The sequence below is a fragment of the Ochotona princeps genome, chromosome 16, assembly GCF_030435755.1.
Source record: "Ochotona princeps isolate mOchPri1 chromosome 16, mOchPri1.hap1, whole genome shotgun sequence".
In the NCBI taxonomy this organism is placed as follows: Eukaryota; Metazoa; Chordata; class Mammalia; order Lagomorpha; family Ochotonidae; genus Ochotona; species Ochotona princeps.
Genome location: NC_080847.1, coordinates 19,412,715 through 19,484,803, shown reverse-complemented (window position 1 = coordinate 19,484,803; position 72,089 = coordinate 19,412,715).

The following is a 72,089-nucleotide window of genomic DNA, read 5'->3' as shown; positions in this document are numbered from 1 at the left end:
AAGAGGGGGCCAGCTCTGGGAAGTTATCTGCCACAGGGTTGTGACATCAACCTCTCCATTTAGGATTCTATTCATGCAAACTCTGAAGCAGCACCTGATGGCTCAGATAATTTGGTAATTGACTTCCACAATGAAGACACAGACTAAGTTCTAGGCTCCAGGCTTCAGCCTGCCTCAGCCTCAGATGTTGCAGGAATTTAGGGTGTGAACTAACGTATGGAATCTCTCTCTTTCTCTTTCCCTAGACACATGAATGTGCACGTGTGCGCGCGCGCACACACACACACACACACACACACTTTCCAGATGATTGAAATAGTTACTTTGTTCAAGTATCAAATAAATAGAATTGAAACAGTAGAATCACTGAAGGGAAGATTTTGCTCCAGCAAATGAGAAACTTGGAAACAGAAACAAGAGCAACATGTCTGGACTTTGTGCTTCAGGTTATTGATAGTGGTGGTGATGATAATCATGATGATAATAATTGCTCATTGAAGAACTATTTAGTTGGAAGATTGTGATAAAATGAAATATCAAATTTGCTATGATGTTTATTGGGTGGGAACGGTTACATATCATCATTAAAACCTCATGAGCTTCTTTCCTTTCCAGTGGCAGCATCATGCAAGTTTTCTTGGGACGGTCCCTGAAGCAGCTCTGCAGACTGGCTAGTCTGTAAAGCACAACTCAAAACACACCCTTGAAAAGAAGCCACGTTCAGATCTACTTCTCACACGAGAGCAGCAGGATGATAAAGAAATAGGCAAATCCAGGAGGAATGTAAATGCAGTTGTTTCATGAGAGCATAGCCAAGAAAATTAACTGTAGACTCCTTTTTTAAGATTTATTTTTATTGAAAGGCAGATATACAGATAGAAGGAGAGACATAGAGAGGGATCTTCCATCCACTGGCTCACTCCCCAAGTGACCTCAATGGCCACAGCTGAGCTGATCCGAAACCAGGAGCCAGGAGCTTCTTCTGGGTCTCCCACGCAGGTGTAGTGTCCCAAGGTTTTGGCAATCCGCTACTATCTTTCCACGTCACAAGCAGGGGGCAGGATGGGAAGTGGAGCAGCCAGGACAGGATTTGACACGGCACCCACATGAGCATGCTGGTGCTTGCAAGGCTAGGATTGAACACTGTGCCATTGCATTGGGCCTGAACTTTAGACTATTAACTGTATCGTTAAAATCAGTCATGTCAGGGGTAGAAAGGGAAGGTGCATGCCAGAAATGTACCATTTGTGGTTTCTTCTGGGCTAACTTTTTGCAGTGGTAGGCAACAGGTGAATGGATGAGTTCAAGCTGCTTTCGGTATTCTTGGCTTAGGGCAAGCAGTAGTGTTATAAAACTACTTACGTGTTTTATAACATGGGCATTTGCTTTTACTGTTGTTCTCACATGAAAATCAAAATCTTTCGAATACTGAATAGAACCAAATCTAGTTGTTCATGCATGGGGATACATTAAGCCATTTTTGCCTCCTGAGCAGTCACACTGTTCACCACAGGCTGAGAAGGCTGCCAAGAGGCAATTGTGTATTGAATGTTCCTTGCGTTCACATGTACTTAGTCATAATTAAACTCAGTTGAATGGTTTGTAAAAGAAGTTCATTGTCACCATGATTGGCAGTTTTGGGTGCCTCTGACAACATCTAGTGAAATATGCCTGGGTGGAGTACAGTGCAGACACTGCTGATTTATCTTCTGTGATCTGTAACTAACATAATGAGATTATGGTGAATCTTAAGCTTTCAAGAGTCTTTTCTATTGTTATCTGAATAAAATGACAAGTGTTCAAGATTTTCACTTGACACAAACAATCTTGTTGAAGTTACTGTTTTTCAACTATTTCAAAATAAAAATGAAATCACGTAACGAGAGGGAATATTATGAGAGAACCAATACAGGATGCTTTTTCTTCAAAAAGGAATAAAGGATGCTGAAAATTTCCGAAGAAGAGAAACAAGAGAGTCAGAAAGCGACAACGCAAGCGTGAATTTAGGGTCGCAGCCTCCAGCCTGCTGCTCGCTGCGAGGGAGAACCCTGTGTGTTTGGTTGTTTCTGCATGAAGCCAAGAATACCAGGGATCTGCTCAGAATTTATTATGAGAAAACTCGTGCATGGTTGGTAACATTTGCGTGTGTCAAATAAACTTCTTTTTCCATTTCTTGAAATCTATGAAGTATGGTTGCTTGCTGAAAATAGCTGAAAAACAGCAACGTTTCCTTTCTCTGCCATTTCTCCACTTATTTGGCTATGACAGATTCCTTCCTGTTAAAGTAGCAAGAATGATGACTGTCAGTTTTCAGTGTCAGGGTCTGTGGGAAAGGGCTGCAGGTGCCACATCTGGCTGGCATATTGGTAGAAACAAGTTCCTGGAACAACCCAAGAAGCAGGCCAAGGAGTGGATGAAGAGAATAAGCCTTTCACGCAAAAACAGGAGGAGGAAGGCAAGAGGCAGCTCGACAAGCTGGAAGCAAAAGTTACTGGGGAGGGTCCCTTGGCCATAGACGGAATTAAGAAGTCTGGCCCAAAGTAAGTTGCTCCTTGTGCCTGAAGTGATGTTGCCCTCAATCCCATGCCTGTCGGAACCTCTGGAGTCCCAGCCAGGGAGTTTTTGCTGCCCATTGTTAGAACCAAGTGTAAAGCTTTGGGACCCTGCACCCGTGTGGGAGACCTGGAAGAAGTTCCTGATCCCGGCTTCGGATCGGCACAGCACCGGCTGTTGCGATCACTTGGGGAGTGAATCATCAGACAGAAGATCTTCCTCTCTGTCTCTCCTCTCTGTATATCTGACTTTGTAATAAAATAAATAAATCTTTTTTAAAAATTCTGTATTTTAAAACACCATTAAGATTCTGTAATTCTTCAAAAAGACGTCTGGAAGATAAAAATACTGATTGTTTCCGATTCTACTGGCCTCTTGCGTTATAAATCAGAAAGGAGGAAAGAGCATACACATTCAAAATGAAAGTTGAAACAAGACTGACAGAAACTCTCGGATTAAAAAGGAAATCTGCAATTACACTAAGCATGCATATTCAGATGCTAGCTGCAGCATATGTATATAGCAGGCATCTAACATATATTGATATGGAGTGTTTTGACAGTTGTGACAGCTAAGTATACGTGGATATCTATTACTATCAGTGTTTTTAAAACCAGTGTGATGGATGCTTATTTGCTGCATTTCATTATTTTCTTAGTCAGAGCATACCCGAGAGCAACTGCATGCTGCTTTTTCCTATTAACCTTTGACAGTGCTAAGTGAAATGAATCATTAAATATATGCTTTATGATTATTTATGATATGCTAACTAGATGATGGTGTGCTAATTATTAAGAAAACTCCCATGAACACATTGCCAGGTGTGTATTTAATACCCCATCTTCCCCCACGTGCAGTTTCTCTCCTCTTGCAACAACTTGGAGCAGACTATTCCACCATGTCTATAGGCTAAACGAGGAAATTCAGGAGTGAAGCTCTAAAAAGATGTGTATATTTTCGTTAAAACAGTAGTGATTAAAAAAACTCACTATTTGATGCTAACAGGCATCTTTTCATAAGATATTTTATAATAATAACAACGTGACCCCCAAATTGAAAAAGACAGAGGAAAAATTTCAACAAAAACATAGGGAGGTGGTATATCAAAGATATATCGTGTAGTTAGCAAGTAATTTCTTAAAAGACTATTTTCCCACCACTTCTGTTGCAGATCCAAATTTTAAACCTAAATACATATTTTGAGTTTGAAATATTATTATTGCTGATGTAAACAGAAAATACAAATTGTCTTAAACAGCTTTACATAAAAATGTGTATTGATTTGTCATTCATTACAGCAAAGGCAGAAACATGTATCATTGACATTTTGCTTTAAACCTACCTAGTCTTTTTCCAGGATCTTTATATCACATGCTTATCTATATTTTATTAATTTGGATAAATATTTCAGTGAACTCGTAACCAGGTCACCTACATCATGCTTAAATACCTTTGCAAAAAAAAAAAAAAAACAAAGTTCTAACCATGTCACTCACTATTATTTTTGCTTAAAAATACTTAATACACTTTCATCTACTAATCAAGGCTAAATTCCTTTTTTTAAAAGATTTATTTATTTTTATTACAAAGTCAGATATACAGAGAGGAGGAGAGATAGGAAGAGCTTCCATCCGATGTTTCACTCCCCAAGTGAGCACAACGGCTGTGCTGTGCTGATCTGGAGCCAGGAGCCGGGAACTTCCTCCAGGTCTCCCACGCAGGTGCAGGGCCCCAAGGCTTTGGGCCGTCCTCGACTGCTTTCCCAGGCCACAAGCAGGGAGCTGGATGGGAAGTGGAGCTGCCGGGATTAGAACCGCCGCCCATATGGTTCCCAGCGCGTTCAAGGCGAGGTCTTTAGCTGCTAGGCCACTGCGCCGGGCCCTCAAGGCAAAATTCTTAAACATCTTTCAGGATTATATGAGGACACTTCAAAATATAGAAAATTAAATTAAAAGACAGACATTTTCTTGCAAATATTTAAAGTCCATTCACATGAATTGTCTCCAAAAGGATCATAATTATTTATACACATTGCTCAGAAACTGCATGCATTTCAATGATATTTGCACCAACATCAATTTATTGCTTCATAAAAGTTTTCTCTGTACTTTCTGAGTTTGTTCCGATTTGATATGGCTTCTGCGTATCGTCACAGCCTTACCTTTCGTCTTTTATCCGTCTTCTCTGTGAGTCAGCAGCTGGCTTTCTTCAGTCCTTCAGACCTGGCAGTCACTGTAATTCTCCATGTTATGCTTCTACCTGTTCTCTTTCACCTGTATTTTCAATTTTCTTTGCCTGTCCAGTGCCGATTCTACTTCCGATTTCAGCTAAGTTATTACTTTTCCAGATAAACTATCCTAGATTTTCTGAATTTCTCAACTTCCTATTACATGTATGCTCATAATGCTTACAATTTTGTAGATTTTATAGTTAACGCAGCCTTTACTTATTTCTTAAAACAAAATTAAGAGAAAGGTACTTAGATGTCCATATATCACTGCCTACACACATACATAACTTCTTCCACATGAATGTGTCACATCCCCAACAAAAGTTACAGGCTTCTAGGTCCTACGTGATGGCTCAAGGGCTAAAACCTCACTTTGCAAGTGCCGGGATCCCATAGAGGTGCCAGTTCATGTCCCAGATGTTTTACTTGCAACCCAGCTCTCAGATTATGGCCTGGGAAAGCAATAGAGAATGACTCAAAGCCTTAGGATCCTGTACCTGCATGGGAGACCCAGAAGAATCTGACTCCTGGCTGTGGATCAGCTTAGCTCTGGCCATTGTGGCCGCTTGAGAAGTGAACCAGTAGATGGAATATCATTCTTTCTCTCCTTTTCTCTATAATTCTGATCTACGTTTCCAATAAAGATAGGTAAATCTTTTTTTAAAGACAGTTGAATGCTTTTAAGCTGTTGAGACAAGATTGATATATCAATTTGATCCAGTGTTCACAGTTTGCAGTATCACTATCGTGGTATTTTAAAGTCTATTGATATGTACAAATGGATAGTGACATATATACGGCACTTTAGTATTGTACGGAGTAATTGTCCGTCCTTAAAAACCCTTTGTATTCTGCCTATTTGTTCCTCTCTCTAACCCAACCCCCTGGTAATCACAGGTCTTTTACTCTATGCATCAATTTGACTTTTTTCAAAATATTATAGTTGGAATAACAAAGCATGTAGTATATTTGTACTGACATTTTTACAAAGTGATCTATGTTTATGTCACTTCCATGTCTTTTCATGACTTGAGAACTCGTTTATCTTTAGCAAGAAATAGTATTCCTAAAGTGCGGTGTGCCATAGTTTTTGATTCATTCACAGGAACACTTTTATGTGGATATGTTTTCAAACACTTTTCATAAACACTAAAAAGCATGTTTGCTGAGTCACCTACAAGAGCATATTTTCTTTCATAAAGGAAATCATTCTGATTTCCAAAGTCGATGTACCATCTTGTTGGTTCCTGTTAGCAAGTAGTGGGTGTTCTTTTAGTTTTTTTTTGTTTTTTTTTTTTAGCAGTATTCTGCATCTTGGTCATTGTAGTAGCTGTGTAATGGCATCCTACTGCTGTTTAGATTTTCATTTTCTTAATATATATGATGTTAAATATCTTCCATATGCTATGTACATGTGATTGTCTTCTTCACTGAGGTGTGTGTTAACATAATTATTGTTTTTATGTTTTGTTAACTTTGAGATTCAAAAGCTCTTTGTGTATTTTGGATAATAATCCTTTCACATATATTTTTTAACATTCTATACCAGTCTACGTTCAATGATTATTTTTATCTTCTTATATTTTCATAGCAGTATTTTTTAGCTGTAGTAGCATTCAGCTTAGCAATTGTTTCCTAACTCATGTATTTGTGTTATATATAAAGTTATTGCCAAAGCCATTGTCGTCTAGATGTTATCTTATGTTTTCCTCTAGAATTTCTATGATTTTTCTGTGTATGTTCAGACATGTGATTCAGCCAGAGTCCATTTTGGTGAAAGATGTCTGTCTAAATTTATTTCTGCACGTGAATATCCAGATGTTTTTGTACCATTTTTGAAAAGACTATCTTGGCCCATTGCATTGTCCTTGCAAATTTGCCAAAGATCATTTGAATGCACTTGTATGGTTTTGTTCCTGGCTCTATAATTTTGTACTGATTTAGTTTTTTAGCTTGCTGTTCCTTCACCAATACTGTACTTGCTTTTGTAGCTTTGTGTCTTTCATGTCAGGTGGAGTCAGTCCTCTAGCCCTGTTATTCTTCAGTATTGTGTCAGGATCCTAAATTTTTGCCCCTCACTCCATGTAAGTTTTGGAATCATTTTATCACATCCATAAAATAACTTCCTGAAATTTTGACTGGGATTGTGAAGAAGTCACATCTTGATAATACTGTGTTATTACATTCATGAACAAGGAATATCTAATCTTCCTATCTGTTTCATAGTTTTTTGTATAAATTTTATACATATTTTGATGCATAAATACTTGATTATTTCTCTTTCATGTTACTTGTACCGTGATTAGATTTAAATTCCATTTATGTGTGGCCAATGTTTAGGAGTTTGATTCAGTTTATATATTAACTTTCCATCTAATCACCTTGGTATATTTGAAAAAGTGACAGTGAGAGAGACAGAGAGATGGAGCTGGGTTGGGAAGATGCCTTCCACTTGCTAGTTCAATCCCTCAATCTCCTCAACAGCCTGGGCTAGGGCAGGCTGAAGCCAGGAGCCAGAAATTTACTGAATGTCTCTTGTCCCGGGGAGAGGAAACCAAGTACCTGGGCCATTATCAGCTGCCTCCCAGCGTGTTCATTAACAGGAACATGTATTTGGAAGTATGCAGTGGCAGCAACTCAACTAGCACTCTGATATGAGATACCTGCTTTGGCGTCACCTGCTGTGACATAATATTTGCACCCACTGGCTGATTTTCAATTTTAACTCTAACAATTTTGAGAACTTAAAATGCACCACTATTATTCAGCTTTGGTTTAGTGTATTGACTAATATTACTGATGCCAGGGCAGTGCTTTCTTTGCTCATACGTCCTCATAAGTTATCAAAATAATTGTAAAGTGATAATCAAATTTCTTTATTAATTTGCATAAAATGTGAATGAATTCATCAACAAGTGCATCTTTTGTGGTTTACTAATAGTATATTTGTAGCAATCTTACCTTGTTTTTTTCCAATTTATAAAATAAATAATGGTTTTTGATACCTCTCTAGCTAATATTGGTACAGGCTCATTTCAAAATGGAAATTTGAATAAAAGTTATTTAGAACTTCTTCCAAATCATAAAGTGTAAGTGATAAATAAATAAAAACCTTAAAAAGAACAGTAAGTACATATCTTAAGTTGCAAACATGTTAGTTCAGGGTAACTAGAGCTTAGATTTCTGTAGGTTGGGAGGTACAAAACAAAGTGGGATTTGAAATGAAAAATTGAGACGAGTGTAAGATTTCTTCAAAAAATATAGTATTTTAGAGTTAAAAATGTATCAGTCTCTCTGGATTTTAAGTGTGAGAAATTGTCCCTGTTGCTATCATGAATCCTTGTGGCTTAGGCTCTGAAAATATTTGTTGAAACCTGCAGAACAAGACTGAACACAGGATCTTTCGTGATTATATTCACACGATCCTCCGACCATTTCATTGATTGGAATGGTCACTAAGTGAATCAGCCCATTGCTTTATAATATTGATGTGTTAGTTCAATAAGCTATTGAACTATTTAGAGAAATAATTTTCTAGCAGGGCGCTTTATGGTAAGAAAGAGGATAGCAGATAGCAGAATCTGCAATCAAAAGCTCTTCAAAAATATTCACCATTGACTTTAAACCAGCAGTACAATCTAACAAGAAGCAAAACTGTTTTCCTGGCTTTTCATATTTAATTTTTCCTTTTCATCTCCTCCCTCTTCTCCTTGGTGGCTTTAGATACACTAATATTTCTTTATTTTCCACCGAGAGTCTCTTGAGAGCTGACAAATAACAAAGCAAGTGATTCTTCATTTTACCTAAAAGTGAGTAAGTAGTGTCCAGGAGAAATTAAGAACTTTAAAAGAATAACTGTCATTGAGTTTCCAATAATGTAGTATTTTTAAAGGCGAAGGAGAGATCTCTAATAGAAAAAGACAAATTCATCAAATCAAACCGTAACAGCATAATGAGTGACTCTTGTGGAGATGTTGGTGATCATGAAAAGCTGACAATTGTAATTAGGAATAGACTCGGAGAATATAATCATTTTCTGGAAACAAATACATTTAGACTGGAATTGGAAGAGGCAAGATTTGTAAAATGTCTTTTTTTTTTAAAGATTTATTCATTTTATTACAGCCAGATATACACAGAGGAGGAGAGACAGAGAGGAAGATCTTCCGTCCGATGTTTCACTCCCCAAGTGAGCCTCAACGGGCCGGTATGCGCGCCGATCCGAAGCCGGGAACCTGGAATCTCCTCCAGGTCTCCCACGCGGGTGCAGGGTCCCAATGCATTGGGCCGTCCTCAACTGCTTTCCCAGGCCACAAGCAGGGAGCTGGATGGGAAGTGGAGCTGCCGGGACTAGAACCGGTGCCCATATGGGATCCCGGGGCTTTCAAGGCGAGGACTTTAGCTGCTAGGCCATGCCGCCAGGCCCAGTAAAATGTCTTTGATATTAGGTTGTCAGACAGATAGCAATTTCCAGGGTGATTTTTGGAAGCAAGATCCCTGGAGTTAGGTGCCAGTCACCTTCCATATTTGCTGTTGGTGCCACCCAGAACAATTACCGAATATCTCTTTGAATTTCCTTGCCTGTTACATTTCAAGGATGAAAATAATGCTTAACTCATTGAGTTATTGTAAAGGCAACATTAAACAATGTTCATGAAATGCATTTACATGCTTCAATCCCTGCAAGGAGGTGTGGGCCAGGCTGCAGCCAGGCGCCAAAAGGCAAACACTCCATCTTGATGTCTCATATCATTGGCAGGGTCCCAAGTGCTTAGGTTTTATTCTGCTGTCTTCATTTTTTTTTTAATCAAATAGGAATATTTTTACTTCCACAAACTTGTTGAATTGCCCTAGACATTAAAGACCTGAGATGTTTTTTAAAATTTAAATCTGGTGAGAATGAATCACAAACACATGTGTTGGAACGGAAAGAGATCAGTTGGAGAGGCTGGAGAAGTCCCATATGCTAAAGGAAAGAGTTGCAAAGGCGTGCAGACGTCAGAGCAATGGCCCATGCTGCCCCAAATTCTGATATAGCATGTTGACAATTTGGATATTTGAAAAATTCCCATTTGATGCCATAGCTTTGTTCCAGGAAGGCACACTATGATGAGAACAACATTGCCAATGCAACATTTTATGCTTTATCCTGAAGATACCAATACTGTCCGATGTTAATTTAAATCAAGAACTTTGAAAGTATCATAGATTACTTTGAATCCTTCTTTGGTCCTATGTTCAAGATTAGAAAACCTGCTTGACTCTAACAGTGATGGATTTAGTTGCTCCATGAAATACACTTATATTCCATGAGCATCAGAAGATTTACTATCCCAAGAATGCCCTGGCTTATTTTGAAATGCGATGACATAATGCCAAAGCTTAATGTGTTATTTTACATTTGCTGTGGCCCGGCAAGAGTGTTGGTAGATAAAGACGGCCTTTAGACAGACCATACGTTCAGGCTGATGTTGCCTAAACATGCTGTAGGCTGCAGGTTTATCTGATCTTGTAGGAACAACTGCTATTTGACATTGTGCTTCTTTCTCCGAACGCCCCAGGAAGTTCTTCCAGAAAGGCACACTTGCTGACAATTAGCAGGTGAAAAAGCATCTATTATATTTATGATAACAAATGGCTTAGTTGACATCTCTATGTGCAGCATCTAGAGACAATGGCTAGCACATAAAAGGTGCTGAAGAAATGCGTGTTCAGTGAATTATTGTGTGACTGTCGGGCTTTATCTCACATGTTTGTAAATTACAGATTATTTAAAGAAGCCACCGACATTTTTCCTGCATCACTGAAAGCTGCCGTGAGGAATGGCTTCATGGAAAATCCAACGACATCTTCCTCTTTTTTTACTCTTTGCACTTTCACAAGACGGTTTTACAAAATAAGTACAAAGATTTCAGCTGGATGACGGAATTTGTCAGCAATCACACATATTCCGTTAAATATACTGATGATTTAGGTCAGTGCCGTAGATGGGTCTCACTGGCCTTGAACACAGCTCCTACACGAAGGGTATGTCCCAAACATGAAAGGAACTTGTGGTATTCATGCTTGCCTTTTGCTAGGCTCATTTTTTTAATTTTCCTTAAATTTAATTTTTTGAAAATGTATCCATTGGGTAAGGAATTCATTTCCATAACCATAATAGTTATAAGGTGGCTGAAAAATATTAGATAGATGACTCTGAGTTTTTTAACTAAAAAACAGAGAATCTCAATGGAAATAACTGCTTCAGAGTTACATCTTGTCACATTGAATGAATAAATAACCATCTAAAAGTATGGGCAGCTATGAAAATAAGCAGGTAAAATAATAGTATTTTTCTATAAAATTCATGGATGGGTCTGTTATTGGAACACCATATACTCTTTTTCTAAGTATTCTATGAAAAAAATTCATATTTGGGAAAAATGTGTCTTCAAGCTCATCAAGGCTCAATACTCTGCTCATCTTTGGGTTGACGAGGTTGACCGTCTTTCAGCTCTATCAAAATCACTTAAACAGAACCCTCACACGAGGCTGCACGCTGGGGACCCTGGGATGACATCTGGTGGCCACATCCCTCGGTACTGACGCAGAAGGCAGGCTGGGTATGGCTTCTTCCCTTGTATCTTCACTTCCTGCCAGATACAGGAGGAAGAAACAGAAAACATGGAAATGATGCTCTCATCTACTTTCCCCTAATGCTCAACCATTCCCACCCTAATCAGCTATGGAAACACCCTTGAATATAAAATTTTTAAAAAGTGTAGAAACCCTACAATTGTAAGAATTAAGATTAAAGGCCTGGCGCGGTAGCCTAGCAGCTGAAGTCCTCACCTTGGATGTGCCAGGATGCCACATCGGCGTCGGTTCTATTCCCTGCAGGCCCCGCTTCCTGTCCAGCTCCCTGCCTGTGGCCTGGGAAAGCAGCCCAGGACGGCCCAAAGCCTGGGACCTGCATGGGCGACCTAGAAGAGGCTCCGGGCTCCTGATTTCCGATTGGCACAGCTCTGTTCTTTGTGGCTACATGGGGTGTGAACTAGCAGATGGAAGATCTTTCCCTTTGTCTCTCCTCCTATTTGTATATCTCACTCTCCAATAAAAATAAAACAAATCTTAAAAAAAAAAGAATTAAAGAATGAATAAACCAGAATGGTAAACGAAAAGATTAGAAAAATAATCTAAAATCTTACAAATTATTATGTTTGCCATTTATGTCACATGTCATAATTCAAGTAACTAATTACATGTTTGCTATGACGTGCAAATCTAAAGTTAATTGTTAATAAGAAGACACATATTCTTCAAATAATCTTGAAGAATTTATCTGGAATATAATCTGAAGAGGCCTTTTTTTTTTTTTTTTTTTTTTTTTAAGAATAAGAAGCTTGGGGCCTGGTGCGATAGCATAGTGGCTAAAGTCCTCACCTTGAATGTACCTGGGTCCCATATGGATGCCGGTTTGTATCCTGGCAGCTCCACTTCCCATCCAGCTCCCTGCTTGTGGCCTGGGAAAGCTGTGGAGGATGGCCCAAAGCCTTGGGACCCTGCACCCGCGTGGGATACCCGGAAGAGGTTCCAGGTTCCCGGCTTCGGATCGGCGCGCATCGGCCCGTTGCGGCTCACTTGGGGAGTGAATCATCGGACGGAAGATCTTCCTCTCTGTCTCTCCTCTGTGTATATCTGGCTGTAATAAAATGAATAAATCTTTAAAAAAAAATGTGATATTTGGAAAGTAAGATAATAGCAAAATTTTCATTTAGTGCATGTGATTTTAAAAGAAATCATTGATCTCTTTTAATCAATAATAATACAATGAGAAGCATTGAGAATATATGATATCCAGGCATTTCTAAATCCGAAAACCTTGTGAATTAGGATGCTAGAACTTATTAGAGTCAGAAATTATCTTTCTTTCAAAAATTAGCTATATTGTATTTCTAAAAGGCGCAGCGCTTCAGATTACACAAGGGGATTAAGATAAGGAACTTGGAGTAATTATTTTCATGAAAACATTGAACAAATAAGACTACTGAAGTTTAGAAAAAAAGCGTTAACAGAGAACATAATGTGAAAAATATAAATATATGCTCAGCAATATATTGACTTACGGCATACTGATTTCATTTTATTTTAGATGATGTTAACCTAGTTGATCCGAGTGGGGTGAATCGAGAGTTAGGGAAAAGTGGATGTGATCATTGTTTCCAGATATTCTGTTTCTCCTTACTGTTTCGGGGGTGCGGGAATGAATAAGGGGAGAAGCCATACCTAGCCTCCCAACTGCCCCAGTACCCAGCGATGGGGAATGGCCACCTAACATCCACAAAGGGCCCCAATGTGGCGCACACTCCCAGGGTCCTGCCCAGGTGGTTTTGATAGTTCTCAAATATTGATCTCATGGCATACTTATTTCTGTTTAAAGATTTATTTATTTTTATTTAAAAGGCAGATTTTTGCGAAGATAGGGAAGGACAGAAAGTTCTTCCATCTGCTGGTTCACTCCTCGAAAGGCCACAATGGCTGGAGCTGAGAGTTTTCAGAGCCAGTAATTACGTTTCTTCCCTTGTCTCCCAGGTACAGGCAGGCACCCAAGGGCTTCAGCCATGCTCTGCTGCTTTCCCATAGCTTATGCAGGAGCTGGACCAGAAATGGAGCAGTCTCAACAAGAACTGACATCCTTCTGGGATGCTGACGTCACAGGAGGAGTGTTAACCAATTCTGCCACCATGCCAGCCTCAAATCATGGCATACTTAAAAAAGTAGACATACTGTTAAATAATGCAAATGAATATCACACAAGAATATGGACAAATACACAATATAATGGGGTACATAAGCATGAGATAGTCTTTGCAGGCCATTTTATAAAGGTAAAAGCACTCAAACACTAATAATACAGATGAGTATGCTTGAGAATGATAACCATTCAAGTTAAGAGGATGTTTTCCTTGCAGATACGGACTCTGATACAAAATGTAATTTTAAAACATCAGAAATAAATAAAGGATAATAAAGGTACCAGAATCTAGGGATAAAAAATAGTAAAATGTTTGTTAAAATATGACATTTTGTGTATGTAAAGATTGTGTGTGTGTGTGTGTGTGTGTGTGTGTTTGTGTTTGCACACGTGTGGCTGATGGGTGAGGGAAGGGAAATTCCGCCTTCTGAATCTTTAACATATGCCTGGTCTGAGACTGGGGCAGAATTAGCAATCAAGGCCACTAGGCAGACAAATGAGCAAATCAATATGCGAAACTCCTTTCTTCTGAGGTTCCAACTCTCAGAGGCAATGACTAGAGCAAAAGAGAGCTTGTTCAGCCCTTTGCCAACCCTCCTTCGGCCCTGATTATTCTAGGCAGCTCATTCCCACCAGTCCCCCTTCTCACCAAAACTCCCACAATCACACAAACCCAGTCTGCATCTGTCAGGCCCTGCTTGTTAAAGTCAGAACTCATACACAAGTTGTTTCTCAGCTTTGAAAGCCCAGAGAGGAATTCTTTCATTCAACAGATGGGCAAATTGTGAGACAAGTGGCCCTTTTCTTTTTTTTTTTTTTTTCCCCTGCTTTGGTAAAAGGCGATTTTTGTAATCTATTGTTACCTCCATAGCGTCTGTCTAATATTGGCACTTTTGTCTCCCCACAGTGTTTGTGAAAAGAACAACAGCAACCTTATTCAGTTGATGACACAAGTGAAGAGACAAAGATGTTAGAAAACGCTGAGATTTTAAAGTCAAATCTGGTGTCGACACCAAATCAGTCCCTTGCAGCTGGTTTTTGTGTCAGGAATTTTTAGGAATTTTGTAGCTAAAGTCTCTTCAAAATTGGTCCTGCTCAGTGTGATTGTTCCACTCTCTACATGCTGCCTGCCGCACCGCCCCCATCCTGCCCTCATATTCCTCTCTGTTGTTCCCCTCTATCTTCCCACTGTGCCTTTGTGCGAAGTCCATTTACTTGTTTAAATGACCACCATCCCCAACCCCATTCTGGTTCATGAAGTTAGCCCTTGGCCTCCTTTCAGATTATACTGAATCATCATTTTCTAACAGGATAAAGTATGCTGTAATGTGTTATCAGAGTAACGCATCTACTTAATCTATTACAACTCTCCTTTTCTTTTTGTGATACTTTTATGAAGGTTCGTTTCTTACAAATAATCATGTAAGTGTGTGCTGACATTGCTGGTCCAGACAATGTCAGACAGTCCAGCATCCCATTGTCTGGATATGTCCAACAGTTTCACTGGGAGTTCATCTTTGATGTGAAGGTACAGATGTATACTGCGCTGTTTCTTCACAGCTAGATATGATAGTTTCTATAACGCCATCGCTATACATTCCCTAAAATGAGAAGCCATGAAACAAAGTTAACACAGGTATGAAGTTAAAACAAACAATTACAGCACCAGGGAGTCCAAAAACGTGCCATTGAATAACCAAGGCATGGGTGAAAAAATGAAAAAGAAAACATAAAAGGCTCTGATGGACTAATGACTGCTTATGAAGGACTGTGCTATTGTAATGACATGGGGAGAATCAGTCAGAGAGAGGGAATTTGGGGAGGAGGCAGGGAAATCCCAGACCCTATTTATTAAAAATTTTTTAAAAAGTAAAAAAGAAAAAGTCTCTCCATACCTTCTGGATTTGTTCATGATGGTTAACTGGATTACAAAGATTAATTTTGGGGGGAGAGTAGATGTGAGGCGGGTGAAAGTTGTGTCACCTGTTATAACCTTGCCTAAACTCATACATGGTATCACTTATTTTCATGATAACTGATTAGCTAAAGCATTAACAAAATGTCCTCAATGATATACATGAAGAGATATAGACTCAATCTCTTGATAAGCATCAAAGTGTTCTGGAGGAGTATGTGAGGTTAAAAACAGCCATACCAGGCCCTGCATGATCATGCAATTAGTTAATCCTCGCCTTGCAAGCCCCTGCATCCCATATGGGAGTTAGTTCAGGTCTCAGCTGCTCCACTTTCCATCCAGTTCCCTGTTTATGGCCTAGCAAAGCAGGAGGTTGTCCAACACGTTGGGACACTGTATCACGTGGGAGATCCAGAGAAAATTCCTATCAACTGGTTTTGGATCGGCTCAGCTCTGGTATTGTGGCTACCTAGGGAATGAACCAGAGGGTTCAAGATCCTCCTCTCTATAAATCTGACTTTTCAATTAGAAAAAAAAACAAATCTTTTAAAAAAAATAGCATTACTGCCAATGTTGGAAAACTTAGAATCACTTATCAGGATCACTGAGACCTATTTGGTGCTATAATTCTGAATTTATGGCAATTATTTGCCAAAAATATTCCAAATGTTTATTTCTATTTATCAATGAATCATTTGAAGTGGGTGTTTTAATTCTTTGGTATTTTTGTGGATCCACGGCCATGTCTCACTAATCATGGATTCTAGTCCTGACTCAGTCTTCTTCTGTGTTGTTCATTTACATTGAGTCTTTTGACCTGTTCTTACCCAAAGGCATCATTAGAGAAAAAAAAAAAAAAAACAAACATCAAGAAATTAAAAATTTTGAAGAAGCGTTTCATTTGGAAAAATACCATAGGCAAATAGGAAAAATTTTCTTTGACCACATTCTAGTAAGAGATAATTAACCTACTGACAAGGAGAAGATCTTCATTAAAGTAAGTTTTAGGTGCTAACATTGTACGCAAGTTTAAGCCACCACCAACGCTTGCATTCCATATGGGTGTATGTTCTAATCTTAGCTGTTCCCTTTCCAATCCTGCTCCCTACTAATGCGCTTGGGAAAGGGGTAGCAAATAACCCAAGTCTTTACATCCCTGCTTCTATGTGGGAATTGCAGAGGAAGATTCTGTCTTCCAGCCTTGACCTGGCCAACCCCTGCCATTGTGGCCATTTGAGAAGCGAACCAGTGTGTGGAAGATCTGACTCTATTTCTCTGCTTCTTTTTCTAACTCTGGATTTCAAATAAATAAAATAAATCTTTAAAAATATTTGAAGACTGAAGTTTATAGTTTATAAACATCGATGCACTAGCTTAATCTATTAAAATTACATTAGCTAAGCTCAATTTTTTCAAATATACCGAACTAGTTGTGTTCCTTAACATCATTGTGTTTTAAATACATTATGTACATATTTTAATACATGCATATGTATGAATATATACATACATATATAAATATTCATTTAGAATGGTTTGCATAAAAATATCTAATTAGAGGTGGAAATCTCTGCTTAGGACTGACAATGCATTACATATTGATATGCTATTTTTAAAACATTTAAGCCTGAAATGCTTTTATAATATGCAAACCTCAAATCCTTTTATAAGAAACAGATACAGTTTCCAGACAATTCTCATGCCACAGAAACTCTTCCTGTCTTCTAAGGATCATTTAAATGTGAAGCATTTCAAGAGTTCAGTCCTCTGACAGTGCCACAACATGCGCAATTTTATTGAAATAGAAAGTGAAGAACAAAAATATTCAATAATTATTTTATTGATGCAGAGGGCATGAATTATTCATAATTTCCAAGTATCTGTGCGTAACTCCAACTACCTGCTTTTAAAGGATATGAGACCCACTGAAAGCACATTAACTACTTTGATTGAACATCTGCTAACCAGAAGTACATAGCAGGAATAATTCTTTAGATGTTTGTGTGTATGTGTTCATGATTTTCTGCAGGATAATTATAAACTATGCTTTGTTACACCCTGATATGTTTGATGGTTGTAAAACAATGATCATTCAAAGTGATACAGCAAATTAGTCCTAAATCCAATGCATTGTGCATTTTCTAACAATTCTATCCATGTCTAACCATGACATACGTTTTAAAAACATTATAAATGTCTCCTGGGAAGATTTTCTTGGATAATGACTTGCTAAAAATGCTTCTGCGTACTTTTAACTTAACTAGTAAACCAAAGTGTGAGCTCATGTCTGTCTAGCTAGCATAGACCTAGAAATGTTGGGCCCCATCCCCTCCCGCATCTGCTCCTCAAATGTGGCTGCTCTTATGGTGGTAGAACTACAATCCACCTGGTTAATTGGCCAAACTGTTTTAACTCCAAATTACAACTGTCCCGCTTCGCTTATGGGAGCAGGCCACATATATTCAGGCAAAAGTTCTGGATAAGACTTATTCTTTTTTACCAGTATTATTTTTCAAATTCCTCTGTGTTCTTAATATCCCCTTGTTAGGAGTTTATTTTGTTGACATTTTGCTTGAATGTTCTCTGCAGTTGTAGCTAATCTTTTTAGTTATGTAATGGAGTAACTATTTTTACAACATTTTCTGTATCATATTCAAGGTGGGAAGTTTGGTATGATAGATGCTCTCCAGATCATATTTCTGTCTGAACACTTCAAGTAGCATTAGCTTATGGAAAGGCTCCAAATATACAATGTCTATAATTTCTACCTCTTGGGTCTCAAGCTTTTCTCTTGTGTTTTGTGATTTAATATTTGAAAACCGTGCATTATTTAATACAGGCTGTTACAGTTTTGCCTCCATATTGTGAATACCTCGATTTTTGCTCTCCACTCCATTCACGGTCAAACCCTTTGAGTCACAAGAAGTTTAGCTGGAGCTCCGTTGAGTGCTGTCAAACATTCATAAAGGTTGAATTTCTTGTCCATTCTTTGGGTTCCTACATGTTCTCACATGCTTGACTTTCACTCCCAGCACGGTAATTATCTGGTTGTTTTTCTTTCATCTGATCAACATAAAATTGCTATTTTGTAGGAAACGTATCATCAAATAAACTTCTGCAGAATGTATGCAGTGAGTAATGATGGCTTACATGCAACTTATCCTCTACTAGGTTTTTTATTTGGTGAAATAGTAACTTTTTGTACACTTCATGATATTTAACAAATTAAAGAAAAAGAATGCTTTTCTTTTACTGAGTGCAGATAAGCCTGCATTTTAATAGAAGGACGGTTTACTAACATCTAGTTTATAGATTTACTAATAAATTGTCTATTTTTATAAACTCCAGTGAATCCTTAAAAGAAGACAATATATCAGGACCATAGCAATTCATGTTGTCTGCTGTTCTGGAAGGAGTTTTGTTACTTGACTGTGAAAAGAAAAATATACAATTTATATTTAGGGATAAGCTACAAAATCTTAGTTTTGCAATGATTTGCTTGTTTTATAGGACAGAGATTAGAACAAAGAAAGAATAAGATTGCTAAGATAGACGAAAAGGAAATGGAAAAGTAGGAGTACCTTTTTGTGCCTATCTGGAGTTTACAATATCTAAAGTTTACAATATGTGTTGACATGAAACTTGAAAGGAATCAAGAAACAGCTTGCTCAGTAAAGAGCAGAAAGGGGATGAGAATAACATTGCACTCTTTTTGCTTAGGAAGTGGAACTGACAACTTTTCCCTAAAGCTCATCTATGCTACATAATAATGAAAACATACTTGTCATCAGCCGAACACTTTATCTGTATCAATTAAGAAGACACTACGCATTTTTATTTAATTTTCACAACCATGACCAATTTAAAATTAGACTTTTTTTTCTATGTTAGCTCAAGTTGTAAGTTCAAGTTCCAAAGTCATGTGGGGGGAAAAAAAGCCAAATGTGGACACCAAAAACTTTATTTCCTACACTACAGTCTAGATGATGATCATATAAGATTAAACATCCACACCCCCCTCACACACACACGGATACATACACAACACACACGGTAAAACAGTAAAGAATTTAAGCACTGAAATATTGACACAATCCAAGCAATACATTCAAAAGTATCTGTTCAGGGACAAGCATTGGGGCAAAATAGATCAAGCCACAGATGTCAGCACGTCTTATCAGAGCGTTGGTTTGAATCTCAGCTGTTGCTTCTCCAGAGCAGTTTCCTGTGCGTTGGAGGCAGCATAGGGTGGCTCAATTCTTTGTCCCTGACTACACACCTGAGAAACCCAGATGGTGTTCCCGGCTGCTGGCTTTCATCTGGCTTACACATGGTATTGTAGCATTAGGGGAGAAAATCGGCTAGGGAAAGAATCTTCTCACTTCTCTTCTCTATTCTCTATCATTCCTGCTTTCAAATAAATACTCTGTATCCATCTGTCTGTACGTACATATATACACACATACATGGATACACTCGTGTGCCCAGATCCCTTTAAAACAACCAGTGAATTATTGAAAAGACAATAAATTGTGTTTGTCATGCCCTATACTAATACTTTATACCTCTCCACTTCAAGTAAATGAATTGGTTAATTGTAATGAATAATTGAGTTCCTTATTGTCACAAAAAAATTCAAAAATTTCATCACGGTTCTGTTTTTTTCACTGTCTGTATTTTAATGTAGAGTTTTAAAATCAGCATTCCATTTATAATTAAGGAAATCATTAGTTAAATACAAATTAAAGACTTTTTATTAGAATTTGAGATTTTGAGGACACAATAAGGAAAATTATTTCTGTAATCTCATATTTGCCTCTGGTAATCATAAATGTGTATAAGCACTATTTTTAAAGAATTATCATGGAAATGTATTTTTTCCTATCTTATCACACACATTGTAATTTCCTGGAATCATAAAGCATCTCAAGGATGAGTCAGGTCCTAAGTTAACACTCTAAGGCCTCAGGTTTTAAAACAGCTAATAATGAGTTTCAAGCAGGTCTGGGGAAGTCAAGGATATATATTTTTAAAAATGCAATTAAACACCCGGTTAATGAGCAGCTTTTTATTATAAAAATATGGGAAAAGATGACATCTTATAGTCACTATTTCTGTTTCATTTTGTCTTCTTTAAACTGAAAACAAAAAGTTCCTTTTTACCCCATATCGCCAAAATATGGAATTCCAATCCTTTGGGAAACAGGATTTAATAAAATACAGTCAGTTTCTAGGATTTTCCATTGTTAACCTTTATAGTAAAATAATTTCTTATGAAGACTTCTAAATATAAACCTTTTATTTATATGCTTTAATTCTGAAGTATGTTACGTAAAGAGAAATCTGCAAAATGATAATATGTAAAATTATATGTAACACAAAAGTAACTTCAAAATTTCTCTTATTAGCTTACCATATTAAAAAAAGCATTCATCAATGATTAACATGTTAACAATGTGAAATTACTGAGATGGCTATTTTGCTTTTCACTAAATCTTTGGAATTTGATGGGAATTTCACACTAATAGCTCATTTCACTTTGGACCAGTCACATTTCTTGTACTCAATGGCTGTTTGTGGCTGATGGGTATAATATTGCATACCACAGAATAATTTAAATCTATCCATCACTTTAGAACAAGATTTTACCTTTTAAAGAAGCATATAGACAAGGCATGATAAAATATTAACACATGAAGTTACCACTTTAGAGACAAAAGTGCTACCCTCCGTCTCGTATTCTGGCATACTCAACAGCTTGCATTTTTATCTTAGCCTACCTAGAATGAATACTTAATCTTTCACATTCAATAAGTATCTTTTCACACGATATCATGGTTTTTGTTTGCTTGTTTGTTTTAAAACTCTGTCAAATTCTCATTGTTATTTTTATGGTTCTATAGTAAGCATGATTGCATTTGAAGAAACAGAAAATCTCAATTTTAATTGGTTATATCAATGAAGATTCCTCCCCACAAAAGTCGATCATATATTGGACCTTGCGCGGTAGCCTAGTAGGTGAAGTTCTCATCTTGTATGTGCCAGGATCACATTTGGTTACCAGTTCCTATCCGAACTGCTCCACTTCCCTTCCAGCTCCCTACCTGTGGCTTGAGAAAGCAGTAGAGGATGTTCCAAATCCTTGTATTCTGCACCTGCATGGGAGACCCAAGAGACTCTCCTGGCTCCTGACTGCTGGCTTCAATTGGCTCAGCTCCAGTCGTTGTGGCCGCTTGGGGAGTGAACCAGCAGATAGAAGTTCTTTCTTTTCGTGTTTCTTCTCACTGTATTTCCTTTTCTCTGTAAATCTGACTGTCCAACAACAATAATTAGAAAAAAAAACACCTTAAAAATAGTTGCTCATATGATTTGAAGTCCTCGTATTTGGCAAGGTTAAGGAGATTTATTCACAACGAAGGCAATGGTTTGTTTTCTTTATCCTAAATCTAAAGCACTAATGGAAGCCCAATGCTGCTGGTTTAGTCCTGCATAAAGCGGTAGAACAAACAGCAGCTCAGACTCCGATACTCCTTGTAAGGATCTGGCCCTAGAGAAAAGGTTGGTTGGGGGTTCTCTCTTGGCAAACAGCAGAACTTATTCCAGAACACTTCAGTATGTGTTGCTGCTCATTTCAGGCGATTTGTCATCATTGTTTTCTGCAATGTATCTTTGCCACACAGAAAGATTATGCCCTTAGTTGGATCAGGATCATTTTGAGACTGAATCAGTCGCTGACATTAATTGGAAAAGCAATGGATATAATTCAGAAGAATTAACTCTGACTTCCCCTACCCTTTATTTTTGCTGTTGTTATTATTTTCCACGATAGGGTATGGTAGGCATAGGGATTTTCTCTTCCACCTCCTTGTCCTCTCTCCCCTTTACCCAGGCACAGTATTTCCCTCATATCATTACAGTGGTGTGGTCCTTCAGCAACGGTCACAAGTCTGATATTCTGGTTTTCTTTTTTTAAGTGTATTATGGAATTGTAGTTACAGGCGATGGCTAAAATACATCTAGTATCATATTGTCAAGGTATATTGAATAGTTTCATTGGGAATCCGCCTTTTACTCTGCGGTAGAGATGCGTACTGCACATTTCCACAATCCCTGGTATGCGAGTCTCCATTATACAATTAATTCATATATAATATATACAATTAATACACAATGTAATTTATAATTATACAATTAACACTTAATATACACCATAATTTTTATATCTTATACAATTAATACATATATATGTTTGCCTATATATATTTGCTAAGTACCCTTACCAAACTTTGGTAAAATAGGAATAAAAATGAATGTTGTTTCCAATCAGCTCCCAGAAACGGATGCCAACTCCTGAGAATTTATTACATCATTACAAAATGTTTAGTATGCCAGGTAATATATCTATATAACACTTTATTTCTCCCATACGATCAGATTTTTAGAAAATACTGTTTCAATTACAGTCTTTTACAATTTAATTCTTGAGATCTACTCACCTGCATTCAGAAAACTCCATCTTCATGCCTTCTTTTGTTCATCCTGTTTCCAGCCTTGTGTTCAGTCCTGTTACATTTCATCAGAGTTCCTCAAGTATTTTGAGATCCAGATAAAATGACAGCTCTCCTATGAAGGTAGATTTTTTTTCTTCCATTAAGTAATGATGGCTTTTTTGTTATTCCTTCAGGAACACATTATTCTTATCTTTTATAGAGTTGCCAAAAGCAATCTCAAGGAAAATATGAAGTTGTACAGTTGAACACCTTTTTATAAATTTTACTTTTTTTAGGATCATCTCTTTTCTCTAGTTGCTGTTTGTGCACCTTGAGGCTGTTGTATTTGCCTGAACATGGCAAGCTGCAAATGGCTCCAAATCAATACAAAAGTGCAACTCTTTCTCATTAAAATGATAAATTTAATGTCAGTATACCCAGAGATGGACTAGACTTTAGTTACATTTGAAATTGTTGCTATTTCTTATGAGTTACTTTTGGGAATCATTGAGTAATGAAATTATAGCCCAATCAGGTACTATGTAATTCAGATCTAATTTCAATTAGTTTCTTATGTGATTTTTAAATTACTCAGTGTCAATGAATTAGCTTGCTGGACTTTGGAACTGGTAGTAAAGTTTTAATGACGGATCACTGGAAAGCCTGATTTTGAAACTGAGAGTCATTATTTTCTCCAAGAAGGCTACTAAGGACTGAGGTAACCAGGGAAGAGCCGTGTTGTACCTGTCTTTATTCCAACAGTCTTTCAAAATGAAGAGGGAAACGGTACCAAATGCCATTTATCATTTTCACATTCTATTCCTTAAACTTCTAAATCACGTAAGACATTTACTTAATTAAGATTGTGAGAAAAGGTTATTTTTAAATGTTAGTTGTATTCTATGATCAAAGAAATTACAAAATAAAATGAATAACATCACTTAAATTATCCTTAGTCCATGAAGTAATCATTACATATATGTTAGCTAGCAGAAAAATTGACTTTGCATTGTGTAACTTAAGAGGAGTATTTTTAATAAAGCAAACTCAGAAATATTTATACTAGAATGTTCATAGTCGTATTCCTGTTAATGGCTACCACCTTTTTAAAAATGTTTTTGTTCACATTTTTCTGCAATAAATTTTATGTTGATTATGTGAAGTATTTATGAATGAAAGTAACCTCTGTCTTAGAAAAAAAGCGCAGGGCCCGGTGGCGTGGCCTAGTGGCTAAAGTCCTCGCCTTGAATGCCCCGGGATCCCATATGGGTGGCAGTTCTAATCCCCGCAGCTCCACTTCCCATCCAGCTCCCTGCTTGTGGCCTGGGAGGGCAGTTGAGGACGGCCCAAAGCTTTGGGACCCTGCACCCGTGTGGGAGACCTGGAGGAAGAGGTTCCTGGTTCCCGGCTTCGGATCGGCGCGCATCGGCCCGTTGCGGCTCACTTGGGGAGTGTAACATCGGATGGAAGCTCTTCCTCTCTGTCCCTCCTCCTGTCTGTATATCCGGCTTTCCAATAATAATAAAATCTTCAAAAAAGAAAAAGAAAAAAGAAAAAAAGGGCATTCTTTTTTATTACCAATTGCTTCCTTTAAACATCAAAGAAGGATTTTATCTTTATTTTTAACTGAATGCCTATTATTAAGAAGTACAGAAACAATTGTTAAATTACAAATACGGCCGAGCTCACACCATCCGAGGTATAGAGTATGTTCTAATGGAGGGACATAAACTGAGATAAGAGGGAAAAGAAAAAAAGTGAAAATATTATTGCTGTGGAAAAAGGGAGAGTCACGGGGCCTGAGGGGATACCGAGTTTCTTAGCATCCATGAAGGAGCCTTCCCTTCCTGGAGCTTCTACTTCATATTTCAAGAATTCCTTTTAGTTGCTCTCTCTTTCACTCTCTGTCACGTCTCTGAACACATCAAAGAAATATCCTTGTGGGCTAATGTGTTCAGGTACTTTTTAAGAGAAAGTGTTACTAGGAAAACCAATTGAGCAAGAAGAAACAGAAAGGAAATTATTTTTGGCTGAGATTATATATCACCTCGTATAGTTTCTTATATATTCTTCTTACATTACTCATCTTAGGGGAATTGTCCATTATCTAAGCTACCAGCCTGGTAAGACATTGAACAAAAGCTAACAACAACAACAAAAGTGTTCTTATACTGTAACATTTGCTTACTAAAAAAGTTCGCCTGTCTTACCCTTCGTTCTGATGTTCATTTTGTCCATACACTGCCTTCCCAAAATTATAGACATTGGAAGGGCAATAATCTGCAACATGGCTCTTCTTCTATATCAGTCAGATCCTCCAGGCAGTTTCAAATGAACTCATTTCGGTAGCTGTTTTGATAGCACACAAATGCTTCTTTTGAAATTTCGTACGGCATAGCTCTTGATCTGGAGATTCCATCTATTTAGGGCTTGTGGTTTGCTGACTTACACAAGGCCATGATTTCTGATGGATCTGGTAGAAGGGTGGAAAGCAGATGTGCAAATGTGTCAATCACAATAAACACAGTATATACCACGACAGAGCAATGAATAAGGCACACTGGGATTCCAGGAAATGCAAGCCACAGTTCTTTCCTTAATTCCTCTTGTGCACTTAAGATGGAGATGGGGATTAGACACATGAGAACACATTCCTGCGGCTTCATCTTTTGCGCCCAGATTATAGCACAGTTCGCTTACTTCTTTGTATCTTCATTCAAAGGCTCATGGCTCATTTATATGCTTGATTGAAAGTCAGCAAGAGCTCCTGTATGCATGCAGAGGAGGGGGCGTCTGCTCTTGCCAAAAACAAAGGAAATCAACCAAATAAAAATGAAAAATAAAAAAGGAAGGAAGGAAGAAATGAAGAAAAGACCCCTAGACTTACACGGCGCACAAAAGCTTAGCTCGGCAAGAATGTTAAACCCCATTTCATTGCTCTGCCACTGAATTTGAAATGAGATTGGAGAAAGACTGTAAGTGTTGAGAGGAGTGAAGCAATTTCAAGTGACAGAGTTCAAAGAAGGTGGTTATGCATTTCTAAATGGGTACTGAATCTCTTTTAGAGATATTTTGCACTTAGAAATAAAGAGTTCAGTTGAGAATGTCACCTAACTTTCTCGAGAAAATGGCCTATGCAAATGCACCGTATCTCTTACTGAGAGCCACAGTGATAGCAATTCCAGGCTTCGTTCGTTTGACATGCCACAAATATTTATTGAATGCCTACAGTGTGTTTGAAACTAGGGAAACAAAGCATGCTATTTCGAAGGGATTTGTGTGCAATTTATACTCCCAAATGGTATGTATTACAAAATAGCCTCAACGACAGGCAAAAAAGTGTGATGTTGACTATATATACATATATCTATATTGCATACATACACATATATATTCTACAGCAAAAGACAAGGTATATAAACATGTATGTATGTATGTAGATGTATTTGCAGGTAAGACTAGCTATAAACCTCATAAGGAATTATTTCCTGCAGAAAATAATGACACAGATTTAATCAGAGGTATTTGGAACAAAGCATCTTCCTTTCTCTCTTTCTTTCTCTCTTTCTCTCTTAGGTGTATAGTTTTCTGTTCTGGATGTTGTGTCTGTTTGATAGTGAAGCACTGACTTTGGGACATATCTATTGTTCTGTCATTGATTTTTCAGTAAAAAATATATTTTTCCAATGTGTGTAAATGGAAATTATATATTTCAAAAGATTTTAACATATATAATGCAGCCATTCTGCAATCATTACCACCCCCCCGATAAAAAAAGATGAAGATAAAAATACCAACCAAACAAAAGCAGCACCACTAAAACCCACTGTGTCTCCATTAGGATCACTTTTCTTCTGTACACCTGTGTTGTTTGAAGTACTCTCTTGCAGCTGGCATGCAGTACAGTAACTTAAGCTACTGCCTTAGGTTAGGGTCAGCATCCTCAATGAGCACCAGCTCAAGTCTTGGTGTTAGACTTCTAGTCCAACTCCCTGATCATGCTCCTAGGAAGGCAGTTGGACGCTACGACACCTACAGGGAGTCCTAAGTGGAATTCTGGATTCTGGGACTGGGACAGGTCCAACTGGAGCTCTTGTGGCAACTTGGGAATGAATCAACAGATAAAAGCTCCTTCTTTCTCGTTCTCCCACTCTCTTTTGCTCTTTCTCTCTGTAAATCTGGATTTCAAAAATAATTAAATCATTTAAAGAATGAAGCACTATGTTGCTTTATATATAAAAAATACATATATTCATATTTAAAATTAAGTGCTATATCACTATGTATATACTTTAGATAATAGTTTGTATTTAATAGATGAATTGTCATTTGTATTGTTTATAAATATGCTTTGTACATCTGTATGCAGAGATCTATCATTAATCAATGTTGACTTGTTAAGAATTTAGAGAATATAAATTCTACTGTTGTCTGATTTCACTTATTTTTATAGAGAAAAGATTACCAATTCTACAATTGTTCCTTTGTATATTATCTTCAAGATTTTAGTTTTGCTAAAGATATTATGATATTTGAGTGTATTCAAGTGTTTAGAATTTCTAGGAGTACTTGAATACAGATAAATATTTTCACAATTCAACTTTTTGGAAAACCCTTAGCCATTATTGCACACATTTTTCCTGTATTTTTCCATTATCCAGCCTCACTTTATACTTGAATTTGGACATTCTCTGATATTTTTAATGTTCCTAGTTTTCTTTACAGACTTATATATTTTCAAATTGTTTATCTCCACTACTTTAAATTTTTGTGTCTAGATCATTTCTGTCATTTTACTTAATATAATTTTAAAGCAGTATCCTCTTCAACTGCTTAGATGTATTCATCGAAGTTATTTTGTTTTTAATCTTGATTAAATGTGATTCAGTTCGTGAGGTCTATTTTTCTGTAAGACTCAGTCCTATTGAATCAGGCTTGTTCATCTGGATTGAGACATGGGCACGGCTCATCTAAAATGCAGAGGTGAAGGTGTTTTGCTTTCCCTCCAAGAAAGTTTTGCTTTTGCCAAGCATTTAGGCTTCATTGCAGAGAAAGAAATGGAGAAAGAGAATGTGTTGGAGATGCCTTGCAGTTGCTGATTTTTTTCTCCAATGACCATAATGGCTATGGTAAGGTACACTACAGTCAGGATCCAGGAGCTCTGGATGGGTCTCCTATGTTGGTGCAGACGCCCACGCTCATGGCCCAGCTCCCATTGTTTTCCCATTTGCCTTAACAGGGAGCTGGATTGGAAGTGAAACAGTCAGGAGTAAAACCAATGCTTTGATGGAACGTTAGATGGCAACTGGCCATGTAATCTATTGCTCCACAATGCTGACTGCTTACAGTTAATTTACATATACATTGCTGTATTCTGAATAATAGTTTTGTGATACTTGTCTTTTCGGGATTGGCTTACTTCACTAATCATAACTGACTCTGGTTGCATTTGTTTTGTTAACAAAAAGGCAGAACTTCACTCCTTTTTTATTGCTGAGTATTATTTCATCATGTATATATACCACAATATATGTATATCCAGTCACCAGTAAATGGACGTCAGGGTTAGCTATTGTGCGTTGAGCTGCTATAAACACGGGGTACAAATATCTCTTCTTTATTGTGATTTTATTTTCTTACGGAAACATGCAGGAGTGGAATGACTGAAGAAATATGGTAGATCTATTTTCAGAGTTCTGAAATGACAACGTATACGAGCAAAACTGGCATTTTTCGATTTGATGTCTGTTTAAAGCCCATGTCTGTATTCTTGAAGAACAGTGTTCTTCCACTTACACTTAACCGAAGTCTTTATTTAGTGGAGAGTTAAACTTAACAACTATAAAGCAAAAAAAAAAGGCATGTCATTCAGAATTTTAAAAAAAAAGTAAGAAGGGGAAGCAAATGCAGGGTGAGAAGAAGGGAGGGGGAGAGTAGAGTGGGAGGCATCATTGTGCCCTTGGAACTATACATAAAAACGTGCATGGACTTTTCCTGCTTCATATACATAAAGAAAAATTTAAAGCATAGAAGACAATACATTGTCGAAGCAGACTCTTGGTCCAGTAACTAGATTGCCATGTCTTAGGCCACTGCACCTGGCTTCAACACGCAGTTCTAGCTCTCCATTCCAGTTACCTGCTAGTGTGCACGCTACAGGCAATACTTGGTAGCTCAAGATGTGGGTCCTTGCCATTCTTGTGCAAGATCTAATTGATTTTTCTGCTCCCAGTTTTGGTGATGCCTAACACCAACTGTTGGTGACTTTATGGGATCAGCTAGAGAACTGAAATTCTCTAGTTCTTTACAGTGCAGGATTGGCCTGAAGAAAACGCCTATAGCATTGCCTAAAGGGACATGTTTCCATTACAAGCAGATATTAAATATTGTGGAAGACGATGGAAACGGAAAAAGCCCATCATCTTTTCTACCATGTGGAATCTGGATGCAATGTGTTTATTCCACATGGTTAAAACCCCATATTATAACAAAATATTTTTACTTCACTTTTTAAAATGATGTATAGAAAGGGTTCACACTTAAAGTAATGGGACTAGCGAAGATACAAATGGCTGTGGAGGCATTAATCCTTGCTTTCCCAATGTTCATAATCTGTCAAAATGGAGATTTATGATGACCTTTTAGTGAAATTTAAAACAAATTGCTAAAATAATATAAATGATTATATTCACTGCATTGATGATGGCAATGCTGCAAATTAATTCATTGAACACATATTTATTGATACTTTCCAGGAACTGCTGTAATCAGTGGGGACACAGCTCCATTAATCATAATGTTTTGTTTTCTGTATTTTACAATGTGCTGGCATTTGAGGACCTGTGGAAGAGGAATTTGTCCTTCAGGGTTACCTAATCATCTTTGATATACAAATCAGCCAATCCTGAGTCCCTATCTCTCCTTGCCTTCTTTTTTCAGACCCAGGCCTGACTTGATCCTCCTACTCACAATGCCTCTAGCCAGCTACTATGAAGCTACAGCACCCCAGAAGGCTTACACATTTCCCAAAGGCGCCACTGTTCCCCTTGGTTGATTCATCCCTTCCCTCTGTTCCTTGTCTCTTGGCCAGAACTTACATTTACCGGATAAACCACATGCCCCATGTGTTGGACCCTGCCCCTATGCGTTGAGAAGTCTCAGGAACATACTCTGTGCTGTCCTAGAGGACTGAGACAGTAAGGAAGGGACCTACAGTGTGAGAAGGTCACAGAGGCTATGGAGGAAAGATGTGAGAACAGCTGGTGCTGGGACTCACTGCGAGTGACAAAGATGCTTACAGAGCAGAGATGACTTCTGCAAAGACATCAGGGTGTGACAGGCACTCAGCCATGACCATGTGGTGCAGTGGAGAGGATTCCTCTTGTGTGCCATTTCCTCTCCTTGCATCTGGGTGGCAGGAAGTCAACTGCACTCGGAATTCCATATTCACACCTCTGTAAGGCCTGTTCCCCACTTAATCAAAACTCAAATTCCTAAAACCTGGGATTGACAGATGAGTAAATACCGGTTCAGATTTACTATAACTAATTCTGTGTTAAACTGAACAGGTACTCATTTGACTGAAATAAAGAGTTTTAATATGTATGTATTTACTTTGGATATCATGAAGCTAAAAATAGAGCTATGAAGTGCTGCAATAGCTTAGATACGTAATTCTAATGTATCATTTTTGTTCCCAGGAAGCAAAATGAACTAAGATAACAGAAAATGACACAATGTTTTTTCTTTTTGTATGTGTGTGTTCGTTTTTGTTTGTTTTAGATTTATTTACCAACTGCAAAGTCAGATTTACAGAGAGAAGCAGAGACAGAGAAAAGGATCTTGCGTCTGCTGGTTCACTCCCCAAGTGGCTGCAATGGCCGGAGCGGAGCTGATCCAAAGCCAGGAGCCAGAAGCCTCTTAGGCTTTGGAGCATCTTCAACTGCTCTCCCAGGCAACAAGCAGGGAGCTGGAGGGAAGTGGAGCACCTGGGACACAAACAGGCACGCATACGGAATCCCAGCATGTGCAACGGAAGGACTTTAGCCACTACACTACTGTGCCAGACCCTCTTTTCATTTTAACAAAGCAATCTGATGAATTTCTCCTGATCATTTTGCAGAAGGAAATTGGAGATTGGCATTTTTGCCCATGGCAGCAAGGCGGCAACCTTAACCTAAGAAAATATCTCTGTATAGAAGTATAAATAATGCAATTTTTTTTACCAGCTTGATTTCTCACAGATGAAGAACTGCAGACCTGAGTTCCAGAAAGAGAACTTCAAACTGGTTGCATCTGTGCCAGCCAGGAAGTCTTTTAGTTTGTAACAGGAATGGTGCAAGGTTCCAGGGAAATCAGACCACCATTATTCACTGGGAAGTGCTGTGGGTCATGATTAAAAATCAACCTTTGCCTGGAAAACTTCGACAAGAACAGAAAATACAGCCTGAAATCACAGAAGTTGTCATGAGGCAAATGTCGATTCACTCCCAAAAGGTAATAGGTACAGGGTCTTGCTTTGGGATACCATGTATGGTCTGAAAATGTTTTGAAAAACCATCATGATATTATTTTCCAGATCTTGCTCAGTTTCTAGAGAATGGCTGCTACTGTGTGAGGCCAGTGCTATTTGCTATTTCTAGGAAGACTCAAAACGCTCAGAGATAATAACAAATGCTAAGTATAAACACAACTGTTTAGCCTAACATTTAAGATACCTCTATAGCATCTGTAACAGCTTTGGTTCAAACATGGGTCTCACTCTCAATTTCAGATCCTTGCAAATTTAAGCCAGAGGGGCCAGCAGAGGATGACCCGAGCAGTTGGGCCTGTGCACTCAATGCAAGATCTCGATTTAGTTCCTGGCTTAGTTCTGACTGTAGCAAGCATTTGGGGAGTGAACTGAGAAATGGAAAAGTCAGTTTCTCCATCTCTCAAATAAATAAGCCAATGATAAATAACTTCTAAAGAAGTAAAGAACATATTAAATATAAACCATCAAATATTCTAATTTTATCAAGTGCAGTTTAAATATGTTTATGTAAAGACTTGCTCATATGTACAGATTTGAAGCAGTGCTGACACCAACATAATCTTAGCTTTAATAATACAAATTTCATGAGATTCTTGAAATCCCCTGATAAATGTCTATAGCAGATGCATCCATCATAAATACAATGTGGTGTTATGAGTAGGTTAGTTAAGATGGTCTGATAACAGGTGAAAGTATAATGTAATAATTTGGGTTATAACTCAGCAATTAAATTTATTGCCTACAGAAGACATATCTCACCAACGAAGATGAGCAGAAACTATATCTCATGGATTTTGATGTTTTGTTTTGTTTTGTTTTTTTGGTTTCATCTCTTCAAGATACTTTTCATTAAAATCTTCACTGACGCATAAATCATACAGTAGCATCATTTTCTTCAATAAGGTTCCTGCTTTTCATTTCTTCAGCGACACATTAGTCATTTAGTAGCATGTTATTCAACTTCATGACATTTGTAGTTTCTTTTTTTCTTCCTGTTGTTAATTTTATTTTGTGGCTTTTCATTTAAGGGGATGTGTGGAACTGTGTAATGGAGACTATCTTATCCAGATGTGAGGATACAATACAGTATGCATCTCTAATTCCAGATCAAAAATGGACTCCAGTGATACTGTTAACTATCTTGACAATAGGATGCTGGACTCTCTGCCATTGTCCATGCTTGCAATGATGGACATATGACTGTGTATGAAGAACTATGCTATAGTCATAATATAGGGGAACTCACTGGGGAATGGGAAGGGACTTGCAGAGGAGATAAAATGAATCCCAGGGCCTATGGAACTGCAGCATAAAATGATAACAATAATTAAAAAAAAAGAAAAAAGCAAGAGGGAAAATAAAAAAATGAAAGTTTTCCATTTTATGAAAATTTTTCATTTTATGGTATACATAGAAGAGAGATGACTTTCAACATCTTTACTCTGAGTGACAGAAGTTCGGCATGAAAGATCTTACTCATATGAAATACAAATCTGAGAGAGAAGGTGCTTGAATGATTGCCGGCGATACACGGCAAAGAAAAGATGGATTGAGAAGGGACATGAATGACCTTTGCTGGTGATGGAAATGCCCATGGAATTCTGACTGGTGTATGCAGCTATCACGTCACCTGAGCACAGCTGAAGTGGATGCCATTTACTGTATGCAAATTATTTCTATATACTGTAATGAAAAAAATATAAAAGAATTGAGGTAACTGAAGCAGACTAAAATTATGTGACATGTCAAAGTCACACTGCTCAAAGTCGCAGGACACAAGGAGAATATTCTTTTTTGGTTCCTCTTGGCTCTAAATCTTTCCATCTCATCAGATGTAGAGAAAAAAATAACTCCTGAAGAAATGTGCTTTATGCTTTCAGAGTCATAACCACTTCATGTTAACATTTATTATGCTATTAATTTTAATATTCAAAAGTTCGGAGTTACTTATGGTGCTATAACATTTAGATATGAGATATAAAAATAGACTTTTTATGGTGAAAAGTTATTGGTGACAGGAAGTCTTGAAATTTTATGTGCGAATTTTTAGAAGAAGTTACTTTGAGAGGGTCACATTTAATAAATCTTCTACTTCATGTTTTGCTGCTAGAGCTATGTGAAAGATGGTGTTATTTTAGGAAACCTAAAAGGGCAACCGAAAATTAAAATACTTGTTCAGTTAGTTAAAACCCAGTATAAGCATACGTTGTTCCTTTCCAATACAAGATCTTATATCACAAGACCCTTCCTTTCTTTCTTTTTCATTATGCAGCCGCACAACTTGCAACCACACAGCTTTTGACAATATGTGTGAAAATTTTATAAAATAGGAAACATTTAATAATCGTTTGGAGGATAAATACATGAAGAGGTCTAGAGAAGTTGTTGAAGTTTCCCCAGCCACCATTCTATAAATAGGAGGCAGTCTGGGGACCTATTTTTATTTTTATTTTATTTTATTTTGCTTTTAATGTTTCCTTTCCACTGGGAGAATATATTATATAGATAAGGTAGTTAACTTATTATTTTAAATTTACATCATGAAGCAATGTGCAGTGACTATAACTTTCTGTTTGGGCATTTCTGCAATTCTCTGTAACATGAAAAACTGAGTAGCAGTGCTCATGCAGGTCCGAACAACCCTGTGTGTTAGCATCCACTGCCTTCTACTCAATGTTACAAGTCATTCCCATTGAAGGCATTTTAGAAGTTCATGGAAAGTTGGGATTAAAAGATCAAATGGATTTTGGTCGATGACGTTTTGGTCAATATGTTAAAGCATGTTTTCCCTATTTTTAAGTTACTCAAATTCATTAATGTTAGAATATACTGCTTTTCCTTACATCTATTAAATTTAATACACTACAGTTATACAAGGTAAATAAAGAGATAATAAGTATTATGCCATTTATTGTATGCAAATTTTCCATTTACTATATGCAAATTATATGGCCTCGTGAGGAGTAAACCAGGGGATGGAAGACCCTTCTCTCTGTCTCTCTTTCTTTCTGTAAATCTGACTTTCCAATAAAATAATAAATAAATCTTTTTTTAAAAAAAGGAGCTAATAAGTATAGATGGAATTAGTATAAGAGAAAACTACCATTGTTTAGCTAATGTTTCTTACTTTCCCCAGCCAGAAAACCAGAAATCAGAGCTGAGGTGACAACAGATACATTTAAGTTAGTGTCGCAGTGTATCTTCAGGACAAAAAGCAACTTGGCATAGATGAGGAATGTGAGTTCCAGGGTGAACAGGACTTCCATTATCATATCAGGTTCTATTTCACTATAATAATCTAGTAATAATTTAGATGGTAAATAATTGTGGAGCCAGTGTAGGCAGCTATGTTACACCATGTCTTCCTTTGCCTTCTCTGCAGTACTCACCCTAATCATCTCCAGTTTCCTAAAATGCTGTGCGTTTACCCTATCTGCAATGCTGGGGACACAGAAACATATCTGTGATTATACATAGCCTGTGAATATACAGCATTTAAAAATTTTGATATATTTATGTTCTGCAACTGTGGTTAGCATCACACATGGTAATAGTATTTTTAATGCTCTAGTCTCTACAATGTTTTGTGGCTTCAAATGTATTTTCAATGCTCTTCGGAGGATATTGGTGTTACACCAAATTTAGATTTAAAGATATTGAGGTGCAGAGCTTTTATCTTAAGGTTGCAAGGACAAATTACAAAATGGTGGATTTTGATGCTAGTACAGAGCATTGTATTCTGAAATGAATGCTGCCCCACTAACCACACAGTCTAACAGCCTGATGTAGACTGGAATTCTACTGTTGTCTTGATTGCCATTGGATCACTCCCCAGCTGGATCTCCATGGCTGGAGCTGAGCTGGTGCAGAGCCAGGAGCCAGTAGTTTCTTCCAGGACACACATGTGGGTAGGAGAGCCCAAGGACTCCAGTCATTTTCTTCTGCTTTCCCAGGCCATAAATAGGGATGGGTATGAGAAGACATGAGATCACAGTATTTTCAGGCAGAGGACTAGCTAACTTAGCTCTCACTTCTGCCCATCCTCAACTGCTTTCTCAGGCCTCAAGCAGGGAGCTGGGTGGGAAGTGGCACAGGTGGGACATGAATCTGCGCCCATAGGGTTCCTGATGGTTGCAAGATGAGAATTTACTCTCTAGGCTACCCTGCTGGGCTCACATTTTTCTTTTAAAGTCACCCTTTTCACAAACTGTTTGAAATGCTGTTGTATTTGGTGTAATAATAAAATTCCCAAAGAGTTTGTATTTTTCCTATTTTTTCCTAAAAATAGATCCTTAGAGATCTATTAGGGATTAGATAATTTATCTGTGAGAGGAATGGGATAGTCAGATAGACACAGTAAAAATGTAAGAAATGCTGAGTCCGGGATCTGATTTTATACTGAGTTTGGAGAGTTCAATCCCCCAGGGCCTCCCTGGGTAGGCACCTGGCAGGTGACATGTTGAAACAGTCCTTCCAGATGTACTCTACATCTTGCACACCTGTCTCACATACTACCTCCAGTAGTGGACTCTGAGAGCCTCACAGAATATAACCCATACATACTTTGTGGAAGCAGAGACCTTTTGTGGTGGGACCCTGGGCTGTGTACTGTGCATGAAACTGTCACACTACTCCAAGAGTGCTGAAGTTGGCCAGTAAACAGACTGCTGCTCCCTGTATCCACAGCCATTAAGTGTGATTCTAAGGACACTAAACCAAGCATCATTGTGTCAAACTGATTTGTTCATATAGGGATTTTTTTGATGATCAAGAAATCAGATGCAACTGTTTTGTGGTAGAAGCTTAATTGAACGATGCAAGACAGAGCTTAGCCAAGTTAAAATTCTTAAAATACTTGAGTGAAGTAATAAAACTCAAAGTTTCCAAAACAGTAGTATAAACAGTAGTATAAACAGTAGTATAAACCATCAAAGGGCCTTCTACAAGTTCCTTTTAAAGACTTCATGCTGGGCCTGGCATGATAGCCTAGTGGCTAAATCCTCACCTTGCAGCCACCACGATCCCAAATGGGTGCCAGTCCGTGTCCCAGATGGTCCACTTGCCATTCAACTTCCTGCTTGTGGCCTTGGAAGGCAGTAGAGGATGAACCAAAGCCTTTGGGTCCTGCACCCACATGGGGACCTAGAAGAAGCGCCTGGCTTCAGATTGGCTCAGCTCCGGCCATTGCAGTCACTTGCAGAGTGAACCAGTAGATGGAAGATCTTGTCTCTCCTTCTCTCTGTAAAAATAAAAATTAAAACAAGCAAGCAAACAACAACAACAACAACAAAACAATGCTGACTGATTCCTCCTAGACCTCTGTCCTACTCAAGGAATGTCACAATATTCGTTGGACACGTGAGCTATCAAAATATTGGGCTATTTGTAAATTTTATTTGCTTTTTCTCAGAAAGATTTTTCCAAAATAGTCTAATACACAACAAAACAAAGTAAAACAAAGAAAACCCTCAAGCATTTTTCAAGACCCAGCTCAAGTTTACCACTTGTATTCATGAAGCTCACAGTCACTCACTCAATATGGAGAAATCTCTTGATACCACACTACACGTACATAGTGATTTCATTAAGGTAACAGGTACATGCATTTCCAAGTCTCCCCAATGTTGATTTATTGTTTACTTCAAGCACACTTGGAGCATAAGCATTTCCTCGTCCTGACGATTTACACACACTGGAAGCTTACGGCTCCAAACGCATCGCCTGCCTTCCCACCTGAAGGCGTCACTGCTTCACAAGGTGTTCATCCTTCTCTGTGTTGCTCTGAAGTTTGGGGAACCTGCTGCTAGCCTTCGTACTCAGTGCGGACAGGAGTCCAAGAACTCCTTCTGCGCTCTTAAGGACTCCTGAATTGCCCTGCCCTTGCAAGATGTGCTACGTAGCACGCAATTTATACCAAATGGGTAGTTGATAAACAGTTATCCTAACGGATGTGACTTCTGCAATATGTGAATCTCTAATGTATATTTTTATTACCACACATGTAGTAGAAATTTGTTCATTATCTTTGAATTTTCTAGGATTTATTCAAAATGCCTCTTTTATTTATTTATTTATTTTATTGGAAAGGCAGATGTACAGAGAGGAGGAGAGACAGAGAGGAAGATCCTCTGTCCAATGATTCACTCCCCAAGTGAGCACAACGGCCAGTGCTGTGCCAATCCGAAGCCTGGAGCCACAAGCTTCTTTCCGGGTCTCTCACGTGGGTGCAGGGTCCTAAATCTTTGGGCCGTCCTTGACTGCTTTCCCAGGCCACAGACAGGGAGCTGGATGGGAAGTGGAGCTGCCGGGATTAGAACTGGCACCCATATGGGATCCGGTGCGTTCAAGGCAAGGACCTTAACCATTACGCTATCATGCTGGGGCTGTCGAAATGCCTCTTAAGGGACACTTAAATATGAATGCATTCTCACAGCATTGGCCTTATGTTAATATGCACTTTGGCAGGCTGCTTTCTTCTAAGATGTCCTTCAGATAGAATGACTGATCCTGCATTCTCTAGGATCCTTTCTCCACATCTTTGTTTCCAAAAATCCTTCTCTGAATATGAATAAGGATAAGAATAAACATAAAAAGAGAAAATGGCTTATAATTCATGAAGCTGACATTCTTATTTGAGTTTACTTGTCAAATATTCATCTATTTATGTTTTGGCAACTCAAGGGTATATCAACATATGGGATATGTGTGTGTGTGTGTGTGTGTGTGTGTGTACCAAGGACAATTCAGTTTGTTTCACTTAACCCTCTATTTGGGTAAAGAATTTGTTTAATTAGTATAAAAGTGACAATTTGCTAGCTTCACCATTGAAAAATAAGATTCTATGACTAAATTGAGAAAATACTGTTAGTCTCGTGATTCTATTGAATTTTCTGTTTATCATGAGCAAAGAATGTTACTATATTGATGATCTTTAATGGAATATTGATCAGGATTTAATGTCAAATATGAGTCTGTTTCACCAAGTATTCAAATGTAATACACTTACCTAGAGGACAGTGGCTTTCAGGATCCTTGCGTGGTAAATACAAGGGATGTGTTAACTTAATTGTGTATGTGACATGGTGAATCTCAGGATTTTGTAAAAACTTAGAAGATACAACCTGCAACCTGAATTAAAACTGATCTTTTATTGTTTCCTGAAACCTTGTAGCAGTGAGGAAAACACAAAGTATTAAACCTGAGTGTCTGGTGATCAATGTAGACTTTTGTGGCCAATTCTTTTAAAATGACAACCTATAATGGTAAATGGAATAGAGAAATATTATGATAATTCTCCAAGTTCTAATACTGTTTTGCTTTCCAGCTGTCTTTATTTATGTTCTTAGGAGTCTTTTCATTCTTTATTTTATCCTGGTGATGGTTAATTTGGTTCTCGAATTTTGCCATTCTTCTCTCAATGCTGTTACCACGCCAGCAGAAACAGGGCTTAGAAACTGAGAGAAAACCGGAAATTTCTATCTCCAGGAAATTTTGTGAAGGAAAAAGACAGAATCCTTTTCATCTGTTTTATTTCATTTAGTTGCAAGCATTTATGTGTGTACCAGTGTGTGTGAATAAATAAACATGGACACACACACACATACAGGCACAATATCAATGCCAAGAGATTCACACTTCTTCGCAATCTGCTCACTGATAAACAATGGAGCAATTTCAGCAAAATGATTTCAACTGTTTTAATTTTAATTCAGTCATTTTACTGCTACAACTTGGAAGAAAATTTCAGGTTGTGACTTGTCGTCTACACTAGGCTTTTCATATTTTTGTATACCACAAGGACACTAAAAAGGAAGTTATATGTTCTTTTAAAGAACTTAGTTTTCTTCCCCATGGTTTGAAAACTACATGTAACGTGACTGTGGTCTAAATGGCTCTCTTAGGTATATTAAGAAGAAATGTAATTTCAAACCTCTCTGTGTCCTAGTACCGGCATAATGCCATAAAAGGTAAATGCCAACTTACTAAGTATGTTTCAGATAAAATTATAATGGACCTTAAGACCATGTGACATGGTGAAGAGAAAAATAGGTTTTAAAATGAACTTAGAAGAAGGACTCAGTACTGTGTTGTCAGTATTTTGATGCCATTTTCTTGTCTAATCTGAAGTCAACAAGTGACATATGAGCTTAAAACAAACTTGTTAATGAAGTTGGTTAAATAAACTTGATTTGATCTGCATACCATACTAGGCAGAAAAGGAGAAATTTGTGGGATGCAAGTAGATACCATAGTGTATTTTATGACACATAACAAACTAAAAGAGTGTTATTTCCGTCTATTTTCAGAATGTTCCTTTAGAAGTTAAACATTTTCAAGCTTGTTCTAAAAATACTGAGATAACATTTATGTTGTATAGTAAGTAGTATTTTCACACTTAATTGCCTTATGTGTGAAGGACAAGCTGAAGTGCAGTTCACCTCAGAGACTGTAGTATATGATCATGAGTGTTTTGGGAACCACTCTTTCAGTTCCCTGAGGAAGACATGACTTTTGGAAACAAAGACTAGCCATAGGGTGTCCTGTCTGTGGCACTGATGAATGATCACATTGGGCCCTACAAATCTGAAGTAAAATGTAATGAACTTCATCTCAGAGGAAAGTTCCAGAAATATCTGGAATAAAGTGAGTCATTTGTAAAACCGGTATCGCCTTCCATAGCAATGGTGGCAACCACAGTCTCATTATCTCTTTTTTTTAAGTTGCGTGTTCTAAAGATAACTGACATGCTACATTTACTGTACATGCTACTAATTCCAGGAGGGCTTCCTTTTCCCCAGCAGCAATTGGTTCTCCTTGGATCTACAGGCTGGCAAGGCCTCATTCTATTGTACTCAGATTTCCTTGCCGGTCCAGGCCTTTGTTGAATCTCCTGTGACTCTCTGTGAGAGTAGTCACATGCCATCAGGTTAAAGGTTGTACCTCACATTTTGACTTTCAACACATCTGTGGGCTGTTACTACGCAGAACTGCAACCCCTAAGCTCCAGAGGACACCAAGCAGATTGGCACACTATATTGAGAATGAATTAAAAAAAAAAAAACCTAAATCTTAAAAGAATTGGTAGTTCTGGGTCCAGTGTGGAAGCCTCGTGGCTAAACTCCTCGTCTTGCACATGCCAGGACCTTCTATAAATGCTGGTCAGTACTGCAGCAACTCTACTTCTCATTCAGCTGCCTGCCTGTGGCCTGAGAAAGCAGTTGAGGACAACCCAAATCCTTGGAACCCTGAACTCACATGGGAGACCCAAAGTAAGTTCCATGCTCTTGGCTTCAAATTGGCTCAGTTCCAGTCATTGTGGCCATTTGGGGAGTAAGCCAGCAGATCGAACATTATCCTGTCTCTCCTCCTCCCTGTATTACTGCCCTCCCAATAAAAATAAATACATCTTTAAAAATAGATAAATAAAATGATAGTCCATATAATTTAATATTAATTACTAAAATCACTTGGAAAGACAAAGCATAAAATATATTTGAGGTGTATTTTAGTGGAAAAAAAAAAGATTTTATTTATTTGAAAGGCAGAGTTACAGAGAGAACCAAAGAAAGGTTTCTTTTTGCTTATTTACCCCATAAATCTCCACAGTGCCTGATACAGGGCTAGACCAATTAAAGCCAGAAGTTAGGAACTTCTTCCACATCTCCCATGTGGATGTGGGAGCAAACAACTTGAATCGTCTTCTACTGCTTCTCCATGCACATTAACAATGAGCTGCATTGGGATTGGATCATCTGGAATATGAGCCAGCAGTGTACGGGACGGAAATGTCACCTCACTTACCACACGACTGTGGCAGCCCCTGGGTTATACGCTTTGATAGATACAAGTATTTAACTTATGTATAAAAGTACCTATTGAAAGCTGGCAATTTTCAGACCCAGCCCGGTAGCCTAGTGGTTAAAGTTCTCACCTTGATGTGCCAGGATCCCATATGGGCACCAGTTCTAATCCCGGTGGCCACAGGTACCATCCAGTTTACTCCTTGTGGCCTGGGAAAGCAGTAGAGGACAGCCCAAAGCCTTGGGACCCTGCACCCACGTGGGAGACCCAGAAGAGATTCCAGGCTCCTGGTTTTGGATTGGCTCAGCTCCAGGCCACTGCAGTCACTTGGGGGGTGAATCAGCCAATGGAAGATCTTCCTGTCTCTCTTCCTCTCTGTGTATCTGCCTTTCAAAAAAAAAAAAAAAAAAAACCTTAAAAAAAAAAGAATATTGCAGAGAACTGAGAAAAACAGATGCTTATAAACTGAGCTTTTTTTTTTTTCTTTAATATCATTAAGAGTTCTGCATCTTTGTTAGTATTATGTGAGCAGAGCTGGGTTCTTCAATAATGTAACCTAAAATTTATTTCATGTACTAGGGAAAACCAGCTTTATAACTCTACATTCCTAGGTCCTGATGACCCTATAGGGATCTGCCAAGGGATTTACCAGCAGTTCTCAGAGGCCTACTAATCAACCAATTCTGTATAAATTTGTTGAGTCCTGATTCTATCCAAAGTATGTGAAAGGCGGTGGAGTATACTAATGAATAATAAATCATGAGCCAAGAAAACAGGCCTCTCCTATCCTGAGTTTGGGCATGTGATAATGTGAGAGAGTGCATTGTTCAATTTCTGGCTACTCTGCACTTTTCTTTTCTTTTCTTTTTGCAGATTTATTTGGAAGCCAGCATGCCAGAGAAAGAGAGGGAGACATATATATATATATATATATATATACACAAACACAAAAAGAGATCACTTGCCAAATGGCCACACCAGCAAGGTTGCATTAGGGCAAAGGCAGGATCACAGAGCTCCCTCCAAATCTGGTGATAGGAACCTGTGCACGTGGGCCGCCCCTCCCATTCCTCCCCCAGGCACACCAGCAAGGAGCTGGCTCAGAAGCAGAACAGCCAGGACGTCCACTGGCACTCCAATAGAGCATGTCAGCTTTGCAGCCTAGCTCTCTGGGCAATGTACATCAGCTTGCATTCTGCATTTCTGACCCAGCTTCCTGCCAGTGCACACCCTGGGAGGCAGCATGTAAGAGCTCAAGTCCAGGGGTCTCCATCTTCCAAGTGTGTGGCCTTGATCCCGATTGTATCTTGTCTAGCTCTGGCTGTTGTAGGCATTTGGGGAGTGAACCAGAAGTTGAAAATTTTCTCTCCCTCACCCCTATCCCTCTCCCTCTCTCTCTTCACATTTCCAATAAACTTGAAATCAACATTTATTTTTAAAATTAAAAATATTTATGGCATTAACTCATGAGGTTGGATGCAATGACTTGATACGATAGGAAATTTCCTTGTCTGAAAGATGATAAAGTACTAAGCAAACTGTTTTATGAAAATGACAAGCCAACAGAACTGAACTTGTAACACAGCAAACACTGAATGGACTGAAAGCCATTGTATGTTACATGAGTTGTAGATTTTAAAAAATACATGTGCTTGTAAAGCATAGTCCTGAATTAGTGCATTAGTTTGTCCTTCACTCCAGTGGCACACAACAGAAAAGGAAGAATGCTTCAACAACCAAAAAGTTTGTCTTCAAAGTACCTCACTACTATCTTACTGTGAAGGTAGGAGAAGGCGAAAAAAAGAGTGCTATAATGACATATGTAAAGCCAAAGGCTTTAAACAGCACAGGACATAATGCAATTTTATCATATTTGTGTAGATAGGAGAAAAAAAACAAAGGTGTGTATTTTGGTTGTGATAATCTAATACCATTAAATTATTACATATAATACATGTGATATTATAAACCTCTCTCTAGGTTTAGTAGAACTTTCTTTTATTATACACATACATGTATATATATATTTATGTACATATTTACTGTAAATGTGAGGAGAGTGCGTGCTATAATAAAATAATTTATTTGTGGTTTAGTTTAAAAAAACCCACTGAAGAGTCTGACACTTGCATTTTATAAGATCGCAGAAAACAGGAATAAGTACTGGACAGTGAGGGTTAAATGTCCCCAGAGATGGGTTGAACCGAGTCATAAAATTTAAAGTAAGTTTGAGTAGTGCTTAGGTTGTCATGCTTCTGCTTGAAAAGGATTTATGATCCAGCTGAGAAATGCAAACTTTTTGTTCGTTGAAAGTCTAGCAGGGGTCTTCTGGAATATATTAGTGTTCTACAGGAAAGAAAAGATTTAGTGGATATATCCATGTACATATGAACTTGGAGGTACAGCATGTTTTCCAAACATTCATGATTATCTTGGTGCTATCAACCAATCAACTCATCTCCCTCTATTCTCTCCTTTTATCCCATCTTTCTCTCTCTCTCTCTCTCTCTCTCTCTCTCTCTCTCTCTCTCTCTTTCTCTGCCCTGTCATACATTTTATCTCTCAGTTTTATTTTGTACTTTAAATTTTGGGCTTAAAATTCAAGGGCTCAGCACGATGATTTAATTGACTAATACTCCCCTTGTAAGCATTGGAATCCCATATTGATCTTGGTTCATGTCATGGCTGCTGCACTTACCATCCAACTCCATGAATGTGGCTTGGAAAAACAGCAGATGATAGTTCAAAGCTTTTGGACCCTGCACCTGTACGAAGACCCAGAGGGGGCTACTGGATCCTGGCTTTGGATCAGCACAATTCCAACTGTTGTGGCTACTTTGGGAGTGAACAAGCAGGTAGATCTTTCTCTCTGTCTCCCCTTCTCTCTGTAAATCTGCTTTTCCAATAAAAGTAAAGGAATCTTTGCAAAACTAAAACTAATGAATGAATGAATAAATAAATAAATAAATAAAACCCCCAAACTTATCAATAGTCAAAAAGCTAATAAGAAAATACGCACTGTTTGAAGTTGTGATGAATCAAGTGCTAACTTATCTGAAGGAGGCAGCAGTAGCAAGCAATTTGGCTATTGCAATTCTTCTTGCCCCTCGTCTATCCCTGACTTCAAAGCACTTGAAAATCTACCTTCTCATGTTGTAACTGGGCAACACACTCTGGGAGAGACAACATGAGCGTTTTAATGTGATCTCTCAGGTACAAACAAAATGCTTGCATTGCATAGAGAACATCCCAAAACACTGCCTTCAGGGATTGTTGTTGGGGCTGTTTATCAACAAATAGCTGTTTGTTATTGAACATTTTGAATGAATTTAGGGAGGCTTGCTACTAATTTAAACTGAAATAACATATTTCCACAATGGAAAGTGGTAACTACAACATTCTTTTATTACAATTTTCATTTTGAAGTATTTGTAACAACATGAAAATATCCAGCCAAGTAGGAAGAGATCTAAAAGGGCAATGCAGATATCTTTAGAATGCCTTGAACAAAATCCCTTTAATGGTATATTCCATGTCATTCCTTTATGTAGTTGCTTCCTTTTTAACAAATAAAAATCTAGGGTACTTTTCCCTTCAAATTTATCATTTGTCTAGAAATATAAAGAATCTTTGAGTAGAATAAAACTAAGAAGCAGAAAGAGCAAGTTTCAAGTTTATTGACATTATATGGAATGGGCTCTGACTAGCAGTCTTAAAAGAATACTTAAAAAAACACAGTATAGCCGAAGTTTGAATGGGAAACTTCCTATCTCATTATAAAACTTGACCTGCATTTTCATCAGCTTTTTTTGTTCTGATGAAAATTATAAATGAGGTGATGTATTCCTCAGTTTCCCTGCATGTTAGTCACCACAAAGTGTTCCCTCATCTAAGTATTACATGATTTTTGTTTGCTATAATAGAACAATGTTGGTAGAATATTAAGATTGTATCAACTAAGCCTGTGAACTACCCAAAGGTACAAATAGAATTTTGCTATCTTTTGCAAGTGTCCCATTTGTGTTCCTGAACACTGTAAAATAAGTAAGAAAGTTTGTGATATGAAGCACTAAGCAAAAAAAAAAAAAAAAAAAAAAAGCCAGAGATTTGAGCGAGCTGATGGACGCAGTCTTTTGTGAAGTGCTCTGAACACCGCTGTATAGACGCCGTGCAGTCTGGTCAATGGCTAGTAGAAGCTACCCAGTATTACATTAGAACAAAGAAGATCCAAGAATCCAAGGGGTTAAAAATAAGGACAGGGAAAGCAAGAATAGGAGATAAGTATGCAAAGAAGGAATTTAAGATAGTCATGGTAGGAAGAATTAACTATCATGCATTCAATTCTTATCCGTCTACTACATATGTTAGTAATAATACCTTGTGTGAGATTAATCCTTACACCTCTGCTGAAATTCACTAATCCTGTATTGCTCTGCTATTTTGAAGCGAGCTTTCTGTGAGAAATGATGTTGGCTCAGTTGCTAAATGCATACCATTCTATATTAGGAAAACTGAGCATAATTCAAGTTCCTTTAGTTGTATCTATCAGAAGAATAAGGAGGATTTAAATTTGCATGTGCATAAGACAGTGGTAGATGGGAGACAAGGTGGGTGACTGCCCAGTCTTTCTTGGCGTGTGACAGCTATATATGGCTAGTACTTCCTGTTATAAATAAAAATCAATCCACAATGATCTCTAATCTCTCTTGGGCATCCTTTGGAAAAAAGTGATATTTATTCACAGAAAAGTATTAACCACTGCAGGACTTTAATGATTTATTGTTGATAAAAAATTACTGTGGAGGGGAGGATGTGGTGGCTCAATTAGCTCATCTCCACCTGCAAGTGACAACATCCCAGTTGGGCACCAGTTCATGTCCTGGCTGCTTCATTTCCCATCCAACTACCTGCTTGTGGCCTGGGAAAGCAGTGGAGAATGGCCCAAGTCTTTCAGACTTTGAACCCATCTGGGAGCCCTGGAACAAGTTCTTGGCTCCTGGATTTGGGTTGGCTCAGTTCCAATTGTTGGTCTCATTAGAAAGTGAGCCAGAAGATGGAAGATGTTTTTCTCTGCCTCTTCTTCTCTCTCTAAGTCTGCCTTTCCAATAAAAACAATGAAATTTTAAAAGTAAATGACTGTGGAAGAAAATTATACTGAGCTCTGGGGTAATGTGCTTCTTGTGTTTTATTTCTCAGTCCAGGTGATTCTTGTTATTTTAATTTTAATTTCCCTCTAGATAAAACGTATGGCATCTTAATACATAGTTACAAGTAATACAACAACAATATGTATATATAATGTCTGCTTTTCTTGAGGAATTATACTTGCACTTAAGATTTTTGTTGTTAAATTTTTATTTTTATTTTTCACAGAAAGAGGAAGAGACAAAAGGAGAAAGAGAGAGAGAGAGAGAGAACGAGAGAGAGAGAGAGAGAGAGAGAGAGAGACCTTTCACCTGCTGGTTTACTTCGCAGATTGGCGTAATGGCCGATGCTGGGACTTGGGCAGGCTGAAGCCAAGAGCCTGGAACTCCATCTGGGTCTCCCAAGTGGATACAATGGCCCAAAGACACTTTCTTTTTATTGGCTTAATGAATACTTTAATAAATGCTGTGTAATTTTTAGAAAAACTGGTGTTCTTGCACTAATTTACAAGTTTCATTGCAAACAACAAATCTTTTCCTCTGAGCCAACTCAAAACCCCTTTAGAACAAAGTGGAAGATAAATTATACATTAATGAAAATCATAATGGTTTATGGATACATGATTCTATGCAAGGCCGAATGTTCTACAGTTTCAATCATCTGTACTATCCTCAAAACCAACAATCTGGGACTTGTGTTCATATTCAGTGTTCAGTTACTGCAGTATGTTGAAGATGGAAAATGACATCGAACGCATTGTCTCTAATATTAATAGTCTCATTTGACTATACATTACCTTTGGTTCCCACCAAATTCTAGAATTTTTGGAGAGAAAATATATGAAAACCTGCAGTTCATATGTGCACACAATCCTAGTTCTGTTCAGATGATCGGGATCTGGCTGCCATGTATACTAGATTCTGCTCCAACATTTTTGCTAGTTAATTCATCAAACTGCAGCTATGTTTTCCAAATAGTGACTAATTTTTCAGTTGACATTAAGTTTACAGAGACATTTAATCCATATGCTTCCTACTGGAGCTCATCATCGTGTAAGTGAGAACAGGTCTAAGTGCAGGACTATTTTTTGACTAAGACTCTTGGAGTGTTTTTAATTAACATTTAAAACTTTTTTAAGGCAGGGAATTATGTTTGACAAAGTTAAGGCCAAACACCAAAAGGTTAGTGTTTTGTCTAGAACTCAGCATACATGAATTTTAAATAAATCTTATGCTTCACTAAAATAAGCTGTCTTACCCTTTCAGAAACTTGACCAAGAGTAAGAAGGTTTGCCAGTAAAGACATTTTGAGTGAAGATTTAGTAATAACTAGAAATCAAAGAAAGATAGATGGCAAGAACACTTTGCTAAAAATAAATAAATAAATTCCTATGTATTAATACAAAAGCATGTATCCCTGCTGTTGAGGAATTCTATTATTCATGTTCATGGCTGTTCTTCATTACTAAGAATTACATTTTAAGGATTTGTTTTAAAGATTTATTTTTATTGGAAAGGTGATATTTATAGAGAAAAGAGGAGACAGAAAGAACTTCTATCCACTAATTTACTTTCCAGATGGCCACAATGGCTGGAGACGAACCAATCCAAAGTCAGGATCCAGGAGCCTCTTTCAGGTCTCCAACACATGTTCAGTGTTCCAAGGCCTTGGGCCGTCCTCCACTGCTTTCCCAGGCCACAAGCAAGGAGCTGGAAGGGAAGTAGAATGGCCAGGACACGAATTAGCACCCTTTTTTCTTGCATTCTTTCTTATTTTTTTACAATTTATTTAATTTATTTTTTTAAGATTTATTTTAATTTTTATTGGAAAGTCAGATATACAGAGAGGAAGAGAGACAAGATCTTTTATCCATTGATTCACTCCCCAAGTGGCCGCAATGGCTGGTGCTGCACAGATGCAAAGCGAGAGGCCCTCCTGGTTCCCCACCTGGGTTCAGGATTGCAAGACTTTAGGCTATCACTGACTGCTTTCCCAGACCACAAGCAAGGAGCTGTTTGGGAAGCAGGGCTGCCGGGGTTAGAACCAGCGCCCATATGGGATCCCAGTGCTTCCAAGGCAAGGACTCCAGTCACTAGGCTGTCACGCCGGGCCCACAAACTAGCACCCTCATGGGATGATGGTACTTAGGAGGGGAGGATTAGCCAGGTCCTAGAATTACATTTTAAATCTGACTCTAAAACTGCTTGCCTATAATGTGTCAGGTAGTATCTAGTCAGGTGTGTGTGCGTGTGTGTGACAGAGAGAGACCATGCCTAATTTGGGGACTCATTGATACAGTTTTAGCTTGACGATTCCCTGAAAAATTGAAAACTATGAATTTTGAAAATTAATTAGGACTGTCCATCTCAAGGAGTAGATGCAGAGCATGGAGATGGGGGAAGAAGGGAGGGAGTGGGCATTTGGATCAAACGAGAGGCTGTGTCAATCAGACAGACTGAAGTCTTTGTGGTCATCGAGTCCCAAGGCGTCCTAGCATTCTTGTTTCCTGACAGTCATGCTCTGGGGTAGTATCCTGCATATTGAATCCTGCTGGTCTGGAGAGAGCATGGAACAGAAACAGTGGTGCATGACATCCAAGGCTAGTCATAAAAGGCATCACACATTCCCCCTGATCTCGTGTGTCAGTTCTTCAGCAGTAATGAAGCTACCATTTCCTGAAGTACTGTAATACCTCCACGTGGAGACAACTGCAGCTCCACCCACAGGAAGTGGCAAATTGCAAATCCAAAATTAATGTGCTCCTTTTGGAATGTTTCCTGCATGATCACATTTTGTCACATCATGTCTGCACAAGACGGAGCACAATTGGGGTTCCTTAACACTTGAAAAAGGTGATTATACTTACCACTTACAATGATTCCACAACTTCCCTCTTGAGTAAATGGGTCATCTTGGGAATCCCTCACCTGCCAGGCCTCTCGGTGACAGCTGCTCCCTGTTAATGCAACTCAGAGGTAGTGGATGATGGTTCCAATTCTGAGTCTACAAGGGAAACTGGCATAGAATTCCTCACTCCTGGCCCATTCCTGGCAGTGGTGGGCTTTTGAAGAATTAACCGACAGATGGAAGATTCTCTCTCTCTCTTACTTTCTCTCTCTTTAGTTTCTGCCGTTCAAATACAAGTTGATAAGTAAACCTCATGAACAGAATCGTCATGTCTTTGGCATTTCATGGGTAGAAGATGTGAAAAAACATTCCTGACAAAATGTCTTGCGGTAATCAGGAAACTCATTTTCTCTGTCGAAATCCTTGGCTCAGTATTTCATAGGAATCATTGTAAGTGGTAAGAATAATCACCTTTTTCAAGTGTTAAGGAATCTTAATTGTGCTGCATCATACGCAGACATGATTTGACAAAATGTAATAATGCAGGAAACATTCCGAAAGGAACACATTAATTTTGGATTTGCAATTTGCTGGAATTCATCCAGTTCTACTTTAATAGAGAATATTCCATTTCAATTTTGTAATTTCTTCCAAGAGTTGAGTGTCAACTCAAATTCAGTAATTTGCATGTTTAAAAATTATATTTCTCATCAGTGTAAAGTACTATTTGTCACCTGGCAGGTAATAATTTCCTATCCCAACTCTTAGTTCTGGTGAATATTTCTCGCTTCAAGGAATATATTAAATCAGAAGAACACAACATTTTATGCTAATGCAATCTTTGTAAAGGCTGAGACAAAATTTCAAGTACTGATAATTATGAAAACCCTGTAAGAGGGTTCTAGAAATGCTGGTTTCTTTTAATTCTTCAGATGAGATTTGTTAACAAGAAATTATTTTACATAGTCTTACCAAAGACTAGTTTTTCATGGATCTGTTTCTAAGAAATGCTTTCCTTCACGCAGTGAAGAATGTACTCTTCAATGTGTAAGCATTACCAACACACATCATATGTATTATTTGTCTTGAGAATGACTATTTGGGGTTTAAAGCAGGTACTGTCTAAAGACATGGTATATTTTCACTAATTATGTGGCTTCCATAATTCTGAGATCACACAAATTTTATCCAGTCTCTATGCTGTAGAAATATTTTTCCTAACATTTGGTGATTTGAGGAAGATAAAAAGTCTTTTCAACCAATTAGTGAGGGTCTGGAGAAGAAATTTGTCATACAATGCGGCTATGTTTTCTGTCGGAGAAAATCAATAAGAAAAGATCAAAGTCAAGCAAGCCTTGCTGGGGACAGGTTTGAAGGGCAAGTCTGAGAATGAAAGAGGAGTATTGTGGGAAGAAGACTAACACACACAAAGGTGCCGAGTGAGAAAGACATACTGAGTTGTGGAAATGAAATTGCTTGAATAGATGGCTTCTGGGAAGAAAAAAAGCACACTTGTACCTCCTCATCCATATGCAAGTATGTATACACACATGCGTGTGTATATATGCTACAGTGTGGGCAAAAGAAGAAGGTGGTGGTAAAAAAAAAGAGTTGGAAAGAGCCCTTTTGGCTTTACCGTGACTTCTGACTGTATTCATGAGGCAAAAGAAAACCCTGGGAATATTTTTCCTCAGCTTTCAAATCTACATCAGAAAATCTTAAAAGAAAAACTAGTTTGTAGATTAAAAAAATCATCCTCAGCTGTGTTTGCTATGCTGGTGTTGTCTTAACTCTAAATTTTTGAAAGAGAGACTCAATACTCTAATACAAAAGTGACTTGTATGTCAACCTTAGGCAGCAAAATCCTTAATTAAGGCTCAGATCAGCCACAGCGAAGCAGCAATCTCCCATATTGATCCAGATAAACTGCTTAGGAGAGTGAAAAATGTCATTGTCTCTGTTTATTTTTCTTACACAGTCAGAAGTTGAATTTACATTATTTGGGTTTCAGCAAAATAAACTGAGTAGGTTCTATTTTTTTCATGATGCCCACACTATCACCTTCATTTTGTATCTGGAAGTCAGATCAGCCAACAACCACAAATCAGGAAGGCTGTTCCATTCAACACACTTCCCCTGCCTGGTAGCTATGATAGATCAGCTGCTTCAGGGGTTCTAGGAATCTCATGATAATTATGGAATTATATGTTTCGGTTGGTGTTATCAATATATTAGACAAAGTCAAGGGAAAGATCAGAAACTACAAGATCAAATCACCAATTAAAAGCTAAATTCAAAAATCAGCATTCTTCTGTGGCATTGTATAAAAAAGACTCCCTTCTAGAGCTGAGACTCAGAAAAACAGCGGATTAAATTGTAAATCAATTTTAATGGCAGCGCCTCTCTTCAAATATTGAATCCACAACTCTAATTGTTCTGCGATGCCAAGGTCAGAAGGCTGACTGAAAATATTTGAATGATCCCAGAGAGATCTGAGTGGGAACATTCATGCTCAATCATTCAGAAATCTTGAACTCCCAGATTAACCTGGACCTCCTGAACACACAGAGGTGATCTCACTTCACCTACACAAAGCTACTCCGCAGAGCTTTTACAGGTCTATTGAGATGGAGTGTCTATGTAGAACCTCAGGGTTCTGGAGCAAGGTTATGCCCTTTTCGACACAATCTCAGGAAAAAAAATCTGGTTATGCTCTCATGATCTTGTGCAGTAATCTCTCCCAATAATTCATGCTAATAGGTCTTCATATGGATGTCCACTTCGAACTAAAATCAAATGAACCTGACCTTTTGCTTTGAGTAAGTTAAAAGGTTGGAAGTATCAGGAGCAAATTCTTTGTAAGTCAGAATGACTTTATGCGATGGATTTTCTAAAACATGGCCTGAGAAGAAAAGAAACATGAATGAGGTAGTTGTCTAGACTCCCATAATGCCAACCATGGCTACAGGATTGCCTCTCCCCAACTTATACCTACAGCTCTGTAGGTCTGCAGCTCTGTAGCTCTAGCTAATGAATCAGGAAAACAGACAATTGTATTGATAGGCGTGAGGTTACACACTTACATTGACTGTCCTCACAGTACAATCACACTCAGGACAGTTTTAACTTATATTAGTGTGATCAAACTGTTTCAATGCCAGAGTTTTGAACTGTGCACCTTGTGATCCATTGTATGAGAGAAGACAAATAATCCAAAATAGAGATGTGTACGCACGCATAGCTGTTAGAAATGGCATGACTTATTAACTCTGAGGCAAGAGGATAAGGGTTGAAAAAACAGAGATGTTCACAAAAACAGCATGTACAAAGACCTTACAATGTACCACACATGAGCAGCTGTACACGCAATAGATGCAAGAACCTGTTGGTTTCTAATGAAATTAGGTAATTTTCAAGTTCTGGCCACACAAAGGTACATCAACATGTTCATGAAACATTTAGATCATAGCAACAAAATTATTTATGTATTTCAACATTTACATGTACCAAAATAATTATCCCCAAATTTTCTTTCGTTTCACAGGCGTACAGCCATACTGAGAGGGAGAGAGTGAAAGGGATGGAGAGTGAAATAGAAAGAACAGAGAGAAATCCTTCTACTGACTGGCTCACTCCCTAATTAACTCAAAGGGCCAGATTTGGGCCAGGTCAAACTTGAGGGCCAGAAATTTAATCTGGACGTCTCAGGTGGGTGAGAGGATGACACTAGATGTATCACTTATTGTCTCCCGAGGGGTGTAGCTGAAGGGAGTTGGAGTCAAGGAGTGATTCCAGGACTTAAACCTAGACAATCCCACCCTCCCCCGCCACACACATGTATCACACATCACACATTTTCACATGCACAGAATCCTGTGAAGTACACCAGAAATTAAATATGCTAGCAAGAATAATCTTCTCAAACTTCGTAGTATTTGATCCATACATAATGTCTCTTTTTGGTACATAGTGTAACATGATTTTGATAGCAGCAGTATCTGCTTTTCTCACCTCTGCAGTTGAATGCTCAACAACAATTCTGCCAAAGGTATTTTAATGCATAGAACTTTGCATTGAGGTTTAACTCTCATAAGCAGCACCACTGTCAACAAATACTTTAGGAAATATGTCATATTTTTATCTTATAATTGTCACCATTTCTTGCTGGACACATATGTATATCTTTTCATGTATATAAATGTGCAATATTACTTATAATATGAAGTTTAATTTTGAAAATATGGAAACACCATAGATACATGTAATAGTTTATGGTCTTAGGAATAGATAATAACAATATGTTTTCATCTATCTGATAGCACTGAGACAGAATATTATTTCCATATACTGATGGCTGCTGAGTGTTTCTTTGCAGATAATCTGGTCATGTGTTTTTCATTTTCTTGTGAGTTATTTTCTTATTGATTTGCTAGTGGGTGCTGCAGCCTAGCCCTGCCCAGCTTGTCCCTGTCCCAGGCTTTCGTGAAAGCTGGTAGGTGTGATAGCCTAGCCTAACCCAGCATGTCCTGCAGACCGCACCCTATCCTGGCTCCCGTGAATGTCTGTGCAGTTTGGCCTTGCCATGCCTGGTCCACCCTCACCCCTTCCAGAGTCAACCTACATACCTGCTGACAAGTAAAGCAGCCCTGCCCGACCTGACCAACATCCAGGCCTGATTCATAGGTTCGCCAGCAAGAGTGATGGCCTATTAGAGAATTTCTCCAAGTTCCCACAATAGACCCACTCCCAGACCCAGATCTTACACACATACAAGTGGCTGCTAGGCTCTTACCCAACATAGTCAGCCACCAGTCTCAGCCTTTGTATGTGCTGGTGGACGTTGCAGTCTGGCCCGCACCACACTAAATTCCCGAGTGTGCTTACAGGTGTGACAGCATCTAGCAGTCCTGCCTGTTTCCAAGCCTAGTGTGCATGAGTGTTGGTGAGTCTCATGGTCATGCCTAACCCAGCCCATCAGCACCTCTAGCCCTTGAGCAAACCAGCTGTTATGATTGTCCAACAGGGGTGAACCCTAAAGCCCCCACAAAGTCTGCTCACAGACTCAGTTCTCTCATGTGCTGGTTAGTATCATGGCCCAGCCTAACATTTTCCACACTCTGCCCTGACACTCACCGACAAGTACTCTGGTCAAGCCCTGCCAGGCAGACCCCCGAGCCATGGCTTTCATGTGTGATGGTAGACAGTGGTATCTATCAAAAAGTCCAGCTCAGGTCTCCTGTGTGGGTGGGTATATTGGTTTGGCCTCAAAAGTTCCTCCAGTTTCCCTCCTTTAAACCACCCCAGTCCCCTTGTTTTCCAGCGAGTGTAGTAGCCTGGTTGGTGGAAGTCCCCCGGAAGTCACTCCTCACCTGTCACATTTTCCCTCAGCAGTCTTCCTTCCTACACATCCCCAGACTTACTTCCATGAGAAGTCCATAGGCCCCCACGCCCTCTAGCCTGCAGATACCCAGCCTGGCCCTCCGGCAGTGTGCTGTGCCAGCCTGGGCTCTGCCTGTCTACATGGAGTCCACATACAATAGGGCACAGGCCCTAGGCTCCCACCCACTGGAATGCTGGTGTCTGACCCTCCAACCCCACTGACATCTCTTTAAATATATATATATGTATATTATACATAGCAATATAGATATATACATTAGACAACTATGCTGGCACAGTGATAAAATTAACACAATTTTGGCATTAGCCAAAGCCAGGATCCCCTCCAGCTATTAGCTGTTTTGTTTTGTTTCCCAGCAGTGTAACACTTGACTAGGTAAAAAGTAACTTAGGTCATTGTCTACAGCTAGGGGAGCAACATTTTTTAAATGTGTATTTCTTTTTAATCTACTTGAAAGGAAGAGTGAGGGTAAGAGAGAGAAGGAAAGGAACATTCCGTGTGCACGTTCTTTTTGCATATGCCCACAACAGACAAGGCTGAGCAAGGGCACAGCCAGGAGCCAGGAATGCCATGTGGGTGGCAGAATTCAAGCACTTGGGCCATCGTGGATTGCCTCTGAGGGTGCAACAGAAGGAAGCCTTATCGGAAGCCTATCAGAAGCTGATGGGAGATGCAAGGACCTAAAAGGACAGCAGAAGTCCTTGTATCACCCTTTAGAGCAACAATCAAATATAGCCTGGTTTATAAAACTAAGAACCTAACCTAACAACGCTTGACAAAAATAATTTACATGACACATAAATTTATTTTATCAGTTTTACTGATGAATATTTTGAAGTAAGCAGAACTTCAGATGAAATGATCAACTGCTTTTTAAGTACTACCACCAAACCAAAATCAATATAATCATAAGATTGATGTATTTCAGTGCCTCAGAATAGAGACCTATGTGCTCCCAAAATGAAACAAAATGAAAGAGCAATGATTTTATCAAATCATTATCAAAATTTAATCATTCTTTAGGCACCAAATTTCATCATTAACATACAAAATACTATTTTCATTTTCCAAATGAAATTATTCTTGTGCATTTATATATTTTGGTGCAATTGTCATTGTCCATTACTCTTACATTTTTTAGATAATTTTCATTATTTTACTTTTCATTATATTAACAATGTAATTATTATACTATTTCACCTATAAGTTGGCCTATTTGATTAGTTATTAACTCTTGATCTACATCAATCATGAAATTTATCTTTAATTTAAGCAGAAAGCTACTATTTTACCACTCTGGTGATGATGTTTTGGATTTCAGTAATTGTTAAAACTGTAAACTTATTTTTGGAAAACATAGAAATATTCTTTTCTAAAGCACGTCAAAATATCAAAATAGATTTTTATACATTTGTAATGAAGCTTGTAAGGTCAGCATGAGACTTGTTTATTTTCTTCAGCATATGGTAAGAGTGAGAAGGTGTTTTATTTTCCCTGCTATAGATGCAAGAGGCAATGAAATCAAATTACATCGGAAATGTTCACATTAAATATATAGACACTTTTAATAAAATGCCTCCCTGAAGATTTGTTGTCAGGTTGTTATAAATAAGACTTTTGGATCATGAAGCTAAAATTTATCTGGTGAAAGAAAACTGGATGTGTTTTAGGTGTCTTGAAGGAACACACATGCATAAGTACACTCGGCAATTCATTTTAACAGCTCATGGTATCATTTGTGATGTTTAAAATATTCACAGGCTATGCAAATCAAGATTGACTAACGTTTTCTGACTCAAAGAGTGAGTTCATTTAGCAAAATATGCCTAACATGTTCTTTCATAAACTCAAGGCCAGTAATATAGAATGAATAAAATTAATAAATATAAAAATAAATTCTTGAGACAAAATTTATAACAAAATAATATGTTTTTGCTCACCTATGTATCTTATTTAACTTAATCTGATTCTTATGATATACACAGTGGTAGGTGAGGGCATTGTAGCAAGTCAAATGTTTGTTCATGTTCTTTTTTTTTTTTTTTTTAAAGATTTATTTTATTTTTCTTATTACAAAGTCAGATATACTGAGAGGAGAGACAGAGAGGAATTGGAGCTGCCAGGATTAGAACCAGCGGCCATATGGGATCAAGGTGAGGACCTTAGCCACTAGGCCATGCCGCCAAGCCCTGTTCATGTTCTAATCCTTAGATGATGGTCATATATAGTCCTTAGAATATTATTTTATATTTTGTAAGAATGAGTGTTACCTAGGTTGGAAAAAGGGGTGGTTGTAGATGTAATTAAGTTAAGGAGCCTGAGATGAGGAAGTTACCCTGGGTTATCCTGCTGAGTTCTAAACACTTTTAGGAGGAAACACTGAGTGATTCAACAAAGAGAAAACCTGGAAGTCGTCTTTGGAAAGCAGAGGCAAGTTCTGCAGGGTCCGGCCACAAGCCAGGGACACCTGCAGCTGCAGGAAGCAGGGAAAGGTTCCCTCCTGCAGCTATGCAGGCAATGAAGTGTTATAACATCACAAGTTGGGTTTCCAGCATTTACAACCATGAGAACTCAAATTTCTGTTCCTTCAAGTCATCGATTTCATGTTTGATTTTGTTAGGACAGCCAAAAGACACAAATCCAAGTATCATTCCCATTCAATGGGTTTAACAAAGACAGGTAAAATTAGCTAAAGGTGATCATGCAGTCAGAGAGAGCAGCACAATTACACAATGTGATATTTCGCCTCTCTATTTTGTGGGTCAGGAATTTAACATCCAGTTGATGAAATGTTTTTACTGCCTCAATCAGCACTAAAACGACTCAACTCAGGAGTACTGGAGGAAAGGGCTCAGTTTTGGGGGTCACAGTGGTTATCCTTCTGCCTTTTTCTGGCTCCATGTGGGGCGCTTACTCAGAGCTTCTCCTTAAGCCTTGGACTTCTCCAGCATGGGATGGCTTCAGGGTAGTCACACCTCTTACACGAGGCAGGCTTGCAAGAGAAAGGCTGCTGTAAAGAATAGACCTCAAAGTAATGTACTGTTATTCTTCACTTTGTCCCTTAAATCTGTCTTAAGCCTACCTCGGATCAAGAGATTGGACAGATGCGATTTTAGCACCTGATGTTTGAGTCGCTCCAATTTGTATTACACACAGGAAAACAAGCAGAAACATATTATATGTAATTATAATTACATTAGTAATATATATTAATTATAATCATATATAGCTTGTTATATAATGCATTGAATATTAATTATATGATGATTATAATACGATCCCATTAAATATCATATATTTTATATAATTATAACAGTTAAAATTATAAAATTATATGATGTTATATATTATTTGTACATTATACATTATTATGTATAAGAAATTATATGAATGATACAATTAGATATTATTATATATAATAATTTATTTTATATATTTTTAGCACTATTAGCATTTTTCTATTGTAGTCATTCATATACTCTTCTTACTTCTTGAGTGAATTGTTTATTTTATTGTTATATTACTTGAGCCCATTATATATTTTCGATACTAATCCTTTATCAGATACATAGTTCGCAAACATTTTTCTCCCATGCTAACAGTTTTCTCCTCCTTTGTGAATTGTTTCCTTTGCTGTGAGAAGCTTCTTAATATAATCAATTTGTCAATTTCTGCATTTGTCACCACCACTTTTGGAGTTTTATCCAAAAAAGTTGCTGCCTAGGATAATGTCTTGAATTGGTTCCCCTCTATTGTAATTCAGTAGTTTCAGATCTCAGATCTGTGAGTTCTGTTGTTGTATTGGTATACATGTCTGTCTTTATTACAGTATCTTACTGTTTTGAGCATAACAGCCATGTAGTATATCTTTACACACAGTGTTGTGATTATTTTAACTTTGTATTATTCAATCTTATTTTGATGATTCAGGATTCTTCGTGTTCTCAGGTGAATCTTAGGATGGTTTTCTGGTTCTGTGAATAATATCATTGATATTTAAGGAAATGTTCTTAACTGAAATAATGCATACCCCTAATATTCATTCTATTTACTATTTCAGTCAACACGTGGATCCATGACCAAAATCATATTGCAATCAACAATACTGATAAAGAAACAGATTTGTTTCATCTCCAAGCTGTTTAATTTCAGTGTTTCTAAGGGTTGGAGATTTTCTGTCTAAACCAAACCTAAGCCTGTCCATTTCCAATGACATTTGAGCTTATTTACCAAATTAATTTGCCATAGGGGTAATCTTGACAATTTCAGCTTTGAAATTTGGCTTACTTTCTACTACAGAGAGTTTCCATGGACGTGCTCAAAAATCTCAGGAAATCCTGTTAGACCTTGTCACAGAGCCTGCAGTTGAACGTGTGTTTCTTTTCTGTGGATTTCACTCTGTCCCGACTTAAGGATATCCGTCATATCCAAAAAGTGTCATTGCCAAATGCCTCCATTTCTAGAAATGACAGTATCCATGTACATCTTCCAATGCTTCAGATATCCTATTACCAGCCTGTGCCCCCATTGAATTTCCAACTTTAATATTGGATTCTGAAATGTTTCTCTAATTGATTTGACCCACATCTGCTAAACCAATCTCCTTTTTAAAGAAGGTATTCCTGTTTCAATCTGAAGCAGATGGAAGATGAGTAAAAATATAATGGAATTGAATTTCCCTCTTTATTTCATCCACCTAAAGACCAGTTGTCCAGGGAAAGAGCAAACTGTAAATCATTCGTGCTTTCTGCCTTGAAATATCACAGAACCTGAACTCAGGGTAAAGCAGAAAAAAATTCATGATGTAGCACTTTAATAAAACATTTTCTCATATTTCATAATTTCATATATTTATTTGCTTCTAGAATACATTTCCTCCTATGCATATATAGATACAGATTTATCAAAAATAATGTACACCGTAATATAAAATCTACTTATCCCTTGTTGGTACATTATTTGTAAACATTTCACAATAGTTTGGGTTGGATTCATTTGGTAATCTTACAGAAGTTGGTGAGCAATTTGACATGGGACAGAAGTGAAGCAGTTACATAAGATAGTACCAAATGGGAGAGCAGGGTGGTGTGAATGTCAACAAGATTCCATCCTGCAGGGGGACTGCCCAAATGACTACACAAAAGTATGCCATAATTGTATCAAGAAATCTGGGTATTGATGGGCCCACTCTGGCCCCTCGCTGGTCTAGATTTTTTAGGGGAACATTAATGCACTGAGAGTAGTGTCGCATGCAAACCATCGTTCTTCACCTAGTGAAAACATCAGGAAGAGAGGAAAAGAACAGCTGAGGTAAGAAGTGAATTTCGTGTGCATGAAGAATTGTCCATGAAGCTGCACTAGGCCTTCACTAGAGGAGGAATTTGATGAATGGATCACTGGGAGGCTTTGCCACACCATTCTGACTTCATCTGTTGCCTTCTCTGCACTCAAACAGATTGTTGGACATAACACAACAGTTTGTGCATGCACTTTGAAGATGATCAAAAAAATTGAGATGCCTGCAGGCAAAGATGAATTTTAGTGATCTCCTTAGTCACCCTTGCTGTGCCCAGCAGTACTTCATCCAAATTATATATGCTCAACCAATTCAATTTGGTGTCCAGATGGATTGTCTCATGTTTAAACAGTGGTAGACTTTTTAGTTAGTCATAACTTAATTCACTCAAATCCCTTAGCTTGTGGTCTAGCACCATTGTGGAATTAGTTTTCATTCATTTTCAATTTAAATTAATTTTCAATACCAAATCAATGACATTTGGGGACTACCATCCAAAGAATATGTTCCCAAAGTTTCTGTTTAAGTTTTCTGAAAAGACTGTGTAATGAAATGCATTAACGTTTTAACAGCCCGCATTGCATACCAAAGCCCTTTCAAATCAAGTGACTGGTGAATAAATTCTTGGCATTCCTATGTATCTAGCTTACTGTAAAAATAGAGTAGACTTTTTTTCAGGAATAAATTTTTACCACTCAAGCTAATGGGAATCCAGTTAGATTTTTGCCAACCTCAGGAAATATCCATTATCAATAGATGCTGACAAAATTATATTAGAAATAAATGTTTTAGAGAGAAAATAGAAAGAGCCTCAAACTTGAAAGGAATGGAATCTATGATGATATTATAATTGATCTTGGAGAGAAATAACTGTGGATGCTTAAATATATGTATTATTTTAAAATATTTAGGTTTATAAGAGAAGAAGTTATTGACCTAAAAGGCAATAATGTATCTTGGTGACTTGTGAATCATATATAAATACATATTAAGAGATTATTTAAAATTCATATTATTGATCTAATTGATTGCAGCAACTCCAAGGGACACAAATTCATGGAGGTGTTTACAGATTTGACTCTGAAGAAAATTTATTAGAATGTTAATTAATGTAAAACTAGCAGAGTAATCAAAATCATCCACTATTGTCCATATTTTGTTTATCAAAATTATATATTTTCTGCACAATATTATGATCAAGTATTAAACTATCAAAGAGAGGAGAAAACTAATAAACATTTAATACAATATCTTTCCTTTTTGGGGAGGTCACTGTTAACAGATTTAAGGTCACATATTTGAATCACCATGCCTTACTTTAGCTCATTATTGAGTAGAGAAAAAAATGGTTACGTTAATATTGAGTGCTCAATTGAGAATATCAAGGAATTATTTTTCTTAACAAAAACTAGAAGATATTTTCAATTTCTTAATTCTTAAGGTCTGTGAACAATTTGCAAACTTGGTGCAAAGAAAGATCAGCTGGAGGCGTGATCTTCAGATCATTCATGTTTTACATTCCCAAACAGATATTGAAGCATTTAGATTAGTGGTGTTTTGCAATCATTCAAAACAATGAATTATTATCCCATCATCATTCTCAAGACATAAATATAAAAAACTTAGGTCTAATTTATCACATTGCATGCCATTAAAAAATGATGATGAGAGTTATAAAAGGCAATGATAAAATAACAATGCATATTGATACCCATGACTCTAGGTCTGTAACCTAGACAAGGACACCACAGTAACACATAATAAGACAACTTGTAAACTACCCCCAGCAAAGACTTTCAAGAGCATCCTGGGTGGGAATATCCTCTTTTTCCATTAGTATGGAAGGAAACAATACTGAAGGAACACGTTCCATTCACTCCCACTAAAAAGTACAATCACCATGAGCCTAATAGAAGCTAGCTGATTAAAATGTTAACACATGCTCCCCATGTTAGACCTGTGATCTCATTGGTGAAATGTCAAGTTTGGATTGATCAGAGATAGATACAGGTGTGCTTGTGAGCACAGGTGCATGTGTATTTTTCCTTGTGTTAATTTCTGAATTATACTACAATCGTATGACTACAGGCTGCCAGCTTGCTTCTAAGGTAACATCCAGGCATAATCAGAGAAAAATGATAGGGGTGGCAGTGACTGGCAGGATGTGATATTAAGGTCCTATTTTTCTGTAATTTGTGAGTCTATTACGATTATTCCTCAGAATTCTTGTTAAAAGCTATGAAAAATCATAAGAACTATTTTATTCATTTGAACTGCAGAGTTACAGAATGCTTGTAGGAAAGCTGGGTCGATTTCCTATCTGCTGCATCACTCCACAAATGGTCATAATGAACAGCTCCAAATTCAGGAGTCAGGCGCCTCAGCTGATGTCTCATTAGGATACAGGGGCCCAGGGACGGACACCATTCTCTGCTGCTTTCCCAGCTGCATTAACAGGTGGCTGAATAGAAAGTGAATCAGCCTGGACTTGAATTGGTGCCAAAGTGATGATGGCATTTCAGGTGCAGCCCAACCCTTTATGCCACAATACCAGTTTCTAAAACCTATGATTTAAAAAAAATAAACATTGCCTTAATTTTTACAAGTTCTTCTCACCTGTTAAGATCTGCAACGCATGTGTAGTTTGAGTATCTGCCTATGATCAGAAATGAGAGATCAGAAATAAGCTTCCATGCTTAATACAAGAAAGCTGGTAGGACTCATACAAAATTGAAAGGCATTTTGCTATGTTTATTAATGTCAATTTTCATCCTGTCTATAACCTTCATAACACTTTAGTCTTTTGATAACTTCGGAAGGAATAAGATCTTGAATAGTTTAGATTTGCATCAGTGAAAATCAACTTCAAGGACAATTACTAGCAACTCGATACTGCTTTTAAAAGACAGTTAATAGTCACATAGCAACGACAGCAAGAATCTAAAGGCTGAATCCTGCCTGTCTACATTCTTAGTTGAGTTCAACAATGGGCCAAACACTAACTAGTTGGGAGACTTGGTTTCGATTTACCAAAATGGTTATAATAATGACCTTCATTTTATCAGATTGATACAAAACATTAATGAATCCTTTATTATATTTATGAGATTTTCTCCAAAACATTCTATAAATATTAGTGATAATGTTGTGGTTAATATTGCTATTAACAACAATAATGTTAAACCAATTATTCTGTTACTAGCAAGAGTATCAATAATAGCAACATGGATTTTCTCAAAGAAGGAATATATAAAATATATAAAATATAGACATATGTATATATCTATACACATACACATGAAAAAATATATTCACATATACATTATATGTACACATATGTATATGAACAAATATATATAAACACATATGTGTATATAAAAGAGCTTGTGGAAAGAGAGTGAGAACACAAAAAGGGATGAAAATGCTAAAATTTTGAGGGGGGATAACTATTAGCCAAACAATATTATTTATTGTGTTATTCTTTCAACTTTTCCAATATTTTGACATTATGCTGATTGAAAACAAGTTAAAAGTGTATTTGAAAATAAGTGGCAGCACTAATTTATGAGATCAAAATGCTATTTGATTATCGTTATAATACTGTCATCTGCTATTCAGTGAGAATTCCTCATAAATGATTCGTCATGCTAAGAATGTTGCATTCATCCCTGGTCAGGACAGAGGTAAATCTCACGGCACTTTATGAAGGACTAACTATCCTCTTATTACATATGTGTTATTCTCAACATGAATGTGCAGATCTCTCACAGACATACTTAAGTCATATACATACCAAAATATTACACAAACCCATTATCTTAGAACCATTGAGACTTACTTCTGGTTTATTTGAAAGACGGAACTACAGAGAGAAGGATAGAAAAAATCTTAATCCACTGGTCTGCTCCTCAAATGGCTGCAGCAGCCATAGCGAGGCTGATCTGACCTCAGGAGGGTCTTCGGGGTCTCGCAGTTGCACGCAGGGACCCAGTGTCCACATGGATCTCTGCAAAGTCCCTTTAATGTGCCTACGTCCCCCTTCCCTTCAAGACTTGGTGTCCTTTTTTGCTGTTGCTGTTTGTTTGTTTTGAATTACTTATTTGAAAGACGGAAATAGAGATCTTGCAATCATTAATTTACTTTGCAAATGGCCATAACAGCTGGAGTTAAGCCAATTGAAAGGTCTGAACCAGGAGCTTGTTCCAGGTCTGCCAAGCAGGTGCAGGAACCCAAGCTCCTGGGCTGTCCTCTGCTGCCTTCCCAGGCCATTAGCAGGGAGCTGCACCAGAAAACGCAGCAGTTGGGACTCAAACTTGCACACATATGGCATTGCCAGTGCAGCAAGCAGAGGCTTAACTTGAAATGCTGTAGCAGAGGCCCAAGAACTATTGAGATTTTATCTTCTTTGAGAAAGAACTCTTGAAATCTAACATAGCAAATTTGAAATCTACTGAATTTGCTTCTGAATTCAAGCTCTGTTGCTGCCTAGGTTTGTAAAATCGCCAGCTTCCCCTTAAATCTCAATTGCTTCTTGTATCAAAGATTGAAAATAAAACAACAAAAAAAACTGCATGCTGTAGATGTCAAGGATTTGATGAGCTTAAGTGCCAGAAGTTTTACATAAATTGGCAAAAAAAATATAGCATTAACAAATGACAGTTGTCACGGTATATTAAAACATACTACTGAAGTCAATAAAAGCATCTTTACATTTTCCAATTAATTACATACATATGTGGAAGTGGGAAGTCATGAATCTGAAATGATGTATTTATAATTCTATAAATGTACGCGGGATGGGCCTGGCCGGTCGCCTAGTGCCAGTGGTCCTTGTCTTGCGTGTGTTGGGATCCCATGTGGGTTCCGGTTCTAATCCTGGCGGCCCTGCTTCCCATCCAGCTCCCTGCTTGTGGCCTGGGAAAGCAGTCGAGGATGGCCCAGCACCTTGGAAACCTGCACCCACATAAAAGACCCAGAAGGTCCTGGCTCTTGGCTTTGGATCAGCTCAGCTCCGGCCATTGCAGCCATTTGGGGAGAGGATCTTCCTGTCTCTCCTCCTCTCTGTATATCTGATTTTACAATAAAAATAAATAAATCTTAAAAAATGTATGTGGATGAGCCAGACACATACGTTATTCAGAAGATCAGTTTAGATACACATGTCATTCTAACAAGATCAAAACCTTGCCTTCTGCATCTACTTTTAAATGATATTTGTTGTGGGACACATAAAACAAGCATTTTAGCAGAATTTGATAGGTTCTTTAATGAGTCACAGAAACCACAAAACTCACTTCCTCATAGATGATATGCATTGCTTTATTGATGGCAAAATAATTTGGGGTTTCACTTTACTTACTCCACTTGATTCGGATTTCCTTTGGAAAACTTTCTTTTAGTCTCTTTTATGTGAGAATTCTGTGAGGATTTAGTGAGTGATTCAAGTATTCTTAAGTCAAAGCTCTTGATCTCATTTTTCTTTCTAATTCTAATCCAAAAGGTAAACATTTCCCCAATTTTTCTTTTACATGTATTTAAGTAAGAACATTTAAAATAGAAATCTGAATTGGAAGGTGTCTGGAGAGGGGAGACTGTCTTTTGTATAAATTTGATGCCATCCAAGACATTCACCAGTCTCTCTTCAGTGCAGTTATCGTGAAACTCACAGACGTGTGAGGCATAAAACTCTTCCTAATCAGCCATAATGCCTGGGCGGTCATTGTCAGTGTATTTGACGCCTGCATCGATATTAATTGCACAAATTTCAGGCAGGATTAGGCGGAATACAAGGAAAAAAAATCAGACCAGGAGGAAAAGGTTTCTTAAGCTATTTTAGCAGCTTAGAAGTGAATCAGAAAATGCCAAGCTACAGAAATTGGCTCCGATAAATATGATTTTTTTCCCTGAATTAGTTCACTAAGCTTTTATCCTTTCTGAACACTTTCAGTCAATCCTAAATACTTTAAATGCCAAGCTTAATATTGAACAGCTATGCTACAGCACATATAGAAGCTTGAAAACAGCAGTCATTCTAGATGAGAATAAGCTATTTGATCTTCATCTACACTACCAAATGAAAGGGAAAAAAAAATCAAACAAAACCAGTAAGCAAATGAATACTTCTGAAGAAGCTGGGTCATGGTTATCAAAATGATAAATATAATTTATGCCAAAATGTGGCAGTGTAACCCAATGTTGTTTGCAGTCATGCCTACCTCTCTTGTACTCTCACCCTTGCGGAGTTATTATGTCTCAGTTTCTATGAGGAAATATGTGGTTCTAACTGTAATTTAATTTCACATTATTATTTAGGGAGAATTTGGATTTGACATTGGCTCTAAAAATTGCATAGCAGCTGTCATTTGGCTCCCTTTGCAGTGTTATCTTTGCACGATGCTCATGAGTTAGACCCAATAATATGAAGAATCCTGAGTAGGAATAATATTTTACATTTCCGGAGAGTTTCTATTAGACACTCTCTTTTCTTTGTTAAACACATATACATGAAAGCATAATTATGCACTTTTTAAAAATTTCACTTGGGAAAGGGCATTTTATGCCTTTCAAATCCCAACCATGATTTTACAACTATTAGGCAAGGTCGTGTGGAACACTAGAATTAATCCTAATTTATATGTCAGGAGATTTGAGCTCAAAGAAGTCCTGAATAGCCTTAGGAAAAATGAAGTAATCTTACAGAATTTTATTTACTTCCATTTGAATGACTTTAAGCTCCCAAGGTTAGGGACCAAGTCATGGTCACTGCTCTACTTATGCTGCTTGATATAAAACTGATAAATAAAATATTTCTTGAATAGAGGAATGCTCATTGGCACATTATTGATTGTTTTTTTTTTTTAACTACATTCAAGAGGAACCTGTGAGTTCTCCTGGGCCTGCATTGCGATCATTGGATTAAGTGGGATGCCAGTTGTAGTCCCCGCTGTTCTTACAATCCTGGAAAGCAGCAAATGATGGCCCAAATATTTGATTTTCTGCTACTCATGTGAGTAACTCCCATGCAGTCTCTGGCTCTTAACTTTTGCCTGGCTCAGACATCATTCTTATGGCCGTTTGCTGACTGAACAAGTGGATGGACAATACCAACTCTCTTTCTTTAAATGAATAAATAAGCAAATCTTTAAACAAATTTCAATGTATGTTTTTATGAAAAAAATATACTCTCGGTTTAAAAATACAGCTTATGGCAGAAATTCATATCCTGTCTTGAAAATTGAAGAAACCCAATGGATTGGCTTTGATTAGTGGTCATTGGAAGTCCACCAATGGTGCTGCTTGTATCTGAGCAGCTGTTGTTTCATTTCTCCAACCAATAGAATGCATCCGTGGTTTGTTAGGGAAGCATTCATTGGGTTAGGGTTCATTGGCTCAGCTCTGTGTTTTCTAGAACGCATGCCAATTAACATCAATCAAGTAAAAATCAATTTTGGTCCTCTTATCAACAATGACTGGAATTCCACAGGATTAGTTTTCTGGATTTCTACTCTCAGAGTGATGCCTTGGATATAGCTGGGGCTGCTGCTTACATGAAGATGATAAAGATAAAGGAATCAGAATAATAATGTGAAGCACCTAATATGAATACATGCCATGAAAATGGGAATGATTCTTATGAAATGCTTTCACGAAATTGCTAGCAAATAATTGCCACAGATAATTCAGAATTTTAAACATTTCAGATTCAAACAGAAATGCACACATAACAATGTTGACTATTATCCCACTACAAATTGCTCACAAGGTCATATAACATAATTACCTAATAATATCAATATTATCCTTGCATAGTTGAATAGGTATTAACATCATACAATAAATGCATGATAAGCAGCAGTAAAACTAAAAGATACCAACATTTCCTTATGGGAAAGTATTAGCAACTGGTTAATGACCACCACGCAAATCAGTATTAAAGGTGGATTAAAGATATCAGCCTTCTAATTAATGGATCCATTTATTAAACAATTCAACTCTGTTCTGTAAATATTTTCACGAAAGTGTGAGTGAATTTTCCCTTGTTGACCTTAAACATTAGGTCACATCCTGCATTAAAATGTTAAACGTCCAATAATTTGCTGTATGTTGGAAGTAACGTAGTTTTTCAAGCAAACATCACTCGTTTCAAAGGCAGTGTTGTTACGGGTTTGGGAAAGCCTCCGTCTGCAGACTAGCACAACATTAGAATCCCACATAGGTGTTGATTCCCACTCTACCTACTCCACTTCAGACCAACTCCCTGCTAATGGCTTGGGAAACATGGCCGAAGGTGGCCTAAAGGCTGGGCTCCTGGTAGCCATGGGGGTGACCAGGAAGATGCTTCTGGCTCCTGGGTTGGGGGCCTAGTCTATTGCAGCCATCTAGGGAGCAAACAAGTAACCGAGTGGATGGGAAATTTGCCTGTGTTTCTCTGTCTCTCCCTCTGTCTCTCTGTGGCTCTGATTTTCAAATTAACAAATACATCTTTTTTTTTGAGAAATCTTATTTTGCTATTGGAAAAATTATTTAAACTAAGAATTAAATTTTATTTTCCCTAGCTCCTTCACTCTCATAGTTTGGATATAATACTATAATACTAATGTAATATTAATTTTACTGAAATGATTAGAGTTTTTAAAAGAACTGAATGAATTAAGCAGAAACTTTTTTTCAGTAGAAATTTAGAAGGCTTATTACAACGAAATTGGTTTCTCTGAGCTATGGGAGACATATTAGTCTTTTTCTAGGATGCTTAGTAGTGTTTTTAAACCCCTCAGCTATTCATGATTTCATTGATACCAGAATTAGTTAATAAATTTCCTGACTTTAGTGTAGTATTGTTTTCCCTGAAGCATTTCGCAAGGTAAAACCAAGTTTGTATTCTCACTATTTTTATTTCATCATATATATATATATATATGTATATATATATATATATACATATATATATATATGTATATATAATTGAATTAGAAAAAGAAAAAAGTTCAAATAAGCATTGAGGAAGTATTTGTTTCTCTAGATGTTCACAACTTTCTCACATGTTTTTTCACTAATCACTTAAAATTTGGCATTCTATAAGTTAACATGTCTACTAAGCATTTGGAAAAATCATAAATGAGTACATTTCTGGGACTTGAATTTGTCCAAGTGATACTCCAGTGTTTGGAAGAACTGGTATCCAACATACTTGTGGAGCCTGAGGTCAACAAATAGCTTGGTCGATGGGTATCATTCCTACACTTTCCTGTGCACGTAAGAGTCATAAGCCATAGGAGTTACCCAAGCTTCTCAAATGCTCTAATATCTTGCAACTAAAAAGATAAATGCTGAAGAGTATGTAGCAGCACATCAGGAAGCTTGTGAAAATGAAATGTTTTCTTCTATTGCAGGAAAATTGGAAATCCATGCATACACAAAGCATTCAAAAAGCTGAATTGAAATGTGTGTTTTCAAGAAAGCTGTTCATGGGCTTCAAAAATTCTTGTACTATATTGCCATATTTTAATTCCCATTTCCATGAACTTTTTGATGTAGTTTTTCTGTGCAACTTTAAAAAAAAAAGTTAGATGTATGTGATCCACTTTGGAGGTTCATTCATTCATTTATAAGTTACTTATTCTAAAACACCACCTCCCCTGTCCTCTTGGGCTTTTCAGATGTAAGAGGAAGCCTGGACACACTGATTTTTAAAGCTTTTTCAAGCATATGTCTCCAATTAAAGCAGAAAAGCAGTACATGATGGATTGTTGTTTGAGAACTAATCTAGGAGATAAATATGGCTTCCCACTAAAGATCAAATCCAAAGGGCCACAATAAAACTGCTTGTTTAAATCCTCTATTTTCAAAGGTTTAGAAAGAAAATCATTTTTATAATTATAGAGGAGAGATTTAGAAATTGTCTTGTCCATTTTCTTTACAGATGAGATAAATAAATCATGGGCAGGAGAACTCTCATATTCCAAATCACTTAAATATCCCTCTGAATTTCAGGATCTAAATTAAATGGGAGAATAAGAAGTAATATCTCATCTTCAGTAGTGTGAAAGAGCTTTAAAGCTATATTCACAATCAGATTACTTTGACTCAAAAATAGGCAGTGAATAAATGGAGGATTCTCTTAGAGTGGAAAAATAAATATTTGCATTTTTAGTATTTATTAGTATGGATCATAATCATTTTCTGTTATTTATTTATTTCACTTTAAATATCATTCAAAGCTAGTAAAGGAAATGTCATTAGATTGATAACAATGCCTTTCTATTTAAAGCTAAAAGTTCCTAATGGCAAATATGACCAGTGTTACCTAACTCACCTAGACAGGAATGTGCTATTTTTAAAAGATTCTGAGGTCGATAAACCATAGTGTGTGCGTGAATGTGTGAGCATGCGTGTCCGTGTATGGTAATATATTTTTCTGGAGATTAATATCAACATCCAGCAAGTGAGGAGATGATTGTTAACTGTTTCCAGATACATAGCAACTTGACTTTGAAAAACTAACTGAAGGGGTAGAGTACTGACATAAGGAAATATGCAACACTAATTTCAAAGAAATCAAAAATCACACAAAAAATGCATGAATATATCACTTAAAATTGCCATTACATAAGGAAAACTGAAATTATTCATCGGATTGACTTGCTTCTATTATTGGCACTTTAACAGTACAAAAATTATTACAGTATCTTGGCTTCTTATATCTTTATGAAATAGAAGAGACAGACATATTAGTCAAATTTGTGTGTTCTGTTAATTTTCTTCACCTCCTATCGTTTGAGTACTAAATTCCTTCTCCTTGCGGAGTTGCAACGGTGATGAGGAAGCAGTTTCAAAACAATAGTTACCTTCAGAGCTATCACATACACTGCACCATGACTGACTGAAGCTTCAGAGTCACCCTACGATCTTCATGGCCAGCCTTCTCCAGCTGAGCCAGCCCCTATGTTCTATGCCTCTATACCGACTCTGCTTCTATTCTAGCCACATTGGATACACAGCTTCATAAAGCATGTTTACATTGTTTATGCCAACTCCGCACTTGAAATATCTCTCCTATTTATTTTTTCATTTAGATTTATTTGTTTTGATTGCAAAGTCAGATATACAGAGAGGAGGAGAGACAGAGAGGAAGATCTGCCCGTTGATTCACTCCCCAAGTGACTGCAACAGCCAATGCTGTGCCAATCCGAAGCCAGGAGCCAGGAATCTCCTCCAGGTCTCCCATATAGGTGCAGGGTCCCAAGGCTTTGGGCCATCCTCAACTGCTTTCCCAGGCCACCATCAGGCAGCTGGATGGGAAGTGGAGCTGCTGGGATTAGAACCAGCACCCGTATCGGATCCCGGCGCATTCAAGGCGAGGACTTTAACTGCTATGCTAGGCCACGGTGCTGGGCCCTGTCCTATTTATTTTTACCTCAAAGACATAGCCCAAGCATAACTTTTTCCATATATGTACTTCATGTACATTTGTCTCTGTGATTAAGACCCATTTATTTTTCTATTTTTCTTATACTACCCTTAGTCATCTTCATAATACTCTATGTAGGAATGAACTTACCAGACTTCTCAGTGTTCGAACTTCTTGGACACAATGACTACTCTTGTCATTCTGGTCTGGTCGTACTCCGGTCTGTTCATAATATCTCCCATCATGCTTGACCTCAGTGGAAATTTGATGCCTATTTACAGACTTGAAAGGTGAGCTAAACAGGCTTCATGAAAACCTTTCAGTGTAGATGTAGAAAACTCATGGCACATGAAAATAAATGTCTAAAAAGATTTTGTAGTAAAAATATTATCCTAAATGTGAATAAAAATCAGTAAAAGTCATCCTTCATTTTACCATTTCTGCAAATATGAGTTAGATCCATTATAATAAAAAAATAAAAATCAATTTGAAAACTATCAAATACTATGATGCTTTTCCAGAAAATGTTCTTTTTTAATTTTTAAGGAAAATACAAGGTAAGGTCACTGTTATATTCTGTGTTAAACAGAAACATGTGAACCTAAATGTGATTTTAAATAATATCTTCTATCCTTAAATAATTGACAGGTCATTTCAAAGCTTCACTTCTGTAGCACAATGAAGATATAGTTTCCTCTTTCTCTGCTAAATGATATTTTGTCCTTGTAACATTT